The sequence below is a fragment of the Panthera pardus genome, unplaced genomic scaffold (assembly GCF_024362965.1).
Source record: "Panthera pardus isolate Hobbes unplaced genomic scaffold, ASM2436296v1 HiC_scaffold_12, whole genome shotgun sequence".
Lineage (NCBI taxonomy): Eukaryota > Metazoa > Chordata > Mammalia > Carnivora > Felidae > Panthera > Panthera pardus.
The window spans coordinates 8,766,483-8,836,665 of record NW_026526677.1 but is presented as its reverse complement, the minus strand read 5'-3'; the positions used below and the strand labels follow the sequence as shown (position 1 = coordinate 8,836,665).

The following is a 70,183-nucleotide window of genomic DNA, read 5'->3' as shown; positions in this document are numbered from 1 at the left end:
GATCCTGGGGTGCAAGAGGCATGGAACCGGGATACATGAATTCTGTGTGGTCCTTGGTCAACCCTTGAGCACCTGCTCCCCTACTCTGGGTGATTCCAGAAGCTGAACAAACAGGGTTGCCAGATAATATCTTGGACGCTAAATTAACGTTGAATTTCAGATAAACAACAAGTATTTTTGTATAATAATATCCCAAATGTGGCACGGCACATAGTTTGAAAATTATTTGTTTGTGTGACATTTCTACTTACTTGAGGGTTTGTATTTTTATGTGTAACCTGGAAAAAAATACAGGATGTCCCATTAAATTCAAATTTCTGATATAACAAATAATATTTTAGGATAAGTATGTCCAAAATATGGCATAGAACATAGTTATACTAAAGTTATTCCCCGTTTATTTGAATACAAATACAGGGCGCCTGGGTGGCTCAGTCAGTTGAGCATCTGACTTTGGCTCAGGTCATGATCTCACGGTTCGTGGGTTCAAGCCCCATGTCGGGCTCTGTGCGATAGCTCAGAGCCTGGAGCCTGCTTCAGATTCTGTGTCTCCCTCTCTCTCTTGGCCCCACCCCCTCTCGCTCTGTCTTTCTCTCTCAAAAATGAATAAACGTCTAAAAAAAATTTTTTTTGAATACAAATACAAATACGCTGTACTTACATTTGCTAAATTTGGTACTTCCCCTGAAAAAAAGGGGAGCCGATATGATTCCAAGTCTGTATTCCAAGCAGTGAAGGTACATTGCATGGAATTTTCCTAGTTATGGAACAAGAGGAAGTAGATTAAATATTTTCTGGTATAACTGAACAGGAGTGGGTACTAGATGGGAGGGGAAAGGCATGTATCTTCAGGGGAAGAAAACTTCCCTCTGCCCTGTTGGGTTCTGTGGATGGCCTGAGAATTAAACTGACATGGGGCACTTGGGTGGCTCAGTCGGTTAAGCGTGGGATTTCGGCTCAGGTCATGATCTCACAGTTTATGGATTCGAGCCCCGCATTGGGCTCTGTGCTGACAGCTCAGAGCCTGGAGCCTGCTTTGGATTCTGTGTCCCCGCTGTCTCTCTGCCCCTCCCCCGCTTGTGCTAGCTCTCGCTCGCTCTCTCAAAAATAAATTGAAAACAATTTTTTAAAAAAGCATCAAACTGACATAAGACAGATTAGCAGGAGAAATACATACACATTTATTTAATATTTTTACAGGCACATGAGAGTCTTCAGAAAGAAAATGAGGATTCAAAGAAGCCATTAGCCCTAAAAGTTTATATAGCTTTTTACCGCACACACACATACACAGTAAATTGTGGGAATGTGACACAACGAAGGGGCTGGGACTGAGGGCAGTAATTTGTGAGACAGGGAGTAGGACGTATATGGGGAAACTAAGGGAAAAAATTCTCTGTTACAAGTTATTTTATTAAGTTTGTAGTTACTTCATTAAGTTTGTACAGGTCTGTTTCGGTATTAACTCCCAGTCTCTATCGATAAGAATATTCTCCTTTTTCTGGCACAGGAGGAAGATTTTTGTCATGGGAAATTTTATGACTTATGTTTCAGTAGAAAGAGGGAGGTAAGAGCTCTTCCTGTGTTGGCTGTTTCCCAAGTGCTTTCAGCTCTAAAGAATCAAAAGGCCAAAGCAGCAGATTTGGGGTAGTATGTTCTGAGTCCTTCCCCATCTCAGGACAAAGAATAGGTGGAAAACGGTCACATGAGAATTGACTGCAACTCTGTCTTCTTCGATCAGGTAGGTGACAGAGTCTGCTCGGTGGCTGGTTATCACCAACAAACCAGAGGAGGGCTTAACGGCCACTTAGAATAGCCACACTTAGGAATGGAAGAAAGAATGCTGGAGACACCCTAGCCAGGGGCATGAGTAGGAAGGGAGCTGGATTTGGGATATGGGGAAGCCATAACCTGACACCTCTATTAGTATCCGTAAGAGGAATGGAAGGTAAGATCACAGGTATGGTTGTGGCTCTTCTGACCTCACTGCCTTGGCTCTCCATGGGTGTCGGCATTGTTTGGGTTAGCGTCAGAAAGCAATATACAGTGGCTGAAAGTATTGAACACTTTTTGCTCGAAGAGGCAGAAAGCACGGAGTATTTGCAATTCTAAAGATTGTACTGGTCCCACTCTCTGTAAGAAAAAGTAATACAGACTCATCTGTGCCTTTCCAACTAATGTGATGGCAGCCATTTTTCAGGTCAGTAAGGCCGGTGGAAGGAAGCGTTGGTGACCACACAGAACAGAGCGAAAGGAGGGTTTCCTGTTTGGTAATTCACCCACACACTTTGGTTTATGGTAATATGTAGTGAGTTTCTGCCTGTGGCAGGCTTTGTTCTATCTCTGGAAATTTGTAACATTCTGTTATACATATATACCACATCTTCTTTATCCATTCATCTGTTGAAGGGCACTTAGGTTGCTTACATGTCTTACCTGTTGTAAATAATGCATCAATGAGCATAGGAGCACATATATCTTTTCAAATTAGTGCTTCCATTTTCTTTGGGTAAATACCCAGTAGTGGAACTATTGGATAATACGGTAATTCTATTTTTAATTTTTTGAGGAACTTCCTTACTGTTTTCCACTGTAGCTGCACCACCAGTTGGCATTCCCACCAACAGGGCACCAGGGTTCTTTTTTCTCCACATCCTCACCAACACTTACTGTTTCTTGGTTTATTTTTTTATTTTTTATTTTAGCCATTCTGACAGGTGTGAGGTGGTATCTCATTGTGGTTTTCATTTGCATTTCCCTGTTGATGAGTGATGTTGGGCATCTTTTCGTGTCTCTGTTGGCCATCTGGACGTCTTCTTTGGAGAAATGTCTGTTCATGTCTTCTGCCCATTTTTAACTGGATTATTTGGGTTGATGTTGAGTTGTATAAGTTCTTTGTATATTTTCCCAACACCACTTATTGAAAAGACTGCCTTTTCTCCACTGTATGTTTTTGCCTTATCTGTCATAGATTAGTTCACCATACAAGCATGGGTTTATTTCCAGCTCTCTATTCTTTCCTATTGATCTATGTGTCTATTTTTGGGCCATACAGTTTGGACTACTATATCTTTGTAATATAGCTTGAAATCTGAGATTGTGATATCCCCAGCTTTGTTCTTCTTTCTCAAGATTGCTTTGGCTATTTTGGGTCTTTTGTGGTTCCATACAAATTTTAAGATTATTTGTTCTAGTTCTGTGAGAAATACTGTATTTTGATAGGGATTGCATTGAAATCTGTAAATTGCTTTGGGTACTGTGAACATTTTAATAATATTAGTCCTTCCAGTCCATGAGGATAATACATCTTTTCACCTGTGTTTTCTTTAATTTCTTTCATCAATGTCCTATAGATGTCAGAGTATAGGTTTTCCACTCCCTTTGCTACCCTTATTCCAAGGTATTTTATTCTTTTTGGTGCAATTGTAAATGGATTGTTTTTTAAATATCTCTTCCCGGTACTTCATTATTAGTACTGAAATGCAACAGATGTTAGCTGTGGATTTGTTTGCTGAGAGTTTTTATCATGAATGAGCGTTGAATTTTGTCAAATGCTTTTTCTGCATCTACTGAGATGATCATATGGTTTTTATCCTTCACTTAGTTATTGTGATGCATCACACTGATTGATTTGCGGTTACGAAATCATCCTTGCATCCCTTCTTATTCATGTTTTTTATGACAAGGAAATTGAGGCTTAGAGATTTCATGTTACTTTCCTCAAGGCATATACATAGCATGTTGTAGGGCCATCATATAATGCCAGGTTATAAAATCTGGGTGTAAATTATACTACACGAAGATCCTCCCTGATCTCATTCTCATATTGAATTCTAGGCATCTCACTCATGGAGCACAGCATGCCAGGATTTCTCTGAAAGAGGTAAACCCAAGAACCAAAATCTAGGTTCTCAGAAATTATCCTCTTTCCTGAAATAAACTGTTTGTTTGTCTTTTTTACTAAGAGTGGCCAACTGAGAACCAAGTTCAGTTACCAGAACTCCCATGCCCCTCTGGGGTAAATGAAGCTTTGGACCATAATCCTAGTAACTTCTCATTTAGTCCCCATCCTGATCTAAATCTTTCACCTACACACCTCTTCTGAGGCCCTGCAGCCCAATTGAGTCTCGCGTTAAAATGTCATTCCCAGAGCGCCTGGGCGACTCTGTCATTTAAGCATCTGACTTTGGCTCAGGTCTTGAGCTCAGGCTATGATCTCAATGTTTGTGAGTTCTAGCCCCACATCACGATCTCTGCTGTCAGCATGGAGCCCGCTTGGAATCCTCTGTCCCCTCTCTCTCTTCCCCTCCCCTGCTCGTGCACTCTCTCTCTCAAAAATAAACATTTATTTTTTTTAAAAAAAAGTCATTGTCACTGTATGATTCCTCTCAGTCCCCTTAAACTCCCCAGTTCACCTTTCATAACACTTTCACACCTATCAATGCAGCTTTCATGGCTATATCTTCTCGCACATAGAAAAATAAGCCATCTGTCTAGTCGTCCATTATGGACCTCACAATGCCTACATTTTGGGACCGTGAGCAATTTCTTGCTGTTGTTGTTGAAAGTTGGGAGACCCAGCATGCAGGGGGAGCTGGAGGCAGCACCGAAAAACCTTCTATGGTTGACTTGTTCCACACTTGTTCTGCATCAAAGAACTGGGCCCTGTCCTGTGTGAGATAGGCTTTGCATACATAGTACATGAGGAATGCTGACATAATGGAGACACGATTCTGTTTGTTATTGCAGAGGACACATGCTCTAGAGACAGATTTGAAATAAAACATAAGGAAGCTACAAAGATAATTGCCTTTTGGGAGTAGCAAACGGGTCATGCAGAGACCAGCACAAAACAAATTGTACAGTGAGGGGTTTTATCGCATGGTCCCACCAGGCTCATCACTGAAGAGGATGCTGAGATCTTCAATCGTGGACAGACTCTGCTTTAAGTTCCTTCGCGTGTTTGTTTTCATTTTAATTGAGGTAAAATTGTAAACAAGAAGGGGCTAACATAGATGCAACTCAATATTTCCCTATGTGAACATATAACCATCACCTAGACGAAGATGTAGGGCAAAACTCTAAAACTCTAGAAGGCCCCATTATGTATACTCCACCACAAAACTCCCCACTCCCCTCGCCAAAAAACTTAACAGTTATAACCTCCATTACCATATCATTGTTTTACGACAACTTTAAAAAAAAAATTTAATGCCTTTTAATTTATTTTTGAGAGAGAGAGCAGGAGCAGGGGAGGGACAGAGAGGGGGGGAACAGAAGATCCAAAGCAGGCTCCATGCTGACAGCAGAGAGCCCGATGCAGGGCCCAAACTCATGAACTGCGAGATCATGACCGGAGCCAAAGTTGGACACTCAACGGACTGAGCCACTCAGGTGCCCCTTTATGATAACTTGTAAATCATTACCTTGCCATGAAGGTGTGTTTAAGTGGTACCCAGAGATTCGTTTTAATCAGGTATGGCAAGACATGCAGACTTGGAAACGACTGTCATGAAGGAAGTTTATACTCACAGATCCCTGGAAAGAGGAGGCAGGACGCATCAACAGGGCCATGTGGAGAGGCACCAGGGCCATTCAGGAGGCAGAGAGGTGAGAGCATGGCCTAGCACCTTTGTTGCAGTTTGGGTGGAAACAGAAGATGGTAGGCCCCCGAGTAGGGTTAGGATTGGATGGTTCGAATAATTCTGGTGTGCTCTGGGTGATAGCGGTGGCCCCTAGTTGTCCCGTACCTTGCCCTGGGGTGATTTAGGGGAGGGGGAGTATTGGCATGGTGTGTGAGTTTGACAAAGATGGCTGGGCTGTGGGCTCTGGGCTGGTGGTTTGTATATCAAAGGTACACTTACAGGAGAGTCACTTGCTATCCCTATGAATTAGCTGGGAGAGCCAGTATCTCTGGGATCGTGGCCCCAAATGCCAGAGTGTCAAAAATACAGAAAATAAGAAAATGCCCTCAACACAAATATTCCACAAATCAGACTATGCCTTTGTATTTTATCACCAACCTCTGGCTTCCTCGCTCAAATTACCATTTTTAGGACAGAGAATCTAAACATTATGCCACCTGTCTCTCCTCTTTTGTTCACCGCAGACTTTAGGGAGGTCATCATGACCTCAAGAAAACAAAAATTCCTTGCCTTCAAGGAAAGGAGGACACAGCAGGAACAAGGCATTAAGCAGGTACGAGACTCTCTTAGATCCATTTTATTAAACTGAATGATTATATGTGATGAATGGGGCAACCAGGGTGGTCCCCACGCTTCCCCTAACGCCCAGCACTGTTGTGTATTTTACAGGATTCCAGATCGGCGGCTCCACGTCTCAAACCCAATGTCCGCAATGACGCGAGTTTGCTGTCTTACGACAGAGCCCGCTCCAATGTTGTGACACTCTTAATAAAACATTGGAAGGGGAGGGTGGGAAGGAGGTATCAAACTGACTCCCTGAAACTTGCCTTCTGGGACTTTCGAAGTCACACGTTTTCCTAGTAGAGGTCCTTAGACTCGATCACTGAAACGGGCTTCTGCATCCAGCTGCTCTCCAGCTATCCGTTACGAAAGGTGCTGTTATTTTGTCATTCTCTTTCGCAATACTAGTCCCATGTCAACACGGTGCAAGCTCCTAGGTTTTAAACTCTGGAATACATGGAGGAGTCTTACACCCTCAGTAACTGCTCACATGACAGTCCTACCTTCTACATGATGGGCAGAGGAGACACGGGACAGAATAAATTAAAGCAGCTCCTGCTGGCTTCACCTTCCTCTCTCCTTTTCTGTCAAGTCTCAGAGACACAAGAAGAGTTGATGGAATACCTTTTCAAACCTTTTATTCACCGTAAGCCTAACGACGTAGGTAAGTCACAGATTACCTACTTACGTAGGTAAGTTAGCAGATTAGCCACTGCACCCATCCTGTTTCTGTGCAACGTCCATACGATGTATTTTACAAAGGCAAAAACATCTCCAAAAGTGTCTTTTTCACTTATCATTGAATGGATTCTGATTCTTACAGCTCAGGTTTTTTTAAATGTTTATTTATTTTGAGAAAGAGAGTGTGAGCAGGGGAGGGGCAGAGAGAGAGGGGAGAGAGAGAATCCCAAGCAGGCTCCGTGCTGTTGGCACATAGCCTGACGCAGGGCTCGATCCCACGAATCGTGATGTCATGACCTGAGCTGAAATCAGGAGTCAGATGCTTAACTGACTGAGCCACCCAGGCACGCCTCAGCTCAGATGTTTTCATTACCCTTGGCCTTCCTCTCTCCAGAAACACACTCTCTGCACGTGGTTTTGGCAGCTTTGGAAGGAGGAGTCTCTTCTCCCACCGTCCCTACTTCTTCCACTCACGAAAGTGAACTAATCCCCACCACAGTCAGGTATAAATCTCATGATGCTCTTTCAGGATCAAAACAGCCATTTCCCAGTGAATTGACACTTATTGGGAGAGGAGAACCAAAATTAGTTGGTTATCAAAAGCATCGATTTTGATAATAATAATTATTATTATACCTGAATTTTATTGAAAGCTAAGTTTTTGTCAGGCACTGGATGAAGCCGTTTAATCTAATAGCTCATGTGATCTTCTGAATCACACAAAAGGTAGATGCCATGGTTAACGGTATTTTTTTTAATGATCAAATTGTGTCTTACTGCACGATTAAGCTTGAAAAAAAAATTGTTAGCAAATAAGAGAGAAAATTTCCAAAGCAAGAGGGTCTCGTCAACCTTCCTGGACAGCTGATGCGCTGTCTCCCATAACCAAAATAAAGTGATCAATCACAAATTACATGCGTGGATATTCACTATACTTTTTGTATTGTTGTTTGCACCCCAAGGGCAACTGTTACAGGAATCCTGGGGATTGCTGCTTATACTGGGACTGCCCTGTCTCCCCTCTTGATGATCCTAACTGTGTCTTCCCCCCACCTGCCCTGGATCATGTATGGAATCTTCTCCATCCTCGCTGGTCTTATTTATTGTCCCACCCCTTCCTGAAACCAGGAATCGGCCTCTGCCTGACTCCATCCAGGATGTGGAAAAGGAGTGAGTAAACCCCTGGCTGTCCCTTAGGGGAGCTGTATGCTCTACGTCTACAGTGAGGAAGGCAAAACATGAGTTGAGCCCACTGTCCCTCAGCCTTAGACCTAGACTATTCCATGTGGCCCGTGCCTTTGGGTTAGCTACATCTTATGTTTTCCAGACTCCCTAGGCTTCAGACCCCTCCCACAGCTCCCTAGATCACACAGACTAGCTCTTCTCAGCCTGCAATGGTAGGTTTAGTGGTGAAGGGGCCAAAATTAGGTGCCTTAGTGTGGCAAACACACCCTAAGGTACTTCACAAACACACACAGATTCTAACACCAGGCTCTCATCCCTCAGACCCTGACAGCCCCCAGCCCCAGGGACTGCAGTCAGCTCTCTGGGACTGCTGATCCCTGTAGGCCTGAATTAATCCAACTCTCCAGAGAAACAGAACCACTAGGATGTGTACATGTACAGAGAGAGATTTATTTTAAGGAATTGGCTCCCAAGATTGTGGAGGCTGGCACATTCAAAATCTGGGGACCCAGGGAAGAGTTGAAAGAAGAGACAAGTTCCCCAGTCTGAAGGCGATCTGGAGGCAGACTTCCTCCCTCATCTGGGGGACCTTTTTTCTTTAAGGCCTTCAACTGATTGGATGAGCTCCCCGTCTCATCCCTGCCCCCCACCACCACATTATGGAGGGAAATGTGCTTTACCCAAAGTCTACTGATTTGTACATTAATTATATCTAAAAATTACCTTCACAGAAACATCTAGATTGATGTTTGACCAAACATCTGAACACCACAGCCTAACCAGGTTGACATATAAAGTCAGCCACCACCAGGCCTGAGGACTGCCCTGACCTCTGAAGAATCTGAGTGAGACCAGAGCCCCTCCCACAGATGACAATACATCTCGGGGGACAAGTCCTGTTGCGCAGTCTGCGAGACTCAGACCAACAGGTTTTGCTGGGAATGAAACTTTTGAGAAAAGAAGGAAAGGAGTAGTGATTTTAGGTGTTTTTAAATGATCAAGAATTGGAAAGGATTTTTAAATTTTTGCATACTGCCCTTGCCTTTTCCAAATCCCTTTGGCATCTTTTTGAGAGAGAGAGAGAGAGGGGCAGAGTGTGTGAGTGTGGGGAGGGCAGAGGGAGAAGGAGACACAGAATCCGAAGCAGGCTCCAGACTCTGAGCTGTCAGCACAGAGCCCGATGCCGGTCTCGAACTCACAAACCGTGAGATCATGACCTAAGCCAAAGTTGGACGCTTAACTGACTGAGCCACCCAGGCGCCCTGTGATTCAATAGTTCTATACATTATTCAGTGCTCATCCATCCGACTTATTTTGCTTTTAGCATAACACACTCTAGCTCCATCTACATCACATAACTTTTTTTTAAAATTGTTTTTTAAATTTTTTTTAACATTTATTTATTTTTGAGACAGAGAGAGACAGAGCATGAACGGGGGAGGGGCAGAGAGAGAGGGAGACACAGAATCGGAAGCAGGCTCCAGGCTCCGAGCCATCAGCCCAGAGCCTGACGCGGGGCTCGAACTCACGGACCGCAAGATCGTGACCTGAGCTGAAGTCAGACACTCAACCGACTGAGCCACTCATGCGCCCCCATCACATAACTTAAAAAAAAAATTTTTTTTGATGTTTATTTTTGAGAGAGAGAGAGACAGAGCATGAGCAGGGGAGGGGCAGAGAGAGGGAGACACAGAATCTGAAGCAGGCAAAAGGCTCTGAGCTGTCAGCACAGAGCCCGACGCGGGGCTTGAACTCACAGACTGTGAGATCATGACCTGAGCCAAAGTCAGACACTCAACCAACTGAGCCACCCAGGCGCCCCCATAACTATTTTTAAATAAATGACTAATGTGATGTTATAGCCTAAACCAAAAAATATTCTAATTAATAAAAATTTAAATGGAATAAATAAATCATACTTTTCAATAGAAAACTTGCCTACAAAATCCTGGAATAAAAAATGTTTTGAATAGTAAAGCAAATGGCAGAAATTTAGAGAGAGGTCAATTTGAATAATGCTCACTTAAAACCACTGTTGGGCCAAACTTTAACAACTTATCAGAAAAAAAAAAAAAAACAACAGAAAAATATTCAGCAAAATGATAAAAACGATTAACTTTTATTGGTGGACTTTCCAGTGTGTGATTTTCAAAGTATTCAAAGTTTCAACAAAAAGTACATAAAATTTCAAAATATCGTGTCAAAAATAAAAGAGCAGGGGCACCTGGGTGGCTCAGTCAGTTAAGTGTCTGTTTCTTGGTTTTGGCTCAGGTCATGATCTCACAGTTGGTGAGTTTGAGCCCCGCATCAGGCTCTGTGCTGATGGCCTGGAGCCTGTTTGGGGTTCCGTCTCCCTCTCTCTCTGCCCTCCCCTGCTCTCTCTCTCTCTCTCTCTCTCAAAAATAAATAAATAAATATTTTAAAATTTTAATTAAAAAAGAGTAAATGACAAAATGAACAATTTTCAAAAAAATACACTTTTAATATCTCCTAGAAAAGATAATAAATAATTCAATAGAAAATGGGTAAAAGGCAGAACATTAAGTTTTCAAAAGAAAAAAGCCACATGGCTAATAAATTTATGGACAGCCATATAAAACCCACTAGAAATTAAAGACATACAAACTAAAATGGAATGTCAACTTTTATTTTCAAAAGATCAAAAATTAAAGTGTGCGGTGTTAAATAGAAATTCATTATTCAAGAGCAGAATTATAAAATAGTTCATGCTAGAAGGCTGCTAAAAACACAATTTGGCATCATTATCAAGAGATTTGAAATGAGTCTTCACTAATTCAGATGCCATTTATTGAGCATGTAGTGTTGGGCATGTAGTAACTACCATGCATACACAAAGCACTCCACATGCAGAGATGAAATGAAAACATAGGCATGAACAGAGGTAATGGTATATGTCTTAGTGCACAGTGCAGGTATAGGCTCATATTTTTATTTTCTATAAGTCAACATAATTTTAATTTAAGTCCCAATTTCTGGGGCGCCTGGGTAGCTCAGTTGGTTAAGTGTCCGACTTCAGCTCAGGTCATGATATCTCAGTTTGTGGGTTCAAGCCCACGTCAGGCTCTGTGCTGACAGCTTAGAGCCTGGAGCCTGCTTCAGATTCTCTCTCTCTCTCTCTCTCTCTCTCTCTCTCTCTGCCCCTCCCCTGCTCATGCTCTCTTTCTCTCTCTCTCTCAAAACTAAATAAATTTTTAAAAAAAAATTAAGTCCCAATTTCCTCCAAGTGGGCAGTAAATCACAAGTTGGTTAGTTTTGTGGATTATTTTTAAAATCCTTCCCTACCAGAACTATCTATATCTCACAGACATGTGCAATACTACAGTGATGGGGTGACAAAAACCTACAGATTATCAGTTCTATGTTCAAAAGACTACCAAATGAATACTGACCCTGTGCCCTTGGCTGCTACAACCTTGCCATTTACCACTACATGAGGCATTGGCATTGGGGGCTTCCAGTCTCGCTGATTAGCTCCCTAAGCAGCCGCTCTGCTATGGGCCTGCTGTTCCCTGGGGTTCTACCAGATGTCAGGACTGGAATCCTTGTGGCCTGCAATGCACAGACCCTCCCCCATTTTTTACCCCTCCCACACACTCAACTTCTTTCCTCTTCTCTCATCTCTTCCAGAGAACTTCTCATGTTCCCTATGGATCTTAGGTTTTGAAAAGTCAAGCAGTATTACAAGCTCCTTCTGTTTTTCATCAGCAAAATGCCTTTGAAGAGACAAACAACACAAAACAAAACACCCCTACAGATATGATAAACCTTAGGGATGTGGGAAAGACACAAGGGAAATTTCAAAGAAATCATCCATAATAGTATTGGCCAGCCATATCCGTCTTCCTAAGAAATGTTTGAGGCCCTATCATGAGAAGAAATACGGAGAACCTATTGTTCTCTTTGAAGAATTGTGGCCACTCCAGATTCTGAGGTTTCTGAAGAGAATGCCCCACGGTTCTTCATGGGCATTTTATGTTGCAAACCAGCAGTTGGACTTCATGAGACGATCGGTGGTGCAAAGATTTAAAAAGAATTAGGTAGGGAGTGACATCATGGAAGATGGGCACCAGGAATCCATCTTTTCGTCTGGATGACAAAAGCACTGGTAGAAGCTATCTGGTTAACGATTTAAAAAATATAGAGCCTATTCAAAGCTCGGAGCTTCCAGATGAAGTCTTGGCTTATAAAGTGTTTTTCATTTTAGTCAGTTTCAGCCACTAGCACAGTATTGGCTACTATCCATAAACATCCATCCTTGGGGTAGGTAGCTATGTCCACATTCCTTGGAACAAGCTATGGGGGCCAGCGTGGGCAAAAAGGGACTTTGTCCTTCAGACAGTCAGGTGAGCATCATCGGACTCTTGATTTCGACTCAGGTCATGATCCCAGGGTCATGGGATCGAGCCCTAGGTCAGGCTCCGTGCTGAACCTGGAGCCTGCTTAAGACTCTCTCTCTCTCTCTCTCTCTCTCTTTCTCTCTCTCTCTCTCTGCCTCTCTCCCCCACTCATGCTCTGTCTTTCTCTCTCTCTAAAATAATTTTTAAAAAAAATAAAAAGAAAAAATAAAAAATTATCAACTGAGAATTTTATAGCCAACAAAACTGTCCTTCAAAAATGAAGGTTAAATTAAAATATGCCTACAGAAACTCAAAGCTTAGGGAGTTCATTATCACTAGATCTGCCCTGCAAAAAAATACTAAAGGTAGTTTTCAGGTTGAAATAAAAGTACGCTAGACAGTAATTCAAAGTTCCAACTATATGCTGTGTACTCACAATAGTTAAAAGTGAAAAGATGGAAAAAGATATTCCATGTAAATAGTAATCAAAAGGAATCTGGGTTGGCTACATGAGTATCAGACAAAAGACTTGAAATCCAAACGTTTACAAGAGGCTAAAGAGAACATTATATATTAATAAAAGTTTCAATACAACAAAGATATCTAACAATCATAAACATTTACACACCTAAAGACAGACCATCCAAATGTATGAAGTAAGAAAGACTGCAAGCTAGGAAATATAAGGCACTCATTCCCCCCATGGCAACATTAATAAATTTTTAAACACTACAGGCTTAAGAAAATAACTTCATAGGAGCTCTGGAAAACAGCCAAAGGACCACAGCGACCAAATGAAAACCAATCGAGGATAACAGCACATTCAAAAAGGTAGGAAATTTTTACTTACCTTACCCCCACCGTTTCCATAATCTGCACAGTAATGGCCTGGAGGAAAGCCCAGCTTTCAAAGCCTTCTGTAGAACTGGAAGGAGAAGAGAAAACCTCATTTGGAATGTTCTCACCTGTCTGGAGGCTGCCTGGAGTAGCGGTCTCTGTTTCAACTAACCAGGAGCTCAAGGCAGGAAAAGGAGCATAATTCATCTCGGGCTGAGTAAAGAGACTGAAAGTGGTGGACAATGGCTATAAAAGCTGGAGGGACTATAGATGTACAGAAGGCAGAAATTACAGGTGAAGAAATACAACAGACCATCTCAAGTCCCAAAAGGAAGGAACGCCTGGGTAACTCTGTTGGTTAAGTGTCTGACTCTTGACTTCAGCTCAGGTCATGGTCTCACAGTTCATGGGTTCAAGCCCCATGTTAGGCTCTGTGCTTGGGATTCTCTCTCTCTCTCTCTCTCTCTCTCTCTCTCTCTCTGTCCTTCCCCGGCTTGTGTGTGCTCTCGCTCTCTCTCAGAATAATCTTAAAAAATAAATAAAGTCCCAAGGGGAAGCTGTGATGAGACTCTGCAAAGTAAAGAAATAAAATCTTCTTTCCCAGGACACCGACACAAGACAAATACTAAAGTGTTCATGGGTCTGCAGGAAAGCAGTGCAAGGTTAGCATGAGTTTTGTTTCTTTGGTTTTGGCTGGAACCATAATAAGTCAGAGAAAGCTACAGTTTTCTCTCTGGACTCATCATGATGATGGAAAGAGATTTAGTAGGTAGAAATGACTGGATTTGGAACTGACTGAGCTTTGAGTGAGGGTAAAGGGAGAGTGAATGGGTATTGTAAAGGCTTTCACTTGGGTAACTGGGTGGGTGAGAGTATCATTTACAGAGACAGACAAGAGGAGGAAGTGACAGTAAGAGGACCAGTGTTTGAAGGAGATAGCAGGAGTGATACATTTCTCTTCTCTTGTGGTTTTGCTAGCCATTCCTAATGTCTGCTTTGCTGGATACAACTTCTCAAAGCCCTCTTTAAAATCAGAGTCAAATGGTTCATGAGATCAAGCCCCATGTCGGGCTCCAGGCTAACAGCACAGAGCCTGCTTGGGATTCTCTCTCTCCCTCCCTCTCTGTCTGCCTCTCTCCAACTTCTGTATTCATTCTCTCTCTCTTTCAAAATAAATAAATAAGCTTTAAAAAAATATAATAAAATCAGAGTCAAAAGAGTTCACCCTTAGCGCTCTTCTCTTCTCCTTTGACATAACCATCTTTGATGTTCTTGACATTAATAGGGACTTAATGTGCACCTACACCTGCAGTGTCGCCAGCCCAGACCCTCTATTTAATGTAGACATATATTTCAAATGCCAACTGGAAAACCCTCCTTAGATATCCCCAGCAAATAATGGAAAGAAAGCATAAATTTGCTCCTCTTATATTCTGATTTTAGAGAATGTCCACTCAGGTGCACAAGAAAGACAATTAGGACTCAATCTGATTTCCTATTCCTAAATTCAATACTCAATGATACACAAAAATCTGGCGATAAAAATATATCACCATATAACACTGCCATAAGATATCTCTCAAAATCATTTCTTTACATCCACCCACAATGACACAACTTTAAGACCTTCTTTGCATTTCACACAGACTGTTGCAGTATCTTTCCAACTAGGTCTCCTTGTCCTTGACTCTCCTTGACTTCTTCTTTCCTTTTCCACTCACCTGTCGGTAATTTTTTTTATAAAACACAGGAAACTATGGCACTCCTCTTTTTAAAACCTTTTGATAGCCCTTTAGTATCTGTGGCAAAGCCAACTTAATCATTAAGCATGGCAGGCACAGTGCCTGAGGCATATAAACATGTTTAAAAACATTTTATTTTTTATTTAAAAAATTGTTTTAATGTTTATTTATTTTTGAGAAAGAGAGAGACAGAGTGTGAGCTGGGGAGTGGGGGGGGGGGGGAGAGAGAGAGAGAGAGAGAGAGAGAGAGAGAGAATCCCAAGCAGGTTCCATGTTCATCACAGAACCCAACATGGGGCTCAATCCCACGACCCTGGGATCATGACCTGAGCCAAAATCAAGAGTTGGACACTCAACCAACTGAGCCACCCAGGTGCCCCCTGTTATCCTGGCACAGTTATTCAGTCCCCCCTTACTACCAAAAGTGCCTCAGTTTTGCTTTTATGATCATCCTGCCTAAGGCCTTTCTTTTCAGGTCAAGCAGCTGGAAATGAGTCAATGAACTAGGCATGAGTTATCACGACATGGGAGGAAACCCGTAAGATAAACCAGCACAATTTTTAGCGTGGGTTCACAAATCCAGTATCAGGAAGAATTAGGAAGACAGCTTATTTAGCAGTCCTGTCCTCATGCCATTCCCTCAACCCAAAGACCAGCTAAAGATCTTCTGAGCTGGGGAAGGAGCGTCTGAGAGGAAGCAGCAAGAGACTAGGAGCTCATCAAGAACTGGCCAGCAGGTCCATGACGCATCCAAAATGGAGAGAATAAAGTCTCCCACTTAGCAGGAAGTCAAAGGCTTAAGGAGGTACATTCAGGTAGAGAATCTGAAAACAATAATACAACTTACTAAGTCAGCCTCTGTTTTCTTATCACCAGGCATCAGCAATTTTAAATAATGTAAGTGATAAACTCTTCCTACCCAACGGAAAAAAAAAAAAAAAAAACTTCGTCGGAGTTCTAGACAATAGATGTGATTATTGTTAAGTTTTGATAATGTATCTGTAGGCCTTAAGTTAGCACAGTTTTGTTACTTGTCACTTAATAGATATTGTATCCAGGGGCGCCTGGGTGGCTCAGTCGGTTAAGGTCTGACTTCGGCTCAGGTCATGATCTCACGGTCCGTGAGTTCGAGCCCCGCGTCGGGCTCTGTGCCGGCAGCTCAGAGCCTGGAGCCTGTTTCGGATTCTGTCTCCCCCTCTCTCTATGCCCCTCCCCCCCACTCACACTCTGTCTCTCTCAAAAATAAAATAAAAACATTAAAAAAACTTTTAAATAAATATTGTATCTACATGGACATTGATTTGGAGGACTGAGCCATATCAGTGGTCCCAGGGATCCGTGGACCCAGCTACACTCATTCCTTCCAAGAAGAAGTTCATGAAGATTTAGAATCCTACCAGCTCCCCTTGGGCACTATCGTGCCTTCCATCCCTGTGGCACGACATATTCCTGCCTTTCCATAGAGGGTTCAAACAAATGATGAAAGCATAGTGATTGGGAAGATAAAGAACTTGAACTTGAATTACTTAAACTATGTCATTTTATGTGGCCACCTGGCATCTCATCTGTGTTTAAAATTTAAAACAATAAAACAACGCCAACTGTGAGATGTAACACCTTTGTCTGGCAAGTGAACATTTAATTTTGTGTAATGAAATATTTTACTGAACTTGAATAATATTTTCCAAATGGAACTTACATTTTTAAGCCCTTACCTGTTTTAAAACCAATGAATAAATTAAGAAACACAAAATGTTATGTCAGCGGTAGAAGAGGGGTTGCTTCTGCTGAACCTTTTGCTGATGTTTCCATTTTGTTGTGTCCGGGTTTTTTTGGTTTTTTGTTTTTGCTTTTTTTTTTTTTTTTTTACTCACTGGACAATTATTTACATAAAATACCATTTCAGGCTGTAAGCAAAGGATCAAAGTTCAAACGGCAAGGCAGGATAAAATCTATTGAGCACATAGTGGCACTTTGTATTAGTTGTTTTTTCTGTTTTAAAATTTCTTTTAAGTTTATTTATTTTTGAGAGAAAGAGAGGGCACAAATCGGAGAGGGACAGAGAGAATTCCAAGCAGACTCCACACTTTGCACAGAGCCGCACATGGGGCTCGATCCCACGACTGTGAGATCATGACCTGAGCTGAGATCAAGAGTGGGACATTTGACCGACTGAACCATCCAGGCACCCACACCCCATGTATTAGTTGTTTTATGTATTCAAAATTCAATTAAAAATATTTTGTCCCTATGAATGCTAGCTATGATTATTATTTGCTTATTTCATGATTATTACTGACAATAATTTTGCCATATAGAGGATGAAGAGCTTAAAATATGTCCTATTCCGGGTAACAACATATATGCTAGGTTCTGCCCCCCCCTAAAATTGGGGAACTGAGGATGGAACGAATTTGTGCAAGACTCCCAACAGGAACTTTTGTCACTGGACAACACTCTCGATGTTCCCCTGCCACAAAGGTAGGGAAGCAGCAAAGTACGGATGGCTAAACGACGGGAAGGGTGTGAATGCAGACCCAAGCCTCCCCTCCCCAGGCGGCGAATAGGCCAAGAGAACAACTAGAGCTAAGAAACGGATGGCTGGAAGGAGTTTCAGAGTCTTGAGGAGGGTGCCCCCCGGTGGACAGTGGTGTGAACTGCACCTTTTTCCTCCACAAGGTGCAAGCGACAGGGACTTCACCTGAGGCAGATGGAAGCAACAGAGGAGAGGAAATAGGTACGACTCCACCCTCTTCCGTGTCATTCAAGGTATCTCTCGTCCAGGAGCAAAAGAAAGAGAAGAAAATACTCGGAAATGACTCGCCCTTAAACCTGAAATAACTGAGTACCGATGCTGTCAGGCAGACCTGGGACTCTAAACAGACGGAAAGTTGTATTTTTTCGAAGTTGTATTTTCGCAGAGCCTAGTTACTTGGCTTTGAGGGAAATCTCGTCTGCAACTCTTGCGTTGGTGTTGAGTAAAATCCAGGGGTGCCTGCGTGGCTCAGTCGGTTGCTTCCGATTCTGTGTCTCGCTCTCTCTCTGCCCCTCCCCTGCTCATGCTCTGTCTCTGTCTCTCAAAGATGAATAAACGTTAAAAAAATAAATAAATAAATAAAAATCCAAACACCATCCCTACCCCACCCGCACCCCAAAACAGGAATCATTTTGCTATCTGCCAACAGAATCGCATGGACAGCGTCTGTGGAGGGCAGATGACGCTTTGGTTTTCTGTGCTGCGGGCATCCCCTCCAGAGGCTGAACTTCTCAAGGACTCTTTCTATTGTTGACTCTCCAGAAACTATCGTGGCGCCTGGAAACGTGATCACCGTGTGCACTGCTGTGGATTGCCTACACGCGTGATGTGCTGCCCCCTCCCCACTGTCTTCAGGACTGAAGGATGCATTTTCCACCTGCTAGGAGTGTTGACGGCTGACAGCTCCCAACTGAGACCCTCTGGGAGGGTCACCCCTTGTCCTTGGCAGCCTGCAGCCACCAGCCAATAAACACAGAGGCCCTCTAGTAAAGGACTGGCCTTCCGTCCTCACTGCAGGACAACCCCATAAGGGCTATTGCAGCTCCCCAGCTCCCCGGAGGCTGGCTCAGGCCTTTGCCGTGACAGCATCACGGCTCAATTCTCTCCGCCAAGTTCTGCTTCCTCACCCTCCCCCAGGGAACTTCCTGCCCGAAAACCTCCGTCTCAGGGTCTGCATCCCAGGGAGGCTGATCTGCAACAGTAGAGCATGTTCTGGGACCTACTGGAAAACGAGCAAGGATCCAAGATGGTGAGGTGTCCTGAAGTCATGTGCTGTTTTGTCTGCCCGACTCCTTCACCTCCTGATCCACAATAATCATACGGTTCTGGAGAACCGGCCTGTCGTGTTATTTTAAAGCCGTCTTCGGGGCGCCTGGGTGGCTCAGTCGGTTAGGGGTCTGACTTCGGCTGAGGTCCTGATCTCGCGTTCATGAGTTCGAGCCCCAGGTCAGGCTCTGTGCTGACAGCTCAGAGCCTGGAGCCCGCTTCGGATTCTGCGTCTCCCTCTCTCTCTCTCTCTGCCCCTCCCCCGCTGTCTCTCTCTCTCTCAAAAATAAATACACATTATAAAAAATGAAAAATAATAGTGACATTCACGGAGTGCTCACGCTGTTCTAGGCACTGTTTTAAACGGGTTAGGACCTTCATCCACCCCCCCCCCCCCCCGCATGTTCCATATCACCTTCGTTGCAGGCTCTGTGGCCCCTTAGGCAGCTGCCCCACTCAACCTGCTTTACCCAGTGCCTTACGTGGGTAAATGTTTATAGCAGCAATGTCCCCACTTGGTGAAATAAGGAAATTGAGACCAAGAGCTGCTTTATGATGAACCCAGAGGTAACTAGGGGAAGAGAGTACTTCAGGGCCAAACCATGACAATGTGGGCAGGGACCAAAGACGGCGTCAGCCACGGGGCTCACAGGCAGAGGCAGAGTCTGCATGTGACCCTAAGGCGCGGGGGGGGGCGGGGGGGGGGCATGTAGGAGGTGAGTAGCAGTAGATGCTAGTGGGTAGGATAAGCTTTTGCAGCCGATCTGTGCCACGTTTGGGATGCAAGGTGCTCTGCAGCCTCCAGATGCCGAGAGGTGTATTCGCCCGCACGCGGTATCTACTCACAGATCGGAAGCAACAAGTTGCGTTCTCTTCCCAGGAGGTGGGGGAAAACGCGGTCCGGGGAGCCACAGAGCATCAGAATTTCTTTGGCACGAATCAGCCTCGCGGGATCGACGTGGCAGAGACCAGCAAGTCGTGGGTGCCCCCGAGCTGGCCCAGACACTGACGCCCGGGAGGAGAGGGCAGCTGCGGGAGCCCAGCCGGGGGCGCTTTTGCCACCCTCTCGGCTCAAGGCGGACAGAGAAGTGTCAGGATGTCGAGCCCCCCTGCGGAAGCGGAGGTCTTCCACGTCTCCCAGGGCAGCCCCGAGGCACCTCCCCCGGAGCCGTGGGACTTCACCGGGCAATAGGAAAACTGCTCATAGGGCGTTGATGCAAGGGGGCTCACACTCAGGACTACTGCTCCGCAAGGCTGGGCTCCGGAAGGGGGGGTGGGGGAGACTCACCAGCCGTGTCCATCAAGAACATACACCCATGACACTCCAAGCCCGAGGACCCTGGCAGATATATAAAGAGAAGTGTGGAAAGATGCATGTATATCGTGACCGATCTGTCATCCTCCAAAGATGGGGAAATAACCCTTTAGAAGCTTCTCGAAGTCTCTTTCTCTAGATATTTCCAGAGCCACAAATAGACCTGTCTTAGGACTCTGTCAGTTGCAAGGGCTGGAAAACTCAACAATAAGCAGAGTGAGGAATTTACTTGTTTAAGTGACTATCGTATCCTGGAGTAGATGAGTCCAGCTGTAGATGATGTCAGACTTTTTTTTTTTTAATGAGACTTAATTGCAGTTTCAATCTCCCCCAGAAATGTCTTTTTTTTTTTTTTTAACGTTTATTTTAGAGAGAGAGAGAGAGCACGGGAGCAGGGGAGGGGCAGAGAGAGAGGGAGACACAGAATCCGAAGCAGGCTCCAGGCTCTGAGCTGTCAGCACAGAGCCCGACGCGGGGCTTGAACTCACGGACCGTGAGTTCACGACCTGAGCCAAAGTCGGACGCTTAACCGACTGGGCCACCCAGGAGCCCCAGAACTGCCCCATTTTTATCCCTTTTACGCCATCAGGCAGCTCGATGACATCACGCTTGAGGAGAGGGCTCTGCTGCTAACGTCACGCGAAAGCCGCTCTTCTGGAAAATCAGCTGAGGCCACAGCGGCCTCGTCTTTCTGACTCCGAACTTCTCGCTGCCACCCTGGTCACTGCTCGTGGGTTCAGGCAAAGGTGAAGGAAGCCACCTTTCGTCAAGAGGAAAAGACACGGCGGGAGCTGTGGGCTCAGCTGAGTTTTTCAAAAGCCTTTCTTCTGGGGCAGAAGTACCCCAAATGATTCCTTGACAAAGCATCACCCACACTGCTATAAACTCCACTATGCTTTACCTCTGGAGCTGAACTTTAAGCAGTCTGTCTGAACACAAGTATCCAAACTGATCTTTTAGTTTTAACCTGGCAAACTGAACAATTTGGGTTACCAAAATATTTCTTAAAAAAAACAAAAACACTAATCAAGCCAAAAAAAAAAAAAAAAAAAAAAAAAAGCCCAAACCACTCCTTCTGTGCCAGGAAGCAGCACAGGGTTCATAAATAGTTGCCTTCTCTTCAAAGAGTCTGCTTGGCCAACAATTGGCTTCAATAGCCCTGGGAACAGAAACTTTGAGAGAACAGAGCCTTAGGCGGCCCAAATAGCCTTCTCAGAGTTTGTATAACCATGTATTGGTCTGCTAACGTGACAAAAGAAGTTTCGGTAGGAACAGTGTGGGGGTCAAAATGCTTTACCATCATCAGAATGCAGTGTTCAATTCCCACTGCCCTTATGTTGTGCTGGACCCTGTGTGATTATAAGCAGCCATCCTTCCCTTTAAAATCTTACTTTTTTTTAGGGGCGCCTGGGTGGCTCAGTCAGTTGAGCATCCGACTTCGGCTCAGGTCACGATCTCACGGTTGGTGGGTTCAAGCCCCGCGCCAGACTCTGGGCTGACAGCTCGGAGCCTGGAGCCTGCTTCGGATTCTGTGTCTCCCTCTCTCCCTCTGCCCCTCCCTGTTTGCACTCTGTCTCTCTGTGTCTCAAAAATAAAGAAACATTAAAAATTAAAAAAATAAATAAATTTAAAAAAAATACGTTACTTTTTTTGACAGAGAGAGAGAGAGAGAGAGAGAAAGAATCAAGCAGACTCTATGCCCGGCACGGAGCCCAATGCGGGGCTCGACCTCACGATCCTAGGATCGTGACCTGAGCTAAAATCAAGAGTCAGATGCTCAATGGACTGAGCCACCCAGGCACCCCCAAAATGCCACTTTTTTGACCAAGCCCCGCTCCTGCATGACTACAGGACATCCAGTTCTCTCCCTGGGTTTTCCAGAGGACATGGACAGGGAGACTCCCTGGGCTGCTCGCTTCTGACGGACTCCTTCCAGTGCTCCCCGAGCCTCTTCCCTCGCAGCTCTCCTGGGGACCGCGGCTTGTGCACTGGCTCTCCACTCCCCTTCCCAAGACAAGGCTTGAGAATAACAAAAGGTGATTATACACAGTAGACAAAAAAACCTCAAACCAGGACCTGGGGAGCAGCTTATCGCTACTCCTGGCGTCCCAGGACTCCCCTCTGTGCATTTCCCCCCTTAGCCTCCGGCCTGCTGCCCGAGTGGAGGGCTGCATTCTCTTTTATGCAGGTGGCATCCCTGACTGACGACTGACGTTGTTTTCTACTCCCTACGTCCCGCTCCCAGGCAGCGAAACCAGATATCTTTACCAATCCCTCTCCACCTAACCTCGGCAGAACTTATTTCTGAATTTTTTTTTTCCTGAATTCAGCCTCTCAAGCAGTAAGCCACGCACCTGGACCGCGTGAAGCACCTGTCGGCTCATGTGTCACTGCCACTGGGCCCCCCTCCCCGCCATGAGGGAAGGCAGCGCGTTCAAGTTCTCCGACTTGCCCTGTGACACCCCCAGTGAACCAAGATCACCACGACCGCCCCCTCCCCCGGCCCAGCCCCCAAAAGTGAAAAGGAATACACACTAAAAAATAAGCACCCAAACGAGAGATCCGGGTCTAACATCTCAGAAACACTTCCATTTCCATTACTTTCCCTTCGGATTTCCCAGAACAGGGGGGGATGGGCCTTATACCTGCGAGAGTAAAAACCCTCACCCGGGGTTCAAAGCAGAGATTTCAGTTTTTACCCGAGAACCGCACACACTGCCCCGGGGTTTTAAACGGCGCTTCAAGAAACTCTGCCCCCACGTCTGCAAGGTGTGGGGTGGGCATTCCAGACCCCACGGCTTTACAGGCAGCTGGGAAGCAGAGGCTGGCCAGCCGGCAGGCGGTCTCTTCCAACGACTCAACTTCTCCCTGCCGTTCCCCCCACCGCTGCTCACGGGTTCCGGCAGAGGCCCTCTGCCCCACCGGGTGCAAACCCGAAAAGAAACCAGGGAAGCGTCTTTCTGTCCCCAGCGTGAGCGATGGATAAGCCCTTAGTTTAGGAGTCACCAAAACACTCCCTGGTGTGGGGGAGTTGTTTGTTTGATGATCAAACAACATCCCGTTTATTAAGGATTAAAAGGGGCGGGGAGTTCAAAGTCTCATCCTCAGAATCAAAAGGGTCACTAATACACGACTGAATTCATTTAAGACTAAAAGGAATATACTCCAGAAAATATAAATTCCTGGCGGCTGCGTTCTGCTTCCAAGTGTCAACCCAGACCATAATGAGTAAGGAGATTGAAGGGAGAGGTACGGGGGGCTCAGCGGATTTTGGAGGGGGGGGTACGGGGGAGATGATGGGAGCGATAAGAGGTAATGGCTTTATGCTCATCCCGATTCACAGAAATGAGGGCACAGGCTCTCTCTACCGACACCTGGAAATGCCACGCAAAGCAAAGAGGGAGGCCATCGGGCAGGGCGGGTGGAAGACAGAGATGCACACCCAGACTCCAGCATCTAAGAAACAGGATACGGTCAAGTCTGGATCGCCAAGAAAAGAATGGAAGGGGGGAAATATGGAAGAGTTTCACTGAGGGTCTGCTTTCTCCAAACAGGAGAAAGGCTCACGGGAGATCCTGACAGATCTTAGGTAAAATGCTTTGGGGGTTCCGTCCTGCTCTCCTAGCCTTTTCAGGAGCCCTTTTCTAGCTCTCCTGGATGGCTTCAGCTCTCAGAGGGCACCAACCATCCCTGGCCATAATTTTATTTTATTTTATTTTATTTTATTTATTTATTTACTTACTTATTTATTTTTTACATTTATTTATTTTTGAGACAGAGACAGAGCACAAGTGGTTGAAGGGCAGAGAGAGAGAGAGAGAGAGAGAGGAAGACACAGAACTTGAAGCAGCCTCCAGGCTCCGAGCTGTCAGCACAGGGCCCGACGTGGGGCTTGAACTCACAAACCGCGAGATCATGACCCGAGCCGAAGTCAGACGCCCAACCGACTGAGCCACCCAGGCGTCTCCCTGGTCGTAATTTTAGCTCTATCACACCAACAACAGTCAACGCACAAAAATCACTCCTTCCCCTCCCTCGTTCACACAGAAGTCCCCTGTGTAAATCATTTGAAATATTCATCTGAAATAGGTGAAAATAACAATTTCATATTTCCTGGTAATTGTAAGGTAGAAAAAAAAGCAAGGTAAATGGTCATGTTGATTATATTTGAAAGTGTGGGGGGGTGGGGGGTGCCTGGGTGTTTCTGTCGGTTAAGCGTCTGCCTTCAGCCCAGGTCATGATCTCACGGTTTCTAAGTTCAAGCCCCGCATCGGGTTCTCTGCCTCTCCCCCCCTCTCTCTGCTCCTACCCCGCTTTCACACGCAATCTCTCTCAAAAATAAAAATAAAAACTTTAAAAAGAAGAAAATTAAGTGGGGGCGGGTGGTTAAACAATGAAGAATAAGGCTGATGTATGATTTTTTTGAAATCCAAGAAAGATTTTCTCGGATTAAGGCACCGAGGACCCTGAATCGCAAGTCATGAGCTCCCTTAAAATCCTCCTCCCCCTGCACAGCTCTGTGGGTCAGAAAGAGCAGGATTCGCATGAATGCAAAATCCGGAGTCGGCTAGCTCAAGAAAAAGAACTTCGGAAGAGCTCTTGGTCTCTGGGAATGTTCGAGCCGAGGTCTCCGGGATGTGCCAGACGGTATTCCGGCATCACAGACCAGAGTCGGCCTCGGAAACAAGCAAGACCCGTCCCACAGAGAACAAAATGAAACGAGTATATGAAATGATGCCTCGCAAGGTGCCTGGCGCCTAGGGGAGGCATAATAAATATTCGGTTCTTCTCACCCCGAGAGTCCTTGGATCTATGATCACATATATTGGATGTATTTCTGGAGGGGTAATTGGATACACTCTGGATTCCTCCAGAAGCTCCCGATTTTCTCGGGAGGAGCTATGGCGAGAGAAGGCAAGGGGAGGAAAGGGGCTGTGATTGTCCTTGCTGGCGGCAGCCGTTCTTCCTCTGCCTGGAATTTCCAGCACCTTCAGGCGGGGCCAGGCTTGGGCCGTATGCTGTCCACCACAGCTGAAAGAACCACACCGGCAGCTTTCGCTCCTTCCATCAGGGCGTGTTCCACCTGCAGAGCAGAGGGGTTCACGGGACACTCAGAGGCTGGTGCCCTGCCCTACCCCTACACCTCACCCCTCCCCTTCAGGAACCGGCCTGCCTGGAGTCTTTTTCTAGAGGAGGAAGCGACCTGGCTGGCCTATATTTCCAAAGATTCGAGAGAGGTCAGGATGGCCCGGGATGGACAGCCGAGGCAGATGCTCTCCCTTTCCCCCACGGGCATCCACGGCTCCTGGCCCCCTTCTTCCCTCGGAGTCCATTCAGCTCAGGGTCTGCCTCTAGTGTAGGGCTCAGAGGCAAAGGATCTCCGAGCGGCACAGCCACGGGGGCCCTCATTCCACATACAGGGAATCTGAGAGCCACGGAGGGGGGACTCACTTGGACACAACTCACGGGGACAAAGTCACGAAGTGAATTAGTGTCTAAGCTTGGCCCACACTCCAGAGAAGGCCCCCTATAATCCATCTGATCCTTGGGGGTCTTCTTTTCATGTACAAACGCTCAGGGGACAGGCGATCCTTCACACCGGAACCCCCAAGCCCTCGGCCCTGGAGTGAGGCCTCCCAAGAACGGTGTACGGGCCACGAGCGGACAGAGTACAAAGGGGGAAGGTGCACAATGTAGAGGGGGCAGGGGCGGGGGCTGGGTGACCCGCTCACACTCAGCAGTAGTAGACAGACTGGGATTTGAGCCCCGCAGCCAGAAAGAACATAAAAAGACATAGGAAAAAAAGCAGAAACATTACGTCCTACCTTTCATTCTTGGTATTTTTTTTTTCTTCTCACAATTAATCTTTATTTTTACTTATTTCCCTCTTTATTTTTTTTTTTTAATTTTTTTTTAACGTTTATTCATTTTTGAGACAGAGAGAGACAGAGCATGAATGGGGGAGGGTCAGAGAGAGAGGGAGACACAGAATCTGAAACAAGCTCCAGGCTCTGAGCTGTCAGCACAGAGCCCGACGCGGGGCTCGAACTCACAGACCGTGAGATCATGACCTGAGCTGAAGTCGGACGCTTAACCGACTGAGCCACCCAGGCGCCCCTATTTTTACTTATTTAGTTTTTAATTCCTGACTTCTTAATCTATGAAAAAGGGGACGACAACTACGTCCTCCACTCATCTCAGGGGGTTTTAGTAAGGACCGAATATAAACAAGGGCCGCCCAAGTTGTCACAGATATTTAGGTTTTCAAAGCTCTTGAACACATGGGCTGTGCCTGGTTGGATTTACTTCTGCTCTGTGTGGTGGGAAGTCATAAACCCAGACACAGCACCGGCTGGCCAGGCAGGTTAAGCGGGTGAAACCGGAAGGTGGCATACCTAACCCCCGCCACACACACCCCGTTGAAAGAGGCAGACACGCTTGGCCCCACAGCGTGTCGGCAAGCAGGGGTACGCGCCTGACGGCCTGATCAATTAGTTGTTCTAGGGAGGCTGTGAATCCAGATCTTTTCATATAAAATCTCTACGTGGTTAAATGCTGTTTGGGGCACGTGAGGGGCTCAGTCAGTTAAGCGTCCGACTTCGACTCAGGTCATGATCTCACAGTTTTGTGAGTTCGAGCCCCGCGTCAGGTTCTGTGCTGACAGCACGGAGCCTGGAGCCTGCTTCTCTCTCTCTGCCCCTCCCCTGCTCACACACACACACACACACACACACACACACTCTCTCTCTCTCTCTCTCAAAAATAAATAAACATTAAAAAAAAAATGCTGGCAAGTCATTCAAATTAAAAAAAAGAAACTACGACTCATCCAGGCAAAACACGTCTGTGGGCCTCATGTCGCTGCTAGCTTGCAGCTTTAACAACAAAGTATGGACCTCGGTTCATCCCCATCCTGTAAAAGAACAAACAGTCTCAGAAATAAAAAAATGGTTTGACCGAGGAGACACACGGCCAAGCTGGGACTCGGCCCAGGGTCCTTGCTCTACAGTCCTCCGCGGGTTCCTAGCGGTGAAAATACCTCCCGAACCGTAAAGCCCCGTAGAAGCAGAAGCCCAGTAGTGCAACCAAGAAGATGAAACCAGCGCGCACCGTTCCGACCAGTGACTGGGATGACAAGGCCCCAGGAGAGCCGGGCAAGGAGCCACCGGCGGAGCCAAAGGCGCCCTACCTGCTGGCTCCTGGACACACCGTATCTGAGGTCGTTGACGAAGTGCTCACAGTTCCTGTCAATCAGGCTGTACCGCACCATCTTGTTGATCATCTTCTTCGTGCGCCGGATGATCTTGTCCACGGGCAGGGGCAGGTACGTCGCATCCAGCTTGTTGTTGATCTTCCAAGAGCAGCCGTGCAGCACGTCCTCCAGGCGACTGTATTTCACCACGGCCCGGTTGCTAAAGATGGAACTGATACTGCCGGCCTCAAACTCCTCACCTAGAGACCCAGATGAACACAAGCTGGAAACCTGCAAGGGACAGCTTGGGGGCGGGGGCGGGGGGGTGCAGAGCACTGGCTCCCGCCAAGATGTTGGTCAAGCTGCTTCCCTCCGAGGCCTCGGCTTCCCCATCTATAAAAAGCATGGCAGGGGGCGCCTGGGTGGCTCAGTCGGTTAAGCATCCGACTCTCGGATCTTACGGTTCGTGAGTTCGAGCCCCGCCTGGGGCTCTGTACTGATCAGTGCAGAGCCTGCTTGGGATTCTCTCTCTCTCTCTCTCTCTCTCTCTCTTTCTGCCCCTCCCTCGCTCATGTTCTGTCTCTCAAAATAAAGAAATACGCTTAAACAAAAATCAAAAGGCACGGAAGAGGATGGGAGTCAGATGAAAGGAGTTGCCCGGGACCAACTTGCCCGTGAAGACTTTTACCCTGCACCGCACTCCCCACGGTCAACCCCCGCAGCAATCTCTCTCTCTTATAAAACTCTAGAAGAACCTTATGTCACAGCCCCGGACTCCATCCTGTGTTGCGCTGACCTGACAGAGTCCTAAGAGTCTTGAGTCTGGCTTTCCTAACTAGACTTCAGCATCTTTGCAAACGTGCGCTAAGCACCCTTACAGGTAAGTGTCAGCTCCCGGGTGTGGGGCTCTGTGACATGCCTCCCTCTGCAGCCACCACTGGGCACAAGCAGACAGGCCTCTCGCTGCTACCCCACTCAGCTTCCAGCCAGAACCACGATGCCTTTCTCTCCACTCAAACACTGGGATTTGGAAACAGCATTCCACGGATTCGAAAAGAGAAACATTTGAAAGGGGTTATGTTATCATATTCAGTCCTTAGAGGACACAGATGCTCAGAGAGGGTCAAGCACCTGCCCAGAACCAGGACGGTCGCAATCTAAAACCAAGACTGTGTTTCTGCCGAGACCATATGGATAGGCCAAGGTGGGTACCCTCCTCCTCTGAAAGCTGTCTGAGAACAAGAAGTGTCCCTTGTTCTGTCCTTCCGTATTAGAAGACTCTCTGTTGATTTTACAAGAGCTGACAGCAGGGAATTCAGCTCCGAGGAGCAGAATTCATTTTCAGAGGAAGATCTGACGGGGAGGGTGGGGACGTGACTGTTAGCGACCTCTCTGGTTATACAAGACGGAGGCTCCTGGACTCAGTCTGGGAAGGAGAGGTGGGGGAAACTGTAACGGGGAGCATTTTTTACTTTGTCCTGGTGTAGGCGGGGCATGGGAGAGGGAGGGGCTCTGCCCTGCTGGAAGGTCCCAGCAAGTGAGAGGCTGGGCCCAAGGAGGAGGACGGAGCCCCAGGCAGTGAGAGCCGTGAGCAGTCCCAGTGCCCTTCTGTAATTCCATCCTGAACGGGCAGTCCTTGCACAGGAGGCAAAATTCCAAAGGCATCAAAGAATATGCATATTCTCCAGCTCCTCCAGGGCCCTTCGCCCCAGGCGACCAGTTAACTGAGTCCGTTTCCTGTTCCGTTCTGTCAGTTTCCCCGCTTCCTCCCATCACATCTCCACTCAAGTTTTAATCAGCTGCCAGTTTCGTCTCAGCCTTTGTGGGAGGCAATGTTGACAAATGAAAGAACAGCTGGGTCCACAATGAGGCCCGGCAGCCCCGGACAGGTGGAAAGCGCAGGGAGACATGGGCGGGCGGAGGGGCCCAAGCGATCAGGGAGCCGGAAGCAGCATTTGGGGACGATCGGAACCTGTAAGCATCTGCACTCCTCCCGGGGAACCCTCAGAAGTATGAGGAAGGGGGACTGAGGTTCAGGGAACAGGGGGACACTTTCTGACTTTCCATCTCCCTTAGGGCTGGACACTCAGTGGTTTTTGGTAGACAAGAGATCAGGCCCCATCACCCAGTTCCATTAAGGCCCGGTAATGCTTCGAGAATTCTACGGCTAATGAAAGGCAGCAGCTGAGGAACACGATAACTAACTGTATTTCTTTTCACTCCGCTAACTTCAATGTCAATATCAACATTTCAATAGAGTATCCACTCTTACTCGGGGGAGCCAGATGGACCACACAGTCGTCTTCCACGTAGATGGCCCAGTGCTCATAGCCGATGCGAAAAATCTCAATCAGGTCTCCAGGTCTGGGTCTTGGTTTGCTCTGTGACGGAAGAAATGAGATCGAAGAAAGAAACTGCACGTGCCCAAGGACCCGGTTTGGAGAGCAGCTCCCGCTCAGCCTGAAGACACCGGATTCCATTGCTTTACAGAAATCCCGGTGGCAAGAAGCTCTCTCCACACGCGGCACCAAAGGACCCACCCCCCCCCCCTCCTGCTGTCACCCTCGTTATGAAAGCCACAGAGGCTAACTGTGCCAGCTATCAATGTATTGCCCCTCGGTTCCAAATGCACCCTCCAGATGAGTTCTGCGATATGTGCTGGAACTCTTTTCAGCTTTTCTCCCTGAAAATGAGCACTGCGGAAGGGGTTCTCCTGCAGGGGCGGGGGTGGGGGGGGGGTGGTGAGGAGGGTGATGGTCAGTAGTGTGGGTGTGAGGACTTCTAGTGGAGCTCTGCCTGAGCCGGATCCCTCCGACCCCATCACCTGGCAGCCTTGGCCTGGCAATAACCCTTCTGGGGCCCTTTTGATGGAGACATCAGTGCCCAGACACTTCCTGCACCTGCTGATGTCCCGATTTCCTCTACAGGTCACCACGTGGACCACCTGTGGTCCAAAGGGTCCTCCCCTCCTCTGCATGCCAGCTCCCCACACACACTCCAAAGGGTTGCAGTTGCCCAGCAGTCACGGTGCCGTCCCAGCCTGGCCAAACCAAACTTCTCTGCTCACCTCTCTAACCGAGTCTCAAACCCTTCCAAGTCTGTCCTTGAGTTTTCTCCCTCAGCCCTGGGAGACCATACTGAGTTTCTTCATATCTTTTTTTTTTTTTTAATGTCTATTTATTTTTGAGAGAGAAAGAAAAGAAAGAAAGAAAGAAAGAAAGAAAGAAAGAAAGAAAGAAAGAAAGAAAGAAAGAAAGAAGAAAGAAAGGAAGGGAGAAAAAGAAAAAAACTCTCATATCCTTCCTATCCCATATCCCTCCTTCTGTAATGTGCGTCCCTCCCAAACTATCCCTGTTTGTCCTGGGAAGAAGGTCTGTTCCCTGATTCCTCCCTGAGAAAGGAAGGTCAGAGTCAGTTTAGACAATCAAACCACCCCACCGAGCCATCAACTTTACAGTGGCTTTGCCACTTACGCCAACTTTGCAACAATTTGCCCACACAGCCTAACTTCCTCAAGGCTATAGCTCACCTCCCCATTCCCCCCTCTATTTCCCTGGCGAAGGACAGCCATTTGCCTGGGCCAAACCTCCTGGAAGTAAAAGGGGGGAGGGAGGGGGTTCACCTGTTTCTTTTCCAAGTTACAAATTCACAAAGTTTGCTTAACCATCACCACCATCCAAGTGAGAACGTGGATTGTCCTAAACCTCCGAAGAGATTTCTCGTGCCTGTGTAGACCTTCCCATCTCCTAACCCCAGCCCCAGGCAACCCTGGGTCTATCAGCCCGTCATTCACCTTGATTTTGCTAACTGCCTTTTCTGGGTACAAGGATAAGATCACATTATTTCTGTCCTTCATTAATATGGTGTAGGACATTAATTTATTTGAGGGTGTTATACCCAACTTGCACACCTGGCATAAATCTCAGTTACGGTGTATATCCTCTTTCTGTGTTGCCGAACTCAGTCTGCTGGTATTCTGTCGAGGATTTTGACATCTATACTCACAAGAGATATTAGTCAGTGGTTCTTTTCTTTGCGGAAGAGGAGGGAATTTTAGAATTTTCGGGAGTTTTCTTTTGTTCCTTAACACTCTTCACCTGCAGTATTACCACTGGATAGGGGTAGTAAGGTAAAAACTTGAATGTGATTCACAACAGACTCAGTAGTCAACAAGAATTACCACTCCCTTGCTAGATTTTCTCTAAGAAATCACTAAATCGATTTTATTGAGCTTTGGGTCTCCACCTTGGTTGCACATGAAAATGACCTGGGGAACTTTTAAAAATTAAGACTCTGGGGCGCCTGGGTGGCTCAGTCGGTTAAGCGTCCGGCTTCGGCTCAGGTCATGATCTCATGGTTCGTGGGTTCAAGCCCCGCATCGGGCTCTGTGCTGATAGCTCAGAGCCTGGAGCCTGCTTCGGATTCTGTGTCTCCCTCTCTGTCTGCTCCTTCCCCACGCACACACTCTCTCTCTCTCTCTCTCTCTCAAAAATAAATAAACATTAAAAAAATAAAAAGGAAGACTGATCTGGAGTATGGCCTGGGGACTAGAGTTTTAAGCGCTCCCCAGGTGACTCTAATCGCAACCAGTGTTATAGCTACATTGGAGGCTTTTCCAAAGTCTTGTCCTTCCTTTTCCCTGTACTTTATCCTCCCCAGCATTTCATGGACCTCACAGAACCGTCTATAGCCTCCAGGACAAACCTCCAGTCCCAAGTGATGTTCCAATCTCCAATTCCAGATCAGGGTCTCTGTGCCCTCTTTCTCTCTTTGGAGTCAGATGTTACTTCAAAACGTTCCATCCACCTGCCTTTTATTCCCTTTGCAGAGACCGGCAACCCGGCTCTGACCCTCCTCCCAGAATTAGTCACCTGCTGAGAAAAACCGGTATTTTGTAAGGCCCCGGGATAATGTTTCTGAAAGTTTTATCAATCTGACAGACGTGGCAGGGAAGTGGGTCGCGGGTTTGTTCCTGTCTACAGCCTGTGGCAGGTTGGCAAGAGCAAAAATCACAAGGTAAGAGCAATAATTTGAACTCCTAGGAGTAAAAAGGTGAAGCCCTGGGGCCTTTTCTAGAACGCATGGACTCTCGGGTCAACCCCTGACCAGGTATTAGAGCGGATGTGGAAAGCCAGCGGTGTAAGAAAATCCTCAAGACACAAATATTAGGAATTCCACTTTAGGCTCTGACCCTGACCCCGACAACATCTCAGAAATAAAACCCAGAGCCTGACTCTCTAAAACCGGGAAGTGAATGAAACCATGTATCAATGATATACAAAGTCTCCTACAAGGACCCATGATAATGTTGCTTATCACATTGTAATGTAAGTCTTATCTACTTCCTGTTTCCCCACACAGTCTGTGAGGGCCTTGAGGGCAAGGATCCTTCCAGATCTCTGCTAAATAAAAAAAAAAGGAGGGGGGGCCTGGGTGGCTTAGTCAGTTAAGCGTCTGACTTTGGCTCAGGTCATGATCTCACAGTCTGTGAGTTCGAGCCCCGCGTCGGGCTCTGTGCTGACAGCTCAGAGCCTGGAGCCTGTTTCAGATTCTGTGTCTCCCTCTCTCTCTGACCCTCCCCCATTCATGCTCTGTCTCTCTGTCTCAAAAATAAATAAATGTTAAAAAAAATTTTTTTTTTAAATGTAGCCAAGGAAACTTCGATAGTCCTTATTTCACTGCTATTAAGTAAAATCCTATTCATCTCTTACTACATTTTTGCCAGTAACATTGAGTCCTACAGACCTGCTTTTTGCTTATAGTGTTATCAAATGGGATTCCAAAGCCTACCCTTAAAAATGCAAGGTTGTTTAAAAGCAATCTTCTAGGGGTGCCTGGGTGGCTCAGTCGGTTGGGCGTCTGGCTTCGGCTCAGGTCATGATCTCACAGTTCATGAGTTCAAGCCCCGTGTCGGTCTCCGTGCTGACAGCTCAGAGCCTGGAGCCTGCTTCCGATTCTGTGTCTCCCTCTCTCTCTCTCTGCCCCTCCCCTGCTCATGCTCTGTCTCTCTCTGTCTCAAAAATAAATAAAACATTAAAAAAAAATAAAAAATTAAATAAATACATAAATAAATAATAAAAATAAAAACAATCTTCTAAAATGTCGAAGGTGATGTCCTCCCCGCAGCTAGAAGGGCAACAGCAACTTCCCGCATCATAAAGCTTGCTAAAGAGTCTGACTTGGTAAAGTACTAAACTGAAAACACTTACAAAAATATCAACCTTGTTATATATTGTGCAATATGGGAGCTTCGTGAACATTTATGACTGCTACCCACTCGCTCTGCTCTCTGCTAAGCTAAGTCAGTCCTTAGAGTACCATTTGAACAAAATGGTCTTGAAACATTCTGGAAGTTGGCATAGTGTCCTGTGAAAATACCCTGCAAGGAGAAATGGAAATTCTTATTGGTGACTGGCCTTGATCATTCATTGGCCTGGTAATAATGTTCTAATCATCGACAATGCTACATTCCTGAACAACATAACTAAGACCAACTCGATTGGCACTTTCCTCTTCTTTCATAGAATCAATTGGCCCTATCCTCTTCTATCACATAATGAGAAATAAAAACCTTTGACTGTCAGGATCATTATTTTACTAAAGAGGTCAAAAGCCTCACCTCCTTTAAGCGAGTGCAATGCAGAGGGTCTTAATGAACCCCCAGTAACTGGGATAGTCAACTTCTGTAGCCAACTCTCAGCACCTAGAATCATATCACACTAAAACCACCTCTAGAAGATACCTTCAAAAACACTGGGTCCAATCTCTTCATTTTTTTCTCATAACTTCAATTCTTTTCAAAGGCAACTGACTGGGGGCGCCCGGGTGGCTCAGTCGGTTGAGCATCCGACTTCGACTCAGGTCATGATCCTGCAGTTTGTGGGTTCGAGCCCCCCATCGGACTCTGCGCTGACAGCTCAGAGCCTGGAGCCTGTTTCTGAGTCTGTGTCACCCTCTCTCTATGCCCCCCAACCCTTGCACTCTGTCTCTCTCTCTCTCCTTCGAAAATAAATAAATGTTAAAAAAAAAACGCTGTAATTTAAAATAAAAGGTAACTTACATCCAAGAGAATTGAAAACCTATGTCCACACTTGTACATGAATGTTCGTAGCAGCGATATTCACAATGGCCAAAAGATGGAAACAACCTAAATGTCCATCAACTGACGGATGGCTAAACAAAACGTGGTCTATACAAACAATGGAATATTATTCACCAATAAACATGAATGAAGGGCCGCTGCATGTTACAGCACGGACAAACCTCATAAACGTTATGTTAAGTCAAAGAAGCCAGACACAAAAAAACACATACTGAATTTCATTAACATGAAATGTCCAGAATAGGTCAATCCATAGAGACAAAAAGTAGGGTTCCCAGGTACTAGGACAGAGGGAAACCAGGAAGTGACTGATAACGGGTCGAGAGGTTTTTGAGAATATTGAGAAAGTTCTAAGATTTTTTAGTGACAATGGCTGCACAACTCTGAATGTACTAAAAACCCGTGCATTATAATTATACACTTTAAAGGGGTAAAGTTTGGGGCACCTGGGTGGCTCGGTCAGTTAAGTGTCTGACTTTGGCTCAGGTCATAATCTCAGGGTTTGTGGGTTCGAGCCCCGCATCGGGCTCTCTGCTGTCAGCTCAGAGCCTGGAGCCTGCTTCGAATTCTGTGTCTCCCTCTCTCTCTGCTCCTCTCCCACTCGTGCTCAGTCTCTCTCTCTCTCTCTCTCAGAAATAAATAAAAACATAAAAAATAAATAAAAAATAAAAAATAAACATAAATAAAAAAAAGAAGGGAAGCTAGAGTGGCTATACTTTGAAAGTAGATTTCAAAGCAAAGAATATTACTAGTGATAAAGAAAGTAATTTCATAATAAGGGAATCCGTTTATCAAGAATAAATAATAACCTTAACCGTCTACATGTCTAATAACGGGCCCCATGATTCATCAAGAATGAACTGATAAAACTGTAAGGAGAAAGAAACAGATCCATAATCATATTCAGAAATTTCATACTCCTCTATGTAATTAATAGAAAAATATCAACATAAGACCTGAATAACACTATGGACCAACTTGACCTCACTGATATTTACAGCATACCCCATCCAATAATAGCAAAATACACAGTCTTCTCAAGAGCTAACAGAACATTTACCAAGATGGACCATATTTCGGGCCATAAAGCAAGTCTCAATAAATTTCAAATGGATTCAAACCACATGAAGTGTGTTAAACGGGGAAGTTTATAGTCATAAATGCCTATAATAGAAAGGAAGAAAGGTCTGAAATCAATGACCTCCACTTTCACCTTAAGACATTAACAAAGAAATGTGAGGGGTGCCTGGGTGACTCAGTTGGCTAAGCCACTGACTCCTGATTTCAACCCAGGTCATGACCTCATGGTCGAGAGTTTGAACCCCATGTCAGGCTCTGCACTGGGCACGGAACCTGCTTAAGATTCTCTCTCTCTCCCTCTACCGCTCCCCTACTCTCTCTCTCTCACATACACACACACACACTCTCTCTCTCTCTCTCTCTCTCTCTCTCTCTCAAAAAAATAAACGAATAAATAAATAAGAATTGTGAAATAACACCAAAGTAAGGAGAAGAAAGGAAATGATAACAAATGGGGCAGCAGCAGAGATACAGAAAACAGAAGACAATAAAAGAAAATCAATGAAATCATAAGCGAGGTCTTCGAGAAAACCAATAAAATTGATAAAACTCTAACCAAACTGATTGGAAAAATAAAGAGAAGACAAAAGTTACCAATATCAGGGATGAGAGAGATGACATTATTACACATTCTGCAGATAGTAAATGGGCAGTGAGGGAATATTACAAACAACTTTATGCCCATAAATTTGACAAATTATGAGAACGGCGGAGATTCTTTGAAGACACAAGCCATTAAGGCTCACTCATGAAGAAACAGATCATGTGACCACCCCATATCTACCAAGGGTTTGTAGTTAAAATTCTTGTAGGCTTGTAATTAAAATTCTTCCCACAAAGAAAACTCTAAGCCCAAACGACTTCACTGGTAAATTCTACCAACCATGAAAGGAAGAAATGATATGAATTCTACACAGAATATTATGAAGTGAGAATACTTCCAAACTCAATCCATAAGGCGAGCATTACCCTAATACAGAACCAGACAATTACAAGAAAATAAAATTACAGATCAATATCCTTTATGAATATCAATACAAAAATTCTAAGCCAAATTCTATAAATCGAATCAAACAATGTATAAAAAGGATACATCATGGCCACGTGTGAGTTCCCCCCCCAACCCAGTATTTCAGTGTTGTTAGAACATTTGAGCACCACTCAATGTAATTCAAACTAAAAAAGGAAAACTGTGATCTCAATAGGTACAGAAAAAGCACTTGTTAAAGTTCAATGTCTATTCCTGATTTAACAAAAAAAAAAAGCTCTCAACAAATTTAAAAAGGGATTAAAAAGATCTGATAAAATGGCTCTATGAAAAACCTACAGCTTACATCATGTTGAATGGTAAAGACTGGATGTTTTCCCTTTAAGTTGAAGAATGAGACAGACATCTGCTGCCACCCTGCTAGTAAGCATTGTACTGAAATTCCCAGCTAGTGCAATTGAAGACAAAAAATAAATAAAGGCATCCAGATTAGAAAAGAAAATGCCAAACCGTCCTTATGTGCAGATGATGTGATCACCTATGTAAAAGGTCTATTGGAATCTACCCCCCAAAGGATACTAAAGCAAGTAAGTAAGGTTGAAGGTAAATCTACAAAAGTCAATTGTGGGGGGCTCGGTTGGGTAAGCGTCTGACTCTTGATTTCCGCTCAGGTCATGATCTCATGGTTCATAGGATCGAGCCCCATCCTGGGCTCCATGCTGACAGCATGGAGCCTGCTGGGGATTCTCTCTCTCCCTCTCTCTCTCTGCCCCACCCCTGCTCACGTTCTCTCTCACACGCGTGCAGTCTCAAAATGAATAAATAAACTTAAAAAGTATTTCCGACTACTAGCAACCAACGGTCAGAAATTAACATTTTTTTCAGTTTAAATTTTCAAAATTGAAATCTGAAAAAAAATTTTAAGCTATTTCAGGGGTATCAAAAAATATTAAATACTGACCAAAGATCTGAAAATCTTTCAAAAGAGGTGCTAGATCTGTATGCTGAAATTTATAAACCATTGCTGAGGGAAATGGCAGAAATAAATAGCACATCTTGCTCATCGGACAGGAGACTCAATATTGTTAAGACATCAATTCTCTTAAAGATTTGATGCGATTCCCATCAAAATCCCGGAAGGCTTTTTGTAGAGCCAAAAAGGTTGGAGGACTAACATTACTTGATTTCAGGAGTTATTATAAAGCTATAGTAATCAAGATAGTACGGTACTAGCCCCACAATAGACAAGTAGGATCAACAGAACCAAACAGAGAGCTCAGGAAGAGACTTACAGTACATAGATAACTGGGTTTTACGCAGGTACAAAGACAACTCAATGGAGAAAGAATGGTCTTTTCAACAAATGGTGCCAGGACAACGGGATATTCATAAGGAAAACAAAACAAAACAAAACTTCAATCTGTACCTCACACCATATACTTAGCTCAATACGTATCAAAGATGTAAATGTAAATGTAAAAAAAAAAAAAAACTAAAACTTTAAAATATCTAGGGGTAGCTGAGTAGCTCAGTCGGCTAAGTGTCCAACTCTTGATTTCAGCTCAGGTTGTGATCCTGGAGTGGTGGGATCAGGCCCTGATATTCTCTCTTTCTCCCTCTGCCCTACTCCTCTGCTCGAGAGAGCATACTGCAAAGCACGTATCTGATGAAGGGCTTGCACACAGAATTTCTGAACAACTCCCAAACACACAAACCCAAGGCAAACAATGGGCAAAAGATTTGGACACTTCACCAAATAGGATATATGTGAATGGCAAATAAACACATGAAAAGATGTGCAATATCATTAGTCATTAGGGAAATACAAATTAAAACCACAATGGGATCCCTACATACTTATTAGGATCGCTAACATTAGACACTAACTATACCAAACACTGATGAGGTCACGGAGGAACTCGATCGTCTGGTGGGAGTGTAAAATGGCACAATCAGTTTGGAAAACAGTGAGTTAAACATACATCTACCGTATGATCTAGCCATTTCATTCCTACATATTCACCCAAGAGAAAAAGACAGCATATGTCTGTACAATGACTTGTGCACAAATGTCCACAGAAGCTGTATTTGTAAGAGCCAGAGACTGGGAACAGCTCAAATGCCCATCAAGAGGTGAATGGAAAAAAAATGGAATACTACTCAGTAGTGAAAAGGAATCAACTATTAATAACACCCAACAATATGGATACAACTTAATTGTTTTTAATGTCTATATTTGAGAGAGAGAGAGTGAGTGAGCGGGGGAAGGGGCAGAGAGAGACGGAGACAGAATCTGAAGAGTTGTCGGCACAAAGCCCAACACGGGGCTCGAACTCACGAGCCACGAGATCACGACGTGAGCCAAAGTCAGACACTTAACTGACTGAGCCACCCAGGCGCCCCTGGATACAACTTTAAATAATTACATGAAATCATGTGAAAGGAGATGGACAAAAAGGGCATGTACGATATGATTTCCTTTACATAAATGTCTAGAAAATGCAAATTAATATACAGTGACATAAAGCAGATCAGGTGATTCCTGGGGATGCAGGTGAGAAGAGAGGGGGGGATTTACAAAGGGAAACAAAGTTTCGTTAAGTTATGGAGATGTTCATTATCTTGATTACGGTGATGGTCTCGTGGGTGCACCCATATGTCACAACACATCCAACTCTATATATTCTAAATATGTGCAATTTACTGCATGTCATTTATACCTCAATAAAGTTCAATGAAGAGTTCAACAAAGCTGTGTTTAAAGAATTTTTGAAGGCATAGCCAACATCCCAAGTCGCTAGGCAGTTCAACCTGCCACACAGTCTAAATAAAGTAAAACACGGTCTGCAGAGAAGCCACAGGCACGTTAAAGATACGCGCTCAGAATTCTTGGGATGCCCACCTTGGCGGCTTGCTTTGCTAACTTGCTTGCACTCTCAGGCTTCGGGGTTGAATGTGACTCTGCTCTTTTCCGGTTGGGTGTGGTCTCCAAGTTAACTCCGGGCTCCTCCCTAAATGAATGTTGGGATCACGTAGTTAACAAATCACACTATTTCACAAATACTGGAAATTCTGCATCACTTCAGATGTGGGATTTTAAGATACCTTTCAATTTTCAGGTTCTAGGAAACATTTTCCCCAAGGCTTGTTTCTGCGATCACGCATTTAGCTGTCGTACAAAATCACCGCCATTTACTGCTTTTCAGACGATTGTTTAAAATGCTAATAATGATAGCAATGAGTAGCTCTCAGGATTTTTTTTTAAATTGCTGATAATCTTTCTTACTTATCAAAGGGACACTTGCACATAGCTTTAAAAAACTAGTAATAGTACATAATGGCTTCTAATGAAATGCAGTAGAACTCTGCTCCCTCCCTTCTCTCTTCTGGTCCAGCTGTGAGAGGCAAGCCCCTTGAACTCTTGAGCTGTTTCTTCCAACAACTTGCTCCATATTTCTGAGAAATCTCATTAGGCCACAACAGTGTAACTGCAAGTGTCATGAAAGAAATCAGTAGATTTTGTCCCTTAAACAAAATGTTGCAGGAGAGGGCTGAAACCAAAGGCAGGAATGTGCTTTGGGATAGTGTGGTGAAATATATTGGGGTCAAAAAGACACATGGCTGGCTCATTCGGTAGAGCCTTAGGAGCACGGGACTCCTAATCTCAGGGTTGTGAGTTCAATCCCTACATTGGGTTTGGAGATCACTTCAAAAAAAAAAAAAAAAAAAATCTTTGAGGAGCCTGGATGGCTCAGTCAGTTGAGCATCCAACTCTTGGTTTCAGCTCAGGTCATGATCTCACGATCGCGTGAGTTCGAGCCCCGCATCCGGCTATGTGCTGACAGTATGGAGCCTGTTTGGGATTCTCTCTTCCCCCCCACCCCACCCCGCTCCTCCCCAACTCACGCTGTCTCTGTCTCTGTCAAAAAAATAAATAATAAACTTTAAAAATTTTTTAAATAAAAATAAAATAAAATCTTTACAAAAAATTTTTAGTGTTTATTTTGGAGACAGAGTGTGAGTGGGGGAGGGGCAGAGAGAGAAGGAGACAATCTGAAGCAGGCTCTGAGCTGTCAGCACAAAGCCTGATAGGGAGCTCGAACTCACGAACAGTGAGATCATGACCTGAGCCAAAGTTGGGACACTCAACCAACTGAACCACCCAGGTGCCCCACCCCAAAAAATAAAATCTTAAAAAAAAAAAAAAAAAAAAAAGACGTGGGTTTGAATCCTGGCTCTGATATTTGCTGTCCAACCTTGAGCTAGTAAACAAATCTGTCTGAACATCAGTTTGATTATCTATAAGACAGAGATGAAAGTATTTTTCTCAGAATTCCCAAGAGAGTTAAATGAGAGACCATATGTACACGTCCGGTACATTACCAACCAAAAAAATGGCATTTTCTTGACCTTTCCCTATGCTTCACCTCTTCTCCAAAGTATAGTGTATGGGAGTGGACAGAACCCCTCCTTTTCAACATAGCTCTTTGGGGAACTTTCAGACCCTTAAAATCTTCAAAAGAAGCAAACTGTGTTTTCAATTAAAGTGAATTAAGGAAATTTGCAAGAAGATCTCATCATTCATTAGTGAGACCAACTGGCCACATTGTAAGCGTTCTTCTAAAGCGATTCTGTCCGCAGGGCTCTGGGCAAGACATTGTCACTAGAACTGCCGCAAGGCAGGTCCTGTCAGTGGCCCCAAGCCCTGGTCACAATCTGGTTATTACCAGGAGCACACGAGCCTTCCGATTACTGGTTAATGGTAGGCTGGTTCCTCTGAAAACCACCTCCGTAATTATAAGAGCTGCCGTCAAAGTCGGTTCTTCAAAAGGCTCCCCCCACCCTAAAAGCCAGTCCCTCCATAGGGTGACTCTTACCCCTCCTGGACGCTTCTGTCCAGTTCTGAGGTTCCCTGCTGCGGGTGCTTGGGGGAGAGCTGGACCAACGCTTGAGAGGATATTTCTAAGGGGGAGAGGGGAGGGAAGATGCTTTTTAAACCACAACTGCCTCCTACAGACGTGAAATCTGTGAAGGGAGAGTTGGAGGCAGCGCCATGGACATCTCTGTGAAGGTGGCTCCGAGCTCCAGCCTGGCCTGGTCAGCCCTCAGTCCATTTGGGGGGGTAAACGAAGGGGGCTGTGGGACTAGGTGCTGGAGAGGTCTCGGCTCCTCCGGTTAGGAAAGACTTAGGAACTCTCTGGGATAGAATGGGGAAGAAGGTGGAGGGAGAGCCCAGAAATCCCGGGACTAAACCCGGCAGCAGAAGCTTCTGAGGAGCTAGAACCCTAGAGCCGTTCTCAACTCCGCCTGCCCGGGACTGCCACCCCGCTAGCCCTGCCGCCCCCAAACAGAGTCGCAGGGCTCGCGCTGATGCAATGAACATCAAACGCTCCCTCCCGAGCGTGCACTCGTTCCGGTTAACCGGCATTTCGCGCCATCAACACGTAGCTACGAGAAGGGGCCTGGAAGACAACTCTGGTGACTTCTCGGGGCGGGGGTCCGAGAACCTCCCAGTAGGGCCTCCAGGCCGGGGCGCGGCGGCTCGGTGGGGAGGGGCCCGGTTGCAGCGGCGGCGCCCGGGCCGACGGGGTCACGGCTGGGCCCCGTACTTGCGGCTCCCGACGCGGGTTTGGGGCGGGGCCCGGGGGAGCGGGAGAGGCGGAGCCTGCTCTTCCCGGGGGCGGCCGGGCTCAGGCCCATCCCGCAGCTGCGGCTCGGCGCCGGCGCGGCCCAGGCGGCTCTGCCCCGGGTCGGCGGGGCCGCGGACGGAGGGGCGCGAATCCCGGAACGCGGGGCGCGCGGCCAACGGCGGGGGCGCGCGGGGCGCCGCGCGCACCGCCGAGGGAACAGAGAGGGCGCAAACGGGGGCGCTTGGAGGCCCGGGAAAGGCGGGGGAGGGGGGCGGCGGAGGTCATCCGTGGGGCGGAAGGCCACGCGGGCCAGTAGGCACGGAGGCGGGGGTGTGCCATCCGACCTCGCTGCAGAAGCCAGACGTTAAGGAGCGACAAATGCACTGAGGCCAGATTAGGAGGGCCTGGGGGAGGCACGCTCAGGAGTTAAGATCTTGAGGGATCCAAGGTTTTTAAATTATTTGCATGACTTAAATTGTATATTTTGTAATTAATTACATATAATATGTAATATACACAAAACGTATGGAATGCACGTAATTGTGAAAACGTGATAATAAAATTACTCCCCGTGAATACACCTGCCTACTTAAGAAGGGGAACACACCTAGCACCCAGAGGCTAGGTCCTGTGTGTTCCTCCCTTATCCCATCTCCCTGCCGCCCTCCGCCAGAGGTATCCTCTGCCTACTCTTGTGTCTATCATGCCCTTGCTTTTTTTCTTTTCTTTTCTTTTTTTTTTTTTTTTTTTTTTTGAATCTTTTAATGTTTATTTATTTCCGAGAGAGAGAGCGCGAGCGAGGGAGGGGCAGAGAGAGAGGGAAACACAGAATCGGAAGCAGGCTCCAGGCTCTGAGCTGTCAGCACAGAGCCCGACTCCGGGCTTGAACCCACAAGCCGTGAGATCATGACCTGAGCCGAAGTCGCACACTTCACCGACTGAGCCACCCGGGTGCCCCTATACCCTTGCTTTTTAAAATGGCTTTTTAGGGGCACCTGGGTGGCTGAGTCAGTCGGTTAAGCCTTGGACTCTTGACTTTGGCTCAGGTCATGATCTCCCGGTTGGTGAGATTGAGCCCTGCTTGGGGGCTGACTCTGCCTAACCTGCTTGGGATTCTCTCTCTCCCTCTCTCTCTCTCTGGCCCTCCCCCTCCCCCCTCTTAATAAACTTTTAAAAATAAATAAGTAAAATAAGCCTCTAAAAAACAGCTTTTTAAAATCCTTTCTTTGCATCCCTAATACATTGTTTGGTTTGGCATACTTGAAGCCTTAGAAAAATGGTAAGCTGCGTTAACAAGCTTTTTCTTCTGCAACTTGCTTCTTTCAAAGCTGTTTCTACAATACATACCTATCACCGTGCAGATCGGTAATTCATTTTCCCTGCGGAAAAACATTCCATTCTGTGAATACACCACAATTTACTGACCCAGCGATAACGCCACTTGGTCCTTTTTTCTCATTTGGAATTCGAAACTATGGAAAAGAGCCCAAACTATGCCCGGGTGTGCACACACAAGAGATTCTACACAACAGAATAGTAAAACGTGTTCCCCACTGAGTGTACCAATGTCACTTCTACCAGTGTGTGTAAGAATTCTTATGGGTTTACATCTTCACCAAGACTTAGTGCTGTCATACTTACTTTTTCCCGGTGAGTGGATATAAAATAGTATTTTATGAAGGAGTTTTACTAGAAGTTGTGTTTTAGGGGGGTGGGGGTGCCTGAGTGGCTCAGACAGTTAAGTATCTGACTTCGGCTCAGGTCATGATCTCATGGCTCGTGAGTTCGAGCCCCGCATCAGGCTCTCCGCTGTCAGCACAGAGCCTGCTTCAGATCCTCTGTCTCCCTCTCTGTGCCCCTCCCCTGCTCGCACGCTCTCTCTCAAAAAAAAAAAAAGTAAATATTTAAAAATTAATTTTAAAAAAAGAGAGGTTTGGGGCACCTGGGTGGTTTAGTCGGTTAAGCATCCAGCTTCGGCTCAGGTCATGATCTCATGGTCCATGAGTTCGAGCCCCTTGTCGCGCTCTGTGCTGACAGCTCAGAGCCTGGAGCCTGCTTCCGATTCTGTGTCTCCCTCTCCCTCTCTGCCCCTTCCCCGCTCATGCTCTGTCTCTGTCTCTCAAAAATAAATAAATGATAAAAAAATTTTTTTTTGAAATAAAAAAAAAGGAGAGGCTTGATTCTATTCCTATAAAAATACCTTTTTTTTAAAACTAGAAGTTTTAATTTACATTTCACTGATCATTAAGATTGAAACCTTTATATATAGGTATAGCCATTTAGATTTCTGCTCTTAAAAAGTGCCTGTTTGTGTCTTTTGCCCAGTTTTCTTTGGAGTTGTCTTCTTATTAATATGGAGAAGCCGTTTATGTGTCTTTGATGCTCATCTTTGTCAGTTGTATTTGGGTTTTTTTTCATATTTTCTTCCAGTTAATGGCTTAGCTTTCCACTTTCTTTCTGAAGTCTCCTGATAAGGAGATATTATTAACTTTAATGAAGTAGACTGTATCAGTCCTTTCTTTTGTGGTTAGCACTCTGTGTCTTTCCAGGAAGTCCTTCCTCGCCCTGAGGTCTGAAAACTATTCTATATTTTCTTGTGAAAGTTGCAAAATTTTGTCCTTTTCACTTAATCTGTCTGGAACTGATTTTCCCCATGTGAATAATCCCCATATGATTTACCTCAGCCTGACTTATTGATAATTTCTTCTTCCCCCAGTAATGAGCAAGACCACCTCTGTCACACCTCAGGCTTTGGTGAATGAGCAAGAATATTGTTGACTGTATTCAATTCCACTGGTCAATGTGTCTCTCTTTGTGCTACTATCAAGGGATTTTAACCATTATATCTTTATGATAAATCTTAAATTAAAAAAGAATTTTATTTAATGTCTATTTTTTGAGAGACAGCGTGCATGGGAGAGGGGCAGAGAGAGAGGGAGACAGAATCTGAAACAGGCTCCAGGGTCCGAGCCGTGAGCACAGAGCCCGACGCGGGGCTCGAGCCCACAAGCCATGAGATCGTGACCTGAGCTGAAGTCGGACGCTCAACCGACTGAGCCACCCAGGCGCCCCTATGATAAATCTAGATATGTGGTTATCTTGAGATCCTTCCCTCTCCCCCTTATCCTTCCATAGAAGCTTCTTGACTCTTCTTGAGCTTTCACTCTTCCATAAATATTAGCTTGTTAAATTGCTCAAAATACTCTGTCGACATCTTGACTGAAATTACATTGACTGGGTGGCTCAGTCAGTTAGGCGTCCGAGTTCGGCTCAGGTCATGATCTCACAGTTTGTGAGTTTGAGCCCCATGTCGGGCTCTGTGCTGACATCTCAGAACCTAGAGCCTGTTCCGGATTCTGTCTTCCTTTCTCTCTGCCCGCCCCTGCTCACACTCTGTCTCTCTCAAAAATAAACATTAAAAAAAAAAAAAAAAAAGGAAGAAATCACATTGAGTCAATAAATCAGCTTGGCGATTTTGACATCTTTACAAAATTGAGTTTTCCAGACGATTACATATGATCTCTATCTGTTAGGTCTCCTTTAACCTCTTTCGATGAAGTTTCATATTGTTCTTTGTAGGGGGCACCTGAGTGGCTCTGTCGGGAAAGCATTCGACTCTTGATTTCTGCTCAGGTCATGATCTCATGGTTCATGAGTTTCATTTGCGCTGTCAGCATGGCACCTACTTGGGAGTCTCCATATCTCTCTCTCTCTCTCTCAAAATAAAGAAACAAACTTTATATTACTCTTCGTAAAGATTTGATCTTAGGTATATTACATGTTTCCCTCTACTCATTTGGAAGTTTACACTCTACTCTTTTATTTATTGCCCTTGAAATTTTAACATGCGTGCTCAAAGTCTAAAAGTAATATCTTAAGCACCCCTCTGAAACAATGCAAGGGTGGAGGGGCAAGAACTGGACTGGACGGCTGGGAGAGGAAGGACTCCTACTTCTAGAAGGGTCCAGGGGCGCCTGGGTGGCTCAGTCGGTTGCGCGTCTGACTTCGGCTCGGGTCATGATCTTGCAGTCCATGAGTTCAAACCCTGCATCGGGCTCTGTGCTGATGGCTCGGACCCTGGAGCCTGCTTCAGAGTCCGTCTCCCTCTCTCTCTGCCCCTCCCCTGCTTGCACTCTGTCTCTCTCTCAAAAATAAAATAAAAACATTAAAAAAAAAAATTTAGAAGGGTCCCAAGGGAGACCCGGGTGCCTCTCTGAAGAGGTCCTCAGAGATGACCGAGTATTGGAGTAAAGGAACTTTGCCTGCACTCTGTCTACCGAGACCACATAAGCAGAGGCCTCAGCACTAGGACTGAAATGGCACAGAGCTGGGGACAGTCCACGGACCACCCCCGGCTTCCCGGGGCCTGTCAACTCTGACCTTCCTCCTTGCCCCCACGTGCGGTGATGTCTACACTCTCCTCTGCTCCCAGGCCCTCAGGCCATGCACCTCACCCCAGGTGAATTAGGACACGCGATCAAATCTGTACACTGAGCTGTGGTTTTGGTTTGGTTGATTTTCTTGGTCGGGTGTTTTCTTTACTTATCTTAGGGTTTTGCTTGCTTTTGTTACTTTTTATTATGGAAACGCGCACATAAAAATAAAAGTCAGAGGAAACCGAATAATGGATCTCCACTAACCTTTCACCCAGCCTCTCCGGCTTACAGTGCATGGCCAGTCTTGCTTCATCTATACCCCCCCGCCCCGCCAACTTCCTCTCAACAACCAGATTTTTTTGGAGCACATGCCAGATGCCGTATCATTTCATCTGTAAGTATTTCGGTACATCTGTCTAAAAGATAAGGAATCTTTTAAAAATGAAGATGACCACGGCACCGTTAGCGCATTTAAAGACGTTAACAGTTCCGTAATGTCATCAAATAGCCAAAGTCTACCTCTCCCTGATTTTGCTTATGTGTTTTTTTACGTGGTTTTTGTTTGAGCCCAAAGCCACGTGGATCCACAAATTACAACCAGGGGATGTGCCTCTTAATTTCCTTTTGTGAAAGTAGGAGTCAGCAACTACCCTCTAACTGCCATCCAGCCATTGCCTGTTTTTGTATGGCCTGAGAGCTAACACTGGCTTTATATACTGTTGAATTGTTTATAGGGATGTCTGGTTGGCTCAGTCGATTTCCGTCCGACTTTGGCTCAGGTCACGATCTCATGGATCATGGGTTCGAGCCCCACATGGGGCTCTGTGCTGACAGCTCAGAGTCTGGAGCCTGCTTTGGTTTCTGTGTGTCTCTCTCTCTGTCCCTGCCCCATTTGTGCTCTGTCTCTCTCTGTCTCTCAAAAATAAGTAAACATTAAAAAAAAATTTTTTTAAACACAAAAATATCATTTCTAGATTTTTGTAAAGTTTATTTATTTATTTTGAGAGAGAGAGACAGGGAGAGAGAGAATCCCAAGCAGGCTCTGCACTGTCAGCACAATGCCTGATGTGGGGCTCGATCCCATGAACCAAGAGATCATGACCTGAGCTGAAATCAAGAGTCAGATACTTAACCGACTGAGCCACCCAGGAGCCCTTATTGTTAAACCACTTAGAACATAAGAGTATTTGTGTCATGCGAGAATTATATGAAATCCAACTTTCAGCATCCATGTTTGATTTAAACATCACCTTTAAATCCCCTTTATTTCACCTTTAAAAGCCCTTTATTTTCAGACCGTGTTTGGCAACTTTCGCACGACAAGGGCAGGGATGTGTAGTTGCTGTGGCATCTGAGACTTTATGGCCTTCAAAGTGTAAATATTTACTCGCTGGCCCTTTACAGAAAATGTTTGCCAACCTCCAATCTTACCGGCTTCTCCTCCACCTCTCTTCTTCCCTGAAACTTTTTCATTGAAGTAACGGGGATGCTGGCATGGGCACCCTACGTGCTAAAATTGGAACAATACTGAGATGATTACCATGGCCTCGGTGCCAGGATGACACACACATTTGTGAAGCGTTCCATATTTAGAGGGAAAAAAAAAAAACAAACAAACCCCAGAGAACCAGAGTTATTTGTCTTGTACAATACAATCATTCATGCCCTATATTCCTAGACACTGGTAACTAAGTATAGAGACTCCATCAAATTCAGCTTTGGCGACTTTTTCTTCCAGAGGATTCCATTAGTGTCCATGTGTTCTTCCATCAGGAAGTGAATATGTCTGCCTCTGTATCTTTCTGTGATGTCACCAACCGTTGACGACCAGCGCTAAACTATTTTGAGTTCCAGTAGCCAAAAGTGACTGGTGAGTGACCAGAACTGTCTGGGATATGATGAGGTCTGTAACCCCGCGGGAAAGAGGGAGTCAACATACATGGTCAAGAGCCATGGTTGGGAATAAAAATCAAGCTACATCAAGTTTTTAGGTTGAGATTCTGCAATAAACTTATGTTCCATGGGGGAGGGAAGAAGGGTCGTAGGCTATACATCAAAGTAATGAGAAGTGTCGTGTTAGCCTTCGGAGGTTACTGGTGATGCTTGCTCTTTCCCTCCGTTTTACAGTATTTCTGTCCAGATGGTTTGATCTCTTTGGGAGAAAAAGAAGTCGGCTCTGTCCTATTGGCTCTCCCCTCCAAGGGTGTGTTGTCTCTCCAATTAGACTGGAAGCTCCCTGAGAGCCAGAGTGACTGCTGCTCCCTTTAACAGCCACCGCACCCGGTCACGCAAAATGGCCGCGACCATGAAAACGCACGGGGCAAAAGAGAATCGGAATAAATGGCAACTGTTTTCTCCAGAGTGTATTAACATGCTCCCAGACAACAGCATCTTTATTCCTTCAATAAATGCTGATCGAACATTGATCGAGGCCCTGGCCAGGCTCTATCCAGGCCGATTCTTGCACCCCCACGTCCTCCAAACTGGTCTCCACTGGAACCAGCCAGCTCACACACCCCCCCCCCCCCCCACCCCAGATTACCCACAGCTTCCCTGTTTTTCCATGAATGCACCAGACTCTTCGCAATCCATTGGTTCAGGAGGCTGGAGTCTTCTGTCTGTGCGTTTGTTTTCCAGCTCCTTTTCCTCATCTTCCTTATCCAGCCACCTGTCTCATTCTGTGGATTCTTCCTCCCAGATTTCTGCTCATTATCCCCCCATTCCGTTCCAGGATGGGTCCACACTGGTCCCGAGGGAAACAGGATCCATGAGAGTTTCCAGTGACCTAGAAAGGGAATCAGATAGAAGAAAGGGCTAAGATGCAGAGCAAAATAGGTTCATCTGGGCATTGGTCCCTCCCTAGGCCCAGAGTTACACCCATTCAGCGGCAGGGATTGGGAAAGAAGCTGCTGGATCAGAGAACAGGGGAGAGTGAGGAACCCTGAGGTCCCTGACCGTGGATTAAGTTTCCCAGGCTACGAATTGGTTATTCATAGATAATCAGGTAAAATTGCCTCGGTTACAATCCGCAGCCAGTTAGAAGAAAATGTGCCTAGTGTCTGCTTGGGCCAGGACTGCTGGGGAAGCGACAGAGAAGGAGGTGGCAGCTGGACAGGAGCCATAAACCACAGCTTGTTACAGTCATTCATTCTTTAAATACATTTTGAGCACTTGCTCGGTGTCGGGCGTTGCTTGGTACTGAGGGTGTAAGAATAAATTTGCCCTCATGGAACGTATAGTCAGGAAGGAGGGGGAGGGAGAGACAAACATTAAACGATTCTTCAATATAGAATGATGAGTATGGTAAGTGCTCTGAGGGAAAAGTCCAGGGGTAGGGAGCTGGGGTGGGGGTGGGGGGCCACCAGCCTGGGGCAGGGGAAGCCCCTCTGGGTTCAATGTCAGGGTCAGCAGCAGCCCTTTCCCCCTCCCCCACAAGTTCCCCTCACTCTGGCTCAGGAAGAGGGATTTTCCCTCTCCCACCCCTGGACAGACCAACGGGGTCTCATATTCAGTCTTGGGGGTCCAGGGTGACACCGGTTATAGGAATTTCAGGCTGAATTGTGCTCCGCTCCCAAAAATCATTATGTTGAAGTCCTAACGCCGGTAACTGTAGAATGAGACTATATTCGGACAAAAGGCCTTTAAAAGGGTCATTAGGGTAAAAATGAGTTCCTATGAGTAGGATCCAAGATGACTGGACCACTTACAAGAAGAGATTAGGTCACAAACACACAGATCAAGGAGCGACCCCTCTGCAAGCCAAGGAGAGGGGTCTCAGGAAAAAAAAAATCCTTTCCGACACCTTGATCTTGGGCCTCTAGCCTCCAGAACTGTGAGAAAATAAACATCTGTTGTGCAAGCAGGCACAACGGGCAGATTAAGACACCCTCCATCTGCATTCAGATGAGGACAGGGGACTGAGGCTGGGTTGGGGAGTGGGGGAGGGCACATTTGCCCCTGGCCCAAAGATCTGTGCAGGCTGGGAGGCTGGGATGGGCCCCCTGCCCCTGCCCCACAGGATTCTCCACCTCGGCTTCTCCTCCACAGGGGGGAGGGGGGAGGGTGACCCTCTGATCGAATTTCCCAAGGCAAAGCGCCTTTAGCAGCCCAGCTCCTCCTACCTCCTACCCAGCAAGGCTCCTGGCTCTGCACCCCAAGCCCCGCCAGTGAAGCCCTAAGACAGTGAGTGCCTCTCACGCATCAACGTCACCTGGAGAGTGTGCAAATGCAGATTCCTGCGCCCTAGCCCTGCCCCCCAGAGTCTTCTCCAGTAGGTCTGGGGTGGGGCCTGAAAGTTTGCATTTCTACCAAGCCTGCTAACTAGCCACACTGCTGCCGCCCTTGAGAGGCTCTGACCGAGATGCTTTTCCCCGGAGGCGCCCCTGCACTTGCCCCTCGATTAGAGCAGCGGCTGACTCCTCCCTCCGCTAAGGCGCCCCGGGGCCTCGGCCCAGCCTGGTCCTGCAGAGAATTCCCTGCTGCCGGCGTGGTCGGATCCTGAGACCTCCCAACTCAAGATTAAGTTGAGAGATTGTGCTGCCTTGTAGAGGGAAGGCTTTATTGGAATTTGAACCAGAACTGGAGCGACTCTAGTCCAAAGAATCCTGGGGGATCTTGATAAAGATCCGACCCCCCGCCCCACGTGCCCCCCAGACACAGACCTCCCGTATAAACACTCTTCTGGAGTCGCTCAATATATAGATGAGCAAAGGGAGTCACAGAGAGGGCAAGTGACTTGTCCTAGGGCACACAGCACATTACAGCAGCGGCTGGGTGAGAACCCAGGCTCCCTTCAGCACCGGGTGGGTCCCGCCCTCTGCACCTCGCTGCTTTTTCTGAGCTTCAAGGGGTGCCCCTCTCTTTCTGCCCCTTTCTCCCATCCCCTGCCTCCTTTCTGGTGACCGCAGCTGGGCCCTGGCATTTTTAGCCGAAGCCGAAATGGAGCCTCAAGGGACTGTAATCTTGCAAAAGGGAGAAAAGTGGAGGAAGGGGCAGGGAAACAAGGGGAAGAGATGAAAACCTCATGGCAGGAAGGGAGTAGGGAATGGGAAGCCACGGAACGGGGGGGGGGGGGGGGGGGGGGCGGGGCCAAGAAGCGGGGGCGGGGCTTCTCCGGGGACCTGCCCACGTGCACCATCACCCCTGCCTTTGACTGGGGAGAGCTCCCATGGGAGCCCCAGAAACCACAAACCCTCTGAGGCCTTAGAAGAGCCTGCCTCTGCCCTCCCTCGGCGACAGCTCTGTGCTCCAGACCCGGGTGTACCCGGTGGGGGCGGGGAGCTGGTTGGCCAGCTGCTGAGTTAGTTCAAGCTTCCTGCTCCTGGACTCGGGTTTCTGCTGCCAGCCCCAAGCCAGCCGGTGGGACTGGAGCTGGGGTGTGGACCAGGGGTAGACCGCTGCCCGGACCTGCCCTCCCAGGCCGGCTCCAGGAGGCACTGGGGCCCAGCTGGGCCAGGTGAGGCTAACAGCTGGGAGAGCTGTCCTGGCACCAAGGATCCCGCCGGGGGGAAGGCGAGTCAGTGGGGGCAGGGCTCCTGGAATCCGGATCAGCAGGTCGAGCTGGAGGCCCTCCACCCCCATGTCACCCGGAGAAAAACCGGACCCACTTCCTGACACCTTCATCCTGCAGCCACCAGTTTTCCACCCGGTGAGCAGCCACTGTGGTCTGGAATCTCCAGGTTTCGGGGCTCCCCCCACCCCAGCGGGGCCCAGACTCCCCGGCGGTGGGTGGAGAGGCCTTTAATCTTGGGCCCTTCTCCCCCTGCACCTGCCCACGGACTCTGGAAGGCCCTCCTGAGCTTAGCAAAGTAGCTGACCAGCTAATTCCCATTTGGGTGGGAACGATCGTTGAGCTCACAGGGTCCTCACATTTTAAAAGCAGTAGAGCCTGCCGGGAGTCAGTGCTGTGCTCCTGCTGCAAGACAGGGGGCTGGGAGGCTCTGGGCTCCGGGGTCGTACCCCTGGGGGGAGCCACTGAGTACCTAGGGTACTCTCCTCTCCAGCCTGGAAGAGAGTCAGGTTATCCAACTCAGGGATGGCCGTGGGGGTCCCCTCACTTCCTCCTCTTGCTCAGTGCCCTCACAGATTTTCTATTTTTTGTTTTCCTTTTAAATGTTTGCTTATTTTGAGGTGGGGAGGGGCAGAGACTGAGGGAGAGAGAGAATCCCAAGCAGGCTCCATGCTGTTAGCACAGAACCCAACACAGGGCTCGATCTCACAAACCATGAGATCGTGACGCAGGTGGAAACCAAGAGTGGGGCGCTTAACCAGCTGAGCCACCCAGGCGCCCCCATGCAGATTTTCTGAAGTCTGGCCCTGCTTTACGGAAGGCTGACCGCCCAGCACACTCTGCCCTCCCCTCACTGAGCACTAATTACCACTTTCTCTTTACTTGGCCCTCTCCCCCCAGGAGAGCTGCATCAGGTCCCTAGTTATAGGCCAGGCCCAGAGCCTGGGAAGTGGGAGGGACGGAGGTGCTGAGCCCGGTCAGCTGTGGGCCCTCTGGAGCCTGTGGGGCTCCAGCAGCCTGAGTAGCGGGGTGCAGCCGCTGCCCAGGTCACGACCACTCCTCTCTTTGCACGCTGCCAGCTCCTGCCTGGAAGGCAGCACTGTTGGGGCTCAGCTCCTTCTAGATGGTTCGGGCTTCTAAAGGCTCCTGCGAGCTGGAGAACACACGTATGCCCACGCGTAGCCGCTACATGTTCACATTCGTTCTGCAGACACCTATTCAGAGCCCATGCTGTGCCCCGCCAGGGGCTGAGCACAGAAGGGAAAGACAGGGCTTCAGTTTTGAGCGGCCTGGGCCTCCCAGGCCCCTGGTCTCCCTTTAAGCCAGCCAACCACCAAGCCAGCCATGCGAGTGAAGTGTGCTGGGAACAGCAGGGAAGGGAAGGGAAAACTCGGGCACCATAGTGGACAATGCTCGGAGAAGGTGTCGGAGAACCTGGAAAGTCAAGTTGGATTTCACAGCGTGGAGGGAGAGCACAGGAAGCAGGCCCGAAAAGGTAGGGACCGGTAAACGTGTGTGGTATGTTTTAGGAATTCCGCACAGCTTCTGTGTGGGGAAAGGTGAGCCTGGGAAGGAAGGCTGGGCCACCACTGGGTATCTCTCCAGGCGTCTACATCAAGGTCCCAACTTGTCCATCCCTCTGCCCGCCCAACCACCCCCATTTTCTGGGCTCTGGCCAGTAAACGGTCCTCGAGAAACCTCAGTACCAGGCTTCTAGAGGCCAAGATGGCACCCAATGGACAGCAAGCCTCGCTTGGGCTTGCGCCCAAGGAGCCGGGGAGAGGGGCAGGGCTGGTGCTCCAAGGGGGCGATGAAACTGAACTCGGCCTTCCCAGGGCAACGTGGCTTTGACATGTGAAGGTCCAGGAAAGGGGAGAAGGTGGAAGAGAACAGACCTTTCAGAGAAAACTGATTTTTTCCCCATGAGGGCGGTTTCTGTTTGGGGCCGGAGAGTCGAGTCGTCTCGTTCCTCTTCTCCCCCCACCCACCTGGTCCTAGTAAAGCCCTCTCTCCAACCCTGTACGGATAGGTCTCTCCCCCTTGTTCAGGTGGTTCCTTACGTGACGACAATTTTCGGCGGCCTACGCACAGGCAAGATGGTCACGCTCCAGGGAATGGTCCCTCTCGACGCACGCAGGTGAGGGCGTGCTCCGTGGGGAGCTGGCGGCCCCTCTCTGCCTTCGGGGTCCCTGGGGGTCTCTGACCAGGGGTGCCCACCAGGTTCCAGGTAGACTTCCAGTGCGGCTGCAGCGTGCATCCCCGGCCGGACATCGCCATCCACTTCAACCCTCGCTTCCACACCACCAAGCCCCACGTCATCTGCAACACCCTGTACCTCGAGCGCTGGCAGGCCGAGGCCCGGTGGCCCCGCCTGGGCCTGCAGAGAGGAGCCAGCTTCCTCATCCTCTTTCTCTTCGGAAATGAGGAAATGAAGGTGAGGGGGGAGGGGGTGGGCCTCGGGGCCTAGAACCTGCTAGACACGGCGATGCCCTTCCGCTCCTCCTTCCTTCAGCTGGATGCCTCGGGTCACTGCGTTGAGGGGCATTGCCGGGAGGGCTTGAGAACCAAGAGGCCCAAGCAGCCGCCAAGCCCAGTTCCAAGCTGCCCCTGGGCCCACACGGCCTGGTACACGGGGCAGCAAGAAGGCCCTGCCGTGCCTGGCCCTCAGGGGGCGCCACCGCCACGGTCATAGCAAGTACCTGGAGAGAGCCTGCGCTGTGCAGGACTCTGCTCCAGCCCTTCGATATCAGCTCACTGAATCCTCACCGCGTCTCTGATGAGGTGGGTCCCCACCAGGGAGGGGAGCGGAGCAGGGGCAGAGCGGGCAGGGGGCAGGGAGAGAGAGCTCCACCTCGAGGCTTTCACCGCTGATGTGAACTCCTGCCAGAAAGATGCCAGGACCTTGACCTCCCCGGGGAAAAGGGGGGCTGGGGGGAGCCAGCAGTGGACGGAGGGCCCTGGGGTGTAGGGGTCACGCGGCCTCCTGGATCTCTACTTCCTCACCTGTGGATGGGGCTGCTGGGGCCACTAGGGCAAATGGGGAACAGCGTGGGGAAAGTGCTGTGTCCCAGGCAGAGGGGCACAGAGGGACAGTGAGAGGTGCATTGGTTCCAAGGCCAGGTCTGCCGCCTGCCAGCTGTGCAACCTCGGGAAGGTCTCATAAGCTCCCCAAACCCTTGGGCACCTCGTCTGTAAATCGTGCCTGTCTCTTAGAGCTGGTGTCAAGTTAAATGAGGGACATTCCAGGTGAGGGTGCCCACCGTGGCCTGGCACGTATCAATTCAGTGTGCATCCAGGGCTGCTGTGCTGTCTGTCTGTCCCTCCAGGTGAGCGTGAACGGACAGCACTTTCTTCAATACCGCTACCGGCTCCCGCTGTCCCGTGTGGACACCCTGGGCATATTTGGTGACATCTTGGTGGAGGCCGTTGGGTTCCTGAACATCAGCGTGAGTTCCCTTGGGGCCAACGTACATCCAAGGGGATGCCTAGACAGGCCCAGGTCCCCCTGCCGCCCCAGACAGGCCCTGTCACACCAGTTACAACCAAGGCGGAAGGGGGCCATCAAGGTGTGGGATGCGAGCGGGATGAGAAGGGGACCACAGAAGGGGACCCAAGAGCAATGGCCAGGAAATGAATCACTCGGACACTTGGCACCATGGGGCCCAAACAGCAGCTAGCTATGCCATTCGCACCCGAGGAGCTTGTTAAAAATGCAGATTCCGAGGGGCACCTGGGCGGTTCAGTCGGTTAAACGTCCGATGCCGGCTCAGGTCACGATCTCGCAGTTTGTGAGTTCGAGCCCTGGGTCGGGCTCTGTGCTCACGGCTCGGAGCCCGGAGCCTGCTTCACCTTCTGTGTCTCCCTCTCTCGCTGCCCCTCCCCTGCCCGCGCTCTGTCCTTCTCTCTAAAAACATAAGTAAACATTAAAAAAATAAATTAAAATCCCGTGTGTTGCTTTTTCTCTTTCCTGACAGCCATTTGCAGAGGGCAGCATTGAGTATCCGGTCGGATATGTGAGTCTCTGGGGAGCAAGGTCGGCCCTGGCGGTTCCAGCCACACTCGCTGAGCCACTGAGCTCCCTCCTCCCCCCTGGCCTGACCTGGTTGATAAGAGCCAGCTGCCCCTTCCGTCCCTGCACAGTTGCCATGGATACCGCTGGCCCCACTCCAATCCCAAGCCAGCCTGGCCTTTCCTCTCCCAGCCCAAGCTGGGGTGGCTTGGGAAGATGGGTGGGGTAGGCTGGCTGCCCAGTATGGCCATCAGAAGATCCCTCTGGGGGGCGGTGGGGGGGGGGTGCTTTCTGTTCCCAACCTGGGGAGGAAGCTGGGGTTGGCCTGCAGGACAGAAGGGGAGATGAGGCCCAAGGCCACACAATAAGTGAATGACAGACCCTCTCTCCGGTTCCTCCCCATTTTCCCAGAGCTGATGTGTGAATCCAAGAGGGCCCCCCTGGGGCTCCGATCATTCACCTGCATTGTCTTTAGAGAGATAAACCCCAAATGCCCTCAATTCTTAATAACAATATTAGGAGGCTCTCTCCCACTGAGCAAACACCACATGATCTCCATGCCCCCTCTCTTCCCTTGACAGCCCTTCCTGCTGAAGAGCCCCAGCCTGGTGAGTGACCTCCCGCCTGGGTCTGGTGGAGGTGTCGTCCTGGGAGGGCACCCCCTCTACCCCCACCCCCCCCACCCCCACCCCCCCGTGGGAAATTGTCTCAGCACCAAAGTCTCCCCTTCCTTTATAGAAGAAACCTGTGGGCTGCGGGTGGGCCAGGCTGTTTCCTGCTGAAGCTCCCGCTTCTTGTCTTTTCTCCATTGATTCTGCACACAATTATTTGATACTCTTCTGTGCCAGGCCCGGTGCCAGGCTCTAGGATAGAGGGACTAGCCAGTCTCAGCCCTCCAATGGATCGCAGGCTGGTGGGGGAGACAGGCCATCACAATTCAGGGTGCAGCGCTGGGGGACATACCTGGTGCTCGGGCCCCGGGAGAGGGGGGTGGCCACAGAGCTCTACCCTGAAGGGCCAGGGAGAGTCGAGCGCAGGAGACCACGCATGCAATAGGTGTTTAATAAATGAGCAAAGCTGAGTCTTCTCCTGGCTGCAGGCCTGACGTCAGACTTCCCCCCCCTCCAGGGCTCCACGGCCCCTGGGGGGCGCCAGCCCTCCCCAAGCCCCTCTATGTGTCCCTTCTCACTTATCTCCGTCCCCCTACAGGAGGTGCCCTGCTCTCGGGCCCTTCCCAAGGGTCTCTGGCCGGGACAGGTGATCGTACTGCGGGGGCTGGTCTTGCCAGAGCCAAAGGAGTAAGTATGCAGATGGGAGGGAGAGAGAAGCAGCTCTGAGCCACACACGAGCTTTGCAAGGATTTCCTCTTTCGTCTCCAACACCACCGCTCAATCGCCGAGTCTGTGGTTGGGACAGGTGCTCAGGCTGCCTCCACGGCCCCGACAGCCCCAGTGCTGGGAGTATCTTCCCCGCCGGTACATCTGGGCGGGCCAACCAGCCTCTCGTCGCAGGTCCCAGCTGGGACTTCGGGAAAGGTCCTTTAAAGGCTCAGGCTGAGACCCAGAGGGCAAACTCCACCTCCCAGGGCGCCCCTGAGAGGAGGCATTGGGAGCTTGGGGCGACACACGGACCACACGGACGCTGCCTGACCTCTCCGACAGGGGGCGCTCCTGCTCCATTCCCTAAACCCCAGGGCTCGGAGCCAGACTAGTCTTTTCTTCCTTTCTCCCCTCCTTTCCTCCTTCTTGCTGGAATCACGCTGGATTCCCTGACTTTTCCGGGCCAGATCCCCCGGGTTTGACTTCTGCGGAGGACACTTCCTCCCTGTGCCCCCTCAAGGCAGTTTCTTTTCCCTTCTGGGCTTCAATTTCCTTGTCTGTAAAAAGTGGTCATAATACTGCCAGCTTCAGGGGTGGGTGCAGGCTTAGAATTGTGCCAAGCACATAGTAAGGGCTCCACAAATGTGGTAGTGGCACAATTATCTCCGCGGAGGGGCAGGAGAGGAAGGAGCGTGCCCCGTATTCTCCCTTTCTGTTTTGGTTTTGGTTTTTAAAGCACTGACCTCACTAGACTGTTGGCCCTGCACGCTCTTGATCAGGCCTGTGAGCTCTGGGACAGGCTGGCAACACAGCCCTGCAGGGCACCGACCTCCACAGCCTGGCACAACTGGGTTGGAATCCTGGTTTTGCCTCCTATAAACTATGTGCTCTTGGGGAAGTCACTACACCTCTCTGAGGCTGGAGTCCCGAGTTTCCCCATCAGAAGTAAAAGAGAAAGATCGTCTCCGTCGTAAAGGGAAAATGAAAAAGTTCCCAGCGATAGGAGGAACACCCTCCCCAACAAAACTTGGAGGCACGACACCAGCTTTACATCCTAGCTCAAAGTCTAATGGTCATTTATTTTTTTTTTTTTTTGAGATTTAATGATCTATGTTAATTTTTTATCTTTTTTGAATCCAAATATATTTTTTTTTCAGGAGTAGAATTTAGTGATTCATCACTTACATCTCCCTTACATATAACACCCAGTGATCATCCCAACCAGGGCCCTCCCTAATGCCCCTCACCCCCTCACCCCCTTAGCCCATCCCCCCACCCAACACCCCACCAGCAACCCTCAGTTTGTTCTGTATTTAGGAGTCTCTTGTGGTTCGTCTCCCTCTCTGGTTTTATATTATTTTTGCTTCGCTTCCCTTACGTCCATCTGTTTTGTATCTTAGATTCCACATATGAATGAAATCATATGATATTTGCCTTTCTCTGACTTATTTCACTTCGCATAATGCACTTTAGTTCCATCCACGTCGTTGCGAATGGCAAGATTTCATTCTTTTTCATTGTCGAGTAATATTCCATTGAATATATATACCACATCTTCTTTCTCCATTCATCAGTTGATGGGCACTTGGGCACGTCCCATGCTTCGGCTACTGTCGCTAGTGCTGCTATAAACATTGGGGTGCATGTGCCCCGTCGAAACAGCACACCTGTATCCTTTGGATAAATACCTAGCAATGCAATTGCTGGGTCGTAGGGTAGTTCTATTTTTAACTTTTTGAGGAACCTCCATTTTGTTTTCCAGAGTGGCTGCACCAGTTTGCATTCCCACCAGCCGTGCAAAAGACATCCTCTCTCTCCGCCTCCTCGCCAACATCTGTCGTTGCCTGAGTTGTTAACGTTAGCCGCTCTGACAGGTGTGAGGTGGTATCTCATCGTGGTTTTGATTTGTGTTTCCCTGATGATGCATGATGTGGAGCATTTTTTCATGTCGGTTGGCCATCTGGATGTCTTCTTTGGAGAAGTGTCTATTCATGTCTTTGGCCCCTTTCTTCACTAGATTATTTGGTCTTGGGGTGTTGAGTTTGAGAAGTTCTTTATAGATTTTGGATACTAACCCCTTATCTGCATGTCGTTTGCAAATATCTTCTCCTGTTCTGTTGGTCGCCTTTTAGTTTTGTTGACTATTTCCTTTGCTGTGCAGAAGCTTTTTATCTTGATGTGGTCCCAATAGTTCATTTTTGCTTTTGTTTCCCCTGCCTCTGGAGACATGTCAAGAAGTTTCTCCAGCCCAGGTCAAAGAAGTTGTTGCCTGTTTTCTTGTCTAGGATTTTGATGGCTTCCTGTCTTATGTTTAGGTCTTTCATCCATTTTGAGTTTATTTTTGTGTCTGGTGTAAGAAAAGGGTCCAGGTTCATTTCTCTGCTTGTCGCTGTCCAGTTCTCCCAACACCATTTGCTGAAGAGACTGTCTTTTTTCTATTGGATATTCTTTCCTGCTTTGTCAAAGATTAGTTGGCCATACTTTTGTGGGTCCATTTCTGGGTTCTCTATTCTGTTCCATGGATCTGAGTGTTTTTGTGCCAGTGCCATACTGTCTTGATGATTACAGCTTTGTAATACAGCTTGAAGTCCAGGATTGTGATGTCTCCAGATTTGGTTTTCTTTTTCAGGATTGCTTTGGCTATTCGGGGTTTTTCTGGTTCCATCCAAATTTTAGGATTGTTTGTTCTAGCTCTGTGATGAATGCTCGTGCTATTTTGGTAGGAATTGCATTGAATATGTAGATTGCTTTGGGTGGTATCGGTATGTTAACAATATTTGTTCTTTCAATCCATAAGCATGGAATGTTTTTCCATTTCTTTGTATCATCTTCAATTTCTTTCAACAGCCTGGACATTTCTCCAGGCCACTTCAGCCATGGGCCGCCCACATCAAGACATAACACGGTGCCTGGCATTTAGCAAGCCTGCAACAAATGTTGGCTGTTACTGTTGTTTTCTGGAAGCGACCGTGGCTTGAATCGGACAGAGAGAGGAGGAGTTAGAGGGCAGGGAACTCGCCTGCGTTAAACATCTGTCCTTTCCTCTCCAGCCCTCCCCCCAATCACTGAGGCTGTGGGGGGGTGGCTACAGCTGCTAAGAGGTTCCACAGAACTTCTCTAGGTGTCTGTGGGGGGGAGCCTGTTACCCGGCCTGGGGCTGTGCTGGACAGGGCCAAGCTGAGGTGGGAACGCTGAATTCTTAGGCCAATGGGAAGACAAAGACTTTTCTGGGGAAGCACAGGGGCAAGGGTTTGGGGCTGGAGGCAGGGTCCCTGCCTTCCAAGCTTCTTCCCAGTGGTGAGCCCTTGCCGGCCCCCACCCAAGGCTGGAAATGTACGGGGCGTCCTCCTGGCCCAGGTCCAGCAGGATCCCTTTTCCACACGTTGCCCTCCCACGGGCATCCTGGCTTCCCAACTGTCAACCGCCTCCTGCTAAGGGGTCAGTCACCAGCAGCTTCGGGGGTTTTGTTTCAAAGGTGACTTTGGAAGCTCCCAAGACATGAGACAGAATCTGGCTCCCCTGTGAGGGGCAGACGCCAGGCAGCAGGAAGCCCCCCCAGATCTGGCGTCCTACATTGTTCTCATCGCAGCCCAAAGCCCCACAGCTCTTACCAGTACCAGAGTCAGTCTCGGAACTTCTTGTCCCCGTCGGTTATATGCGCCGATGAGCCTCCAGGCACAGGATTTCTGAGAGGACTCCGGAGAAGCTAACAGTAGGCGGTAAGACACCTCCTGTGTGCCGCGTACTTCTAGATCTCCCGTCCCTTATCTCCTTTGTTCCTATCGGTGGCCCTATGAGATAGGTATTGTATTACATAGCGGTATTTTTAATTTTATTTTTATTATTATTTTTTTAATGCTTATTTATTTTTGAGAGAGAGAGAGAGAGAGAGACAGAACGGGAGCAGGGAAGGGGCAGAGAGAGAGAGGGAGACCCAGAATCCGAAGCAGGCTCCAGGCTCTGTCAGCACGGTGCCCGACGCGGGGCTCGAACCCACGGACTGTGAGGTCATGACCTGAGCTGAAGTCAGACACTCAACCGACTGAGCCCCCCCAGGCGCCCCCATAGTAGTATTTTCTAAACAATAGATGGGATTCGCGTGCTTATTACGTGCCAGGTCCCGTTCTCACACTTTACCTGTGTTAACTCAGTTCTCACAACTCGCGAGGCACGTACGGTACTCTTCTCCCCACTTTACAGATGAGGAGACTGAGGCACAGAGACAGTGCCTTGCCCAAGCTCGCAGGACTAGAAAGTACCAGAGCAGAGCTGAAGCCGGGTAGCCTGGCTCTAACCCCTATAGCTATTTTCAAAACACTTAAGGCAACACCTGCCGTTTGGAAAATACTGGTAAATACTGGCGACTACTGATAGGACGATCCCCATCTTGCCGGAGGGGAAATGAGGCTCCGACAAGGTCACGTGCTCCCCGTGGTCCCCGGCCCCGTGGCTGCAGGTGTGCTCAGGTGTCCCCACCCCTCCGAGCCGCCGAACCTTCCAGCTGCTCTCCCACATCCGCCCCTCCCCTCAGGATCCGGCAGCCACAGCTCAGGGGCGGCCCCTTCTCCGACCCCCCTCTTGCAGCGTCACGCTGAGCCTACGGGACGAGGCGGCTCACGTTCCTGTGACGCTCAGGGCTTCCTTCGCAGACAGAACTCTGGCCTGGATCGCGCCCTGGGGGTGCAAGAAGCTGATCTCGGCCCCCTTCCTGTTCTACCCCCGGCGATTTTTTGAGGTCAGTCGGAGCCGAGCGGCCTCATCCCGTCTGGTGGGAGCCAAAAGCTGCATTCCCGTGGGGAGCCAGGGGTGCGTCCTGGGGAGGGGTGGAGGATGAGGGGCTGGGGCCAGAGCCTGCCAGAGAAAACATCTGTGCCACGGCTCTCAACCCCCTACTCCCCAGACGCGGATTTAATTAATCGGGGCTGCCCCTGGCATTAGTGGTATATATTTTTTTTAGATGAAATTTATTGTCAAACTGGTTTCCATACGACCCCCAGTGCTCATCGCGACAGGCGCCCTCCTCCATGCCCATCACCCTCATTGGTGTTTTTTTTTTTTTAATTTTTTTTAACGTTTATTTATTTTTGGGACAGAGACAGAGAACGAACAGGGGAGGGGCAGAGAGAGAGGGAGACACAGAATCCGAAACAGGCTCCGGGCTCCGAGCTGTCAGCACAGAGCCCGACGCGGGGCTCAAACTCACGGACCGTGAGATCATGACCTGAGCCGAAGTCGGACGCTTAACCGACCGAGCCACCCAGGCGCCCCTCATTGGTGTTATTTAAAAAAAGAAAAAGCCCCCCTAATGACTCCAAAGTGCAGCCAGGGTTGAGCCCACTGCTCGAGGGCACACAGCCGGCACAGAGGGTGAAACTGAGGCCCAGGGCTGAGACGATCCTTGTGGAAAGGTCACAGTGATCTGGTGGCAAGCGGGGCACCCAGTCCTGCCCTTTCCCACCACCAGGCGCCCTACGGTTCCCGTCTTTGTGACCTCTGAGCGGAGGGCTTGCTGGGCGGGGCATCGGGCAGGCAGTGCGCCGCCCGTCTGTCCGTCTGGGAGCCTGCAGGGCCCTCCTGTCCTTTTCCAGGTGCTGCTCCTGTGCCAGGAGGGAGGGCTGAAGCTGGCGCTCAACGGGCAGGGCCTGGGGGCCACCAGCGTGCACCAGCAGGTCCTGGAGCAGCTGCGGGAGCTCCGGATCAGTGGCAGCGTCCAGCTCTACTGTGTCCACTGCTGAGGAGTGAGCCAGGGGCCCCGCCAGGGAAGAGAAGGACCAGCCCATGCCCGGCACCCCTCGATGAGGCTCCGCTCTCCTCCCTTCGATACACTGTGCGCCTGTCACCCCTCCACCCCCTGCTTTCGGAGGCCCCAGCCTGGGATTGGCACCCCCTGTGTGCACTCACATCTCATCCACAAGCACTCGGTCCCGGGGCCACGCTGTGTGCAAGGAAGGCTAAAAATGGCTCTCCAGCGGGATGGCCGTGTGCCCGGCCACGGTGCTACTGCTGTGATTCCTGGTATATGTGGGGCGTTCCTGGTATGTCTGTTTATACCATCTGATTCTGTAGTGGCCTCCACTTCCGGTGCTATTTTTCCTTGTATTTTCAGCTTGTCTGCTTGCTGTCGGGTTGATGAAATCTTTATCACCCTGCCTACCTTTTTTCTCCAAAACCCTCTCTTGTGTCACTGCTTTGTCATCCTACCTCCCGTCATCCCTCCCCTAACCCCAGCCACCCGAGGATCTGTTTTCCACTCCTACGTGTGGCCTGTTTTGGAAATGCCGTTATCAATGGAATCCTACAGTATTCGACCTATTGAATCTGGTTCCTTTCGTTGTGCATCATCGTTTTAGCTCCATCTAACTAGCTGTCTGCATCAGGGACCAGTTCTCTTTGTTACTCAACAGTATTCCATCGTGCCACAATTCATTTACCGACCGACCCATCGAAGAACACTTGGGTGGTTCCAGGTTTGGGCAGTCATGAGTAGAGCGCTACTAAAAACGGTTGTGTACAAGTCTTTGATGAACATGAGCTGTAATTTCTCTAGGGGAGGTACCAGGTAGTGCGATTTCTGGATCATACGACAGAGGCACCTTTATCAGACACCGCCCAACGATTTTCCAGAGTTATTTCAGAGCGGCTGTGCCATTTTGCATTCCCACCAGCAACGTGGGAAACTTCTAGCGGTTTTGCATCCTCGTACTTGTGATTGTCAGTGGGTTTTTTTGTTTGTTTGTTTGTTTGGGTTTGGTTTTTGTTTTTTAATTTTTTTAATGTTTATTTATTTTTGAGAGAGAGAGAGACACACACACACAGAGCGGGAGCGGGGAAGAGGCAGAGAGAGAGGGAGGCACAGAATCCAAAGTAGGTTCGAGTAGGTGTGGCAGCACAGAGCCCGATGCGGGGCTCGAACTCGCGAACCGTGAGATCATGACCTGAGCCGAAGTCGGACGTTCAACCGACTGCGCCACCCAGGCGCCCCTAGAGTTTTTTTATTTTAGCTATCCTCATCTGTGTGAGGGGGATGTCATTGGCGGTTTTCATTTGCATTTCGCTAATGGCTGAAGATGCTGAGCCTTTTTTTATATGCTGATTTGCCATCCATGTAGTCTCTGGTTCAGTGCCTGTTCTCTCCTTTGCTGTCGTTGTTGTTATTTTTTTCTAAGTAATCTTTACACCCGACGTGGGGCTCAAAGCTACCACCCCGAGATCAAGAGTCACGTGCTCCGCCGACTGAGCCAGCCAAGCGCCCCTCTTTTCTCCATGTTTTAACTGAGTCGTTGGCCTTTTTACCCTTGACTTTGAAGGGTTCTTTATACAAGCTGGCTAGAAGTCCTTGGTCAAATATGCTATTTGTAAAGAATTTCTCCCCATCTTAGCTTGTCTTTTCATTTGGTTTCTTCCACCGAGTATCTGAGTTTTGGTGAAGTCCAGTTCAACAATTTTTTCTTTCACGGATTATCCTTTTGGTATCCTAGCTACAAACTCTTTGCCTAGTGAGAATTTCTCCTTTGTTTCCCTCTGAAAGCTGTATACTTTTGTGAAGTCATGAAGTTGAACCAAGTAAATCCAGAGATCTAACAGGCTTTGTTAAACCATTCACGTAGGGCGAGCTCCCCATGTGGCAAGCAGAGAGGCGCTCCAAGGAGTTAAACAAAATGGAAGGTTCTTATTAGCAAGAAAGATTGGTCCAGGCAGGCCTGCTTTCTAAGGGAAAAGGCAAGGGGTCTTATCATGCAGATGACCTCATCTTTCTTTGGGGGTGGAGGACCCAGGTGCTCACTGATGCTGATGGAAAGAAAAATTTCCTGACTGGTTGAGGCCACATTTCTGGGGGAGGCTGAAACTCCAATCAGATCGGGGATTGAGCCCCCGTTTGGGAACGCAATCTAAGCGACGCCATTTGGGGCCTGCCGTCTTCTTTTTGAGCAACCTCAATAAACCCAACTTAAATAAAAAGACTAGTCTGGAGGGGCGCCCGGCTGGCTCAGTTGGTAGAGTGTGCGACTCTTGATCTCGGGATTGTGAGTTTGAGCCCCACGTTGGGTGTAGAGATGACTTAAATAAATAAATAAATAAATAAATACTTAAAAAAAAAAAAAAAGACTAGTTCGTGGAAAGTAAGAACATGACCATCAGGGCTCGTTCAATTATTTTATGAAATGATTAGAGAGAGCACCTTGTTTTCATTACTTACATATTAACAACCCTCTGTTAAAAGGGAAGTTTACGCTGAACTACATTCCAAAGCCATCTCCCCGACCAAGGCACAGATATTTTCCCAGGGAGATCGGCGACTCCCTCCCACAGCCGCTCTCTGACTGCACATTCCAGACATCCTGGGAGTCCTTAAAACATGCCAGTTCCTGGTGCCCACCCCAGAGGGACGAAATCAGAATGTCTGGGTGTGGGGCCTGTGCCTCAGAATATTTTAGGAGCTCCCAGGAGATTCTGACATGCAGCTAGGATCGGGAATGACTGTTTCAGGCCCCGAAGACTCTGGACATTTCTGTACTTTTACATATGAAATTGTTCCAGGAAAGAAAAAGGCCCAGTGACCAGCCTGCTGAGAGCAGGGCTTGAAGGAGGGGACCCCAGCAGGGCGGGGATCGAGGGTAAGATAAAGTAGCAATGCCAGAGAAGAGGGGGACACCCCAAATTAGGGAGCCAAGCCCCTCAGGCATACCAAGAGCGGGAGGGAGAGTGGAGAATGTGCCAGACTCCAAGGGACAAGATCTATGCTGATGAGCCTCAGGTAGACCCCGTGACCTCTCTGGTCTTCAGTTCCTTCACTGTAGAATGAGGATAAGTCATTGCTCTGATCACCCCACGGGGCTGTGGGGCTCACGTGGGAGCAGCCCTCTCAGCTTTCCAGCACTTTCCGACACATTTCATTCCTATAAAAACCCTGTGATGTATGTAACAGGATAAGGATGATGCAGGGCCGACCGGCCAAGTAATTTGTCAGAAGGTCACAGAGCGGGTCTCGGGGTCCTCGATTCAGGAACCAGCTCCTCCTGTCTCCTGGTCAGGAGCTGTCCACTGATTATCCTCTTGAACGTGGTTCCCAAGGCATAGAGCCCGAGTTCAAATCCTGCTGTCTCTACGAGCTTAGATGTCATGGCTTTGGGCAAATTCAGCGCATCCGCGTGGCAAGGTATGAACAGTTACATCAACCCAGCGGGATGGTTGTGAGTTGAGGAGTCAAAATTGCTTAAAATGCTGTGTGCTGACTTGGGACTCAATAAACGGTGGCTCTTGCCGGACGTGTGAGCCATCAAATGTCGCCCCTTCCCCCCCAACCCCCTCCCCCGGCATGAGCAGAACCAGGCGGATGGCCCCGTGCTCCCGGCCACTCAAGGACATTCTCAACCAGGTCTCCAGGCATGGCGCTTGGCGCACCTCCTGGGAAGCCAGGGAGGTGAGAACGCGGGCCGCGTAAGGGGTGTCCGACCCTGCTGCGCCTCTCACGGGGTCCCCTTGGCGCAGGGCCCAGATGCTAGAGTCTGGGAAAAGTGACCGGCGCTCCCACCCCCCAAGTCGTGGAGAAGGAGGGAGGGTCCCAGGACTACACGTGTGTCTGCTGCGCGCACGTTCATTAGATGTGTGTTCACGTGCCTGTGTGGTTGCGTTTCCGCACCTGTGTCGTCGTGACGCCATATGTCCCAGCATCTTTCCGACGTGTCCAAGCACCACTCCCAGAAGTCCCCATGGAGTCCCTTCCCTCCTCGGAGGCTGACCCTCGAGCCCAGCACCACCCCCCCCCCCCCCACCCGCTCGTGGTGTCCATGGCCACGGTGAGGCTCCTCCTTGGATTCCCCTCCTGGCCTCGGGATGCCATTCTCTCTTGGCTGGTGTCTTGACCGGCAGCTCGGGCAGGGAGCAGGATCTTGGGGCCGGTGGGGGGGGGGGGTGGTCACACAGCTGGAGGCAGTGGGGCGGACGTCTGCCAGCCCGCCCTCCCATCCACACAACCTGAGGAGGAAGCATTATCGCCCCTTGTTCAGGTGCGGGAACCGGGGCTCCCGGACGGTGATGACTGGCTCAAGGTCACTTGTGTGAAAAGGCTGAGCTGGGTCTCTCCTCTGCCCACGTCTCCCACCGGCTGCCCCCCGTGGCCCTGCCTTCCACACCCCAGTCCTTGCCGTCAGTGTTCCACCCAGGACACCCCAGCTGCAAGAATCCACACGTCCCCGCCTCCTCTTCCTTCTATGTTCCCGATCCCGGGAACGACATCGGCACTCTAACCCTTTATTCCAGGCTTTCCAGTCCCCAAAGAGGGCCATCCTAAGTCTTCCATTCCCCTCACACACCCCTTCCCTCCACCCACCCTCCACGTCCACCCCCACCACCTGTGTCCAGTCCCAAAGTCCAGTCAATGCTAACTCTAGAAGTTTCTCCTGAATTCACCTCCTCGTCCATCTCCCACCCCCTGAATTGGCTCGGGGCAGCCCTGGCCCGGCCTCTGTGACCCCCACAGCCTCCTGACCGCCCCCTGCTACCCCACATCCCGTCTCCCCAAATCCCACTGTGGCCTTCCCAAAGGGCCTCAAGGCACAGGGCATGCCCTTTGGGCAGCGGCTCCCAGGCCCTCCTGAGCGGCCCTTCCTCAGCCCTCCTCGCCCTCTGCCCCACCCGGGATGACTGAATGGCATGCCCTCCTCCTCACCACAGAGCTGGCTCCTGCCTCCGCTCCCCTGCACATCTGGCTGTCTCTGCTTCCCATCACCTGCCCTCCTCCCCCTCGCCCCCCACACCAGACACCCCTCTCGGAGAAGCTGCCCCCCAGGGCCCCAGCCTGGCTCGGCTGCCACTCCCTGGGGTCCCCAGGCCCCTAGGACGTCCCTCTGCATGGATCATGTCTCGCTGGCATCCTCTGTGCCTGTCTGCACCTCCCCCGGGGAGGGATCCTATATGCTGCCCCTCCCTCCTTCACCTCCAGGATCCGGTGAAGGGCCTGGCTTGGCATGGGGGGGCCCAGGGATGGTGAACACGAAGGGGCTACTCACCTCATCCCTAAATGCCTAAGCCCTCAGCTGGGGCGCTGTCAACAGGATCCCAAATCTGAGCTTGTTCCCTCCCTGGATGAGGAAACAGAGGGACACTGGGGACAGGACAGCTCCCTTCCAGAGCGAGGCCAGACAGCCTTCGCTTTTCCAGCTGATAAGTAAGACATGCTTTTCAGGAATGTTCCATTCCCGGGAATCAATGCACGAACCCCCGGCTTGTTCCTTTTCAGCTGCACGCCACTGAGCCCAAAAACCCACCCCGCCTGCAACTTCAAAGACACAGAAAGGCGGGGCTACTGGAACCTGATAGTTCACGGCCTAGGCAAGAAGGGTCTGGAACGGAGAGGAAAAGACTGCAGAAGGAAGGGGAGGGACAGAGGTGCTGTGGGGGGGTAAGAACCTGTGGCCGGAGCAGAGGCCGCATGATGGGGATCAGTTCACCTCCCAGAGACCGAAGGTGTCCCCCCCTACAGACACAGCATCAAGGCTCCTCTGTGGGCTGCGTGGGGGCAAGCGGGGCCCCTAAGGCCCAGACAGACACAGCTTCTCGAACAAGAATCCGGCTCCCTTCGTGTTTCACTCGCTGTGACTTCCCCTCCCTACAGGCCAGGCATGCAGTCAAGCCCTGGGGACACAGACAGGAGCTATCCACTCGGAAAAGACCTCATAGTCCGTCCCCCCGCCACCGCCTCCAGGGAAAAATAGGCTTTTATATAATAACGGCATGTTTCCACAAGTTTTCAAACCAGCAGCTGGTGCCCACTCTTCCCGAGCCCCGCAAAGCAGACCGAGGGAGCCAACCCCCAGCAGAGGTGCCCTTATACATCAAGAGGACCTCGGCGCAGACATCACCAAGCGGAGGCTGAGTAAGCCTGGCACCTGCTGATCGCCCGCCCCGCCTTCCATACGAACTCCGAGAATCTCACTCTTGGTTTCATTCTGCCCTGCTCAGAGCCCCTCGCTCACTCACCGGGCATTGAACCCAACTCGGAAGCCTGAGAGGTGACCGCGATGCACACACAGGGACCCCTCACACGCGGAAGCAGGAGAGAGATACTGCCCCTGGGAAGCATCCCTGACCCGAGGGAGGGCTACATCCCGACTCCCACCTGCATATTTCATCAGCTTTGCTGGGGTAACAAACAAACCCCTCCCCACCCCCACCCCCCGTATCAGCAAACGCTTAGCTCTTCTCCTTCATGTAACCTGAGGGCTGTGGATCAGTGACGATTCTTCTGGGCTTAGCTGAGTTTGGCTCATCGAGTTCAGGCCTTCCACCACCAGGGGTTCATTCTGGTACCCCGGCTGAAGGGGCAGCCTCCAGCCGGGACGCGTCTTCCTTGGGACAAAGAGGCACAGGAGCTAAAGAAGCTGAGCCTAACCGGGGCACCTGGGTGGCACAGTCGGTAAAGCATCGGACTTCAGCTCAGGTCATGATCTCGCGGTTCGTGAGTTCAAGCCCCGCGTCGGGCTCTGTGCTGACAGCTCAGAGCCTGGAGCCTGCTTCGGATTCTGTGTCTCCCTGTAGCTCTCTGCCCCTCCCCTGCTCGTGCTCTGTCTCTCTCTCTCTGTGTCTCAAAAGTAAATAAAAACATTAAAAAAGCTGAGCCTAACCATGCACGTTCCTATAAAACTGCTCAGACGTGGGAAACGTGTGCTCCTTTGCTCCCATTGGTCAAAGCAGACCACATGACCCAGCCCCCCAGCCCAAGGTCAATGAGGAACATGGTAATGCTCCAGTCACATGATAATGGCAAGGATGTGTAATCTATTACTGTGAGGGAGTGTAGTGGGGGGCGAAAGAATCCAATCCACAGCAGGGACACTCTTTCCACAACCGTTC

General features: G+C 48.7%; 2 protein-coding genes and 1 non-coding gene across 9 annotated transcripts; 2 read left to right on the top strand and 1 right to left on the bottom strand.

The window, feature by feature from the left end:
- Positions 1-24,937: 24,937 nt before the first annotated feature.
- PLAAT5 (phospholipase A and acyltransferase 5) lies at positions 24,938-42,257 on the bottom strand. Its single transcript, XM_019414742.2, has 6 exons — positions 42,098-42,257; positions 41,366-41,450; positions 39,391-39,499; positions 29,591-29,699; positions 27,316-27,578; positions 24,938-25,209 (listed from the first exon to the last, which is right to left on the bottom strand). The coding sequence occupies exons 1-6, from the start codon at positions 42,186-42,188 to the stop codon at positions 25,117-25,119; spliced, it is 750 nt and encodes a 249-aa protein (XP_019270287.2). The 5' UTR covers positions 42,189-42,257; the 3' UTR covers positions 24,938-25,116.
- Positions 42,258-47,977: 5,720 nt separating this feature from the next.
- Positions 47,978-48,087, top strand: LOC128776285 (U6 spliceosomal RNA). The gene has a single exon (XR_008421370.1). It is a non-coding gene; the product is annotated as a U6 spliceosomal RNA (small nuclear RNA).
- Positions 48,088-51,691: 3,604 nt separating this feature from the next.
- LGALS12 (galectin 12) lies at positions 51,692-63,634 on the top strand. 7 transcript variants are annotated; one of them, XM_019414743.2, is made up of 10 exons: positions 52,033-52,141; positions 53,214-53,498; positions 54,095-54,140; positions 54,224-54,437; positions 55,330-55,449; positions 55,978-56,016; positions 56,594-56,620; positions 57,222-57,310; positions 61,916-62,066; positions 62,920-63,634. In XM_019414743.2, the coding sequence occupies exons 2-10, from the start codon at positions 53,348-53,350 to the stop codon at positions 63,064-63,066; spliced, it is 984 nt and encodes a 327-aa protein (XP_019270288.1). In that variant the 5' UTR covers positions 52,033-52,141; positions 53,214-53,347; the 3' UTR covers positions 63,067-63,634. The 7 variants fall into 7 exon arrangements, with proteins under 7 accessions (XP_019270295.1, XP_019270291.2, XP_019270292.1 ...); XM_019414745.2 differs by having other exon boundaries at positions 52,035-52,141; positions 53,326-53,498; XM_019414750.2 differs by lacking the exons at positions 52,033-52,141; positions 53,214-53,498 and adding an exon at positions 51,692-51,949.
- Positions 63,635-70,183: the final 6,549 nt, after the last annotated feature.

What these genes read in the sequence shown, in the direction of transcription:
- PLAAT5 (XM_019414742.2), bottom strand. Translation starts at nt 42,188, where the DNA reads ATGGGCCTGAGCCCGGCCGCCCCCGGGAAGAGCAGGCTCCGCCTCTCC. An exon ending in TAGCAAAGCAAGCCGCCAAG is followed by an intron (nt 29,700 to 39,390) that starts GTGGGCATCCCA and finishes CTTCCGTCACAG; the next exon opens with AGCAAACCAAGACCCAGACC. An exon ending in GGTCCATCTGGCTCCCCCGA is followed by an intron (nt 27,579 to 29,590) that starts GTAAGAGTGGAT and finishes CTGGGTCTCTAG; the next exon opens with GTGAGGAGTTTGAGGCCGGC.
- LGALS12 (XM_019414743.2), top strand. Translation starts at nt 53,348, where the DNA reads ATGCGAGTGAAGTGTGCTGGGAACAGCAGGGAAGGGAAGGGAAAACTC. An exon ending in TCGGAAATGAGGAAATGAAG is followed by an intron (nt 54,438 to 55,329) that starts GTGAGGGGGGAG and finishes CTGTCCCTCCAG; the next exon opens with GTGAGCGTGAACGGACAGCA. An exon ending in TTGAGTATCCGGTCGGATAT is followed by an intron (nt 56,017 to 56,593) that starts GTGAGTCTCTGG and finishes TTCCCTTGACAG; the next exon opens with CCCTTCCTGCTGAAGAGCCC.